This window comes from Hippocampus bargibanti, linkage group LG02 (assembly GCF_051943395.1).
Source record: "Hippocampus bargibanti isolate YZ-2025 linkage group LG02, ASM5194339v1, whole genome shotgun sequence".
Lineage (NCBI taxonomy): Eukaryota > Metazoa > Chordata > Actinopteri > Syngnathiformes > Syngnathidae > Hippocampus > Hippocampus bargibanti.
In genome coordinates, this window is record NC_142735.1 from 19,036,376 (window position 1) to 19,108,146 (window position 71,771).

Genomic DNA, 71,771 nt, shown 5'->3' on the forward strand with positions numbered 1-71,771 from the left:
TTGGCAATACTCAAGCCTAAATATTTGTCATAAGCAGGTAGTTCTTGCCCACATATGAGGGCATTGCGGCACCTTAAAAGCAGAAATTTTTTTTTTTTTTTTTTTTTTTTTTTGGGGGGGGGGGTTATGTGGTCCCTCTAGTCTAAACAGAGTGTGCTGAGTCATATTGCGATGGAATAAGGATTCAAAAGGGGTGAAAACTCATCCATTGTCTCTGGGTAGAGTCATTTTGACCTTATACTGCCCTCTGCGGTCGACTGGAATTGAGGTCACAGTGCCCTTGGGCTCTCATTACAAATATGGTGGCTCACCTGTTTTCTGGATTTGCCCAGAAAGCAGTCAAGGGAGTAATTGCATGAAATCTTATTTTAGTCAGTTGGTTAAAATTATAGCTTGCTCTCTCCCCCCGTTACATTAAGAGACACAAATTTACAGTTTATTCGGATAAGTTCCTGTGGAAATTTCTCATTGTTGAAAAGCCCCAGAATTTTGCAACCTTACTTTTCAGTCATACTGGCTGCTCAGAAGAAAAAAATGATTTCAACTTGGCTCATGATGCAAACGAGATAGATGATGGATCTCCTGTTCAGTTTTATTCCAACAAACTGTCATTTAGCCTTTGCGATTTAGTAGAGCACAAGATGGTCGTTCTTTATTATACTCTTTCATGGCGGCATCTATTAATACTAATGTGAGTGCCTCTCCCAAAGTTAAACCACATACCACAGAGTGGAATTTTGTCCTGTTACCATTTCTTGTAATGTTTACCCAGATTATACCCCTCTTTTACAAAAAAACAAATAAAACTCATTTGGACTTTTGCTGTGTTGCCAATTGTCTCTGCTCTACAAAACACGCCTCATCCAAATCTTGTTAGACAAGTCGTGGCGGTCGAATCGTTAACTTTAACAAGACGGCCCGCAATTACTTGGACACAGGTGTAAAAAGTCAAGTAGCAGTAGTAACTGTATAACCGGTCAATGGACCTCAAACTAAGTCAAGCTAAAGCCACAAGTCCTTTTTATGGTCCTTTGTTTAATTGTTTCCACAACGTCTGGCCCACTGGCCTGCAGCGCAACCTAGCCAACAATTTTTAGATAAGAAAGTGCAACATTTACTGCCATCTAAACCCATAACTACATTTATAGGGAATAGACGGTTGCATTACACGACACTTTCTGCTCATCTGGAACCGAACAAGAGCAGGTAAAGTTTAACAGTTGGCGTTTCTGTCCACTAGGGGTCAGACTGTATAATATGTGGAACAATTTTGTTGGGACTGTTAACCAGCCAATGCTGTCTAACTTTCATGCGCCCTGTAACCTGATAACATCAAGTATCATTACACTCATTGACCGGCCAGGTTATTCCAGTCAGGCTCTTGTGGTGGAGTCAAAATAATACCTATATTCGTGTTTGTGTTGTATAATTCACTGTTCAAAGTGAGACGGCAGGATACAAACTGTCAGCGCTCCCTAAACCTTTATACATGATATTTAATTGCTGCATTTTAGACAGCCCATTGATGATGTCTGCTCTCCACCACCGAGCCCTACTCCCAAGAAAATGTTGATATAATCCAGTCCAGACACAATAAGAGCATTTGTTTACTTACTCTCCCCAATTTAAACTCTACATACCAAATCACAATCCTGTTGTGTGTCGTTTCACCCAGGTCCTGCTGATTACACATTTGTTTAACACTGTGCGCCAGTCAATAAACATCAACCAGTTACTGCTGTGCTTTTTATTGTATCCAAAGAGATAACAGAAGAGTGTCAATCAATGCACCACTGAATCAAAGCCACTTAGAACTGAAAACTCTGCACCATATAAAAGACATAACCAGGGGCGGGGGCAATTTTTTTAGTGGGTAAAATCACATTCAAGTGAGCAACGTATCTATCAATGACCATATGCAGATGCATCAACTATTTATATGGTCGAAACGTCCCTTTATTGCAGTAGCTGAATTTGGTGAATCACACTCATTCTCCAGATTCTTTAAAAACAAAGGAGTAGAATTTTCAGAAGGCCGATTCTTAACTTCTACATTAGAGATGATGCAGAATTTGGGGTTTTTAAAACAATAACCATCAAAATTAAAAACAAGAAAATCAGGAGAAAAAATCTCTTCACATCAAACGAACTTATATACAGTAATGGTTGTTTCACTTTTTTAAACTAAACTAAATAAATGACTTTTCCACTTTATTGAGATGTAGCCATAAATGGGAATAAATACAAAGGAATGGACAAAACAGTGATTGAAAGGAGACCATCACAATTTTGATGGCAGTCAAGATGTCCAACGTGGTTCGAGCATCCCCCACCCCATCTAAAAGAAGTATTCACTGTGATGGCTTTGAAAAAAAAGTGCAGCATAAGTGAACAATGACACATGATAGTCAGGAGTCGTTCGGATTTGGTCACAAGCAGCCAACATTAAATCCTTCATCGCAACAGTCTAGTGCAGGGGTGTCAAACTCTGGTCCTCAGGTGTGTTGCAACAGGGGGACTTGCAAAATAATGTAGGACAGCAGCCCTCGAGGACCGGAGTTTGACACCCCTGGTCTAGTGTGTGTTTGCGTCTTTCTTTTAATAAAAAAAAACAAGAAAATGTGCACCAAATTGTCAAAGCCCTCCAAGATGGTGGACATCATTGCTGATTGCCGTTACATTTTCACCCCCCCCCCCAAAATATATATATATATATATATATATATATATATATATATATATATATATATATATATATATTTTTTTTTTGGGGGGGGGACAACCTGTATAGATGTGAGGAAGCACATGGGCACATGGGGGGAAGTTACCTGTAGCTTTGACCACATATTGACTCCGCTGGCTAGACCAGACTCCCGGGCCAGCACACCACAGTCAGTGTCACTTTATTTTTCTGCAGCTTGAGCATGGGGATGAGCGACGAGTTGTTCATGCCCACCGTTGTGGCGCCGTTCACTGCCACAATCTCGTCACCGCACCTGGAAGACAAACATTGGTCAGACCGAAACCAACGACAGAACTGACTAAAGGAGCAATGTCCAAAATTATGCAGCAAAGTTTTTATGCGGTTATGGTCATGGCATATGCTAAAAAAAACACACAACAAATATATTGTATTACAGTGTGTAAATTAACTCATTCACTGCCATTCACAAATTTATTCAGGAATTGAAAATATGATGTTGAGCGCCATTCCCGAATTAGTTAGGGTTTTGTTTTTTTTCTTGCCTGGGTGCCGATAAAGCGCTGGCCAGACTTCTGGCTATGTTTTTGTCCCTTCCACAAGGGGGCAGCATTTCCTTTTTTTTCATGTTAGTGCTTTGCTCCTCTCCATGAGTCGTCACCTTACCGTGGTGGAGGGGTTTGTGTTTCCCAATGATCCTAGGAGCTAGGTCAGGCATGGGCAAACTACGGCCCGCGGGCCACATACGGCCCGTTAGGCTTTTTAATCCGGCCCGCCGAACTTGCCCAAATTATAGTACAAACAGTGTCTAAAACTCATGACAAAAAGTTAGCGAACAACAGGGCAGATAACTAAAAAGTCGCCTGTCCCATTTTTCACAACTTGAAGCACAAAGAGACAACTAATCACATTAAAAAAACATTGTAACAAAGTATAAAGTTTTTTTGTTAAATCAAGAATGCACCTACTACAAATGCCACCTTGCTTAATTTACGGTAAATGTGCATGGCCGTAGATTTTGCTGCAGTAGTCGATTGTCACTGCGGTGCACAATGCAACGTTTGCATTGCTTCCTACGAGCCACTAAGCCCCTTTCATAAGTCTCACGTACACTTTACAGTCACGGTTTAATGTAAATTTACGTTTTTAGCGTCACATATGTTGTTAGCTTCTTTTGAATCTTTCTTCTGGTCTGAGGTTCTGTGCATCTATTTTGGAAAATGACATGCAATTGCACGACTTTATAACGCTTGCGAAAGTGGAAGAAAGAAGCAGGCTTCTGATTGGCTGCCGTGCCGAGAATGCAAATTTCAACTGCAGGTGGTCTATGTTTGTGTGCTCGGCGACGGTACTCGTGTTTTGTTTGTGCGTGTAGGCGAGGGCGTCAGTGAGGAGTTTGTTGAGCGCGCGGTCAGGACAAACCATCTATGATTTGGCGGAATTTAACACAAGTAGGTATTATTGAGCTTGAATATTTCGTTGTGTAATAATGTTTTGAATTTTGAAAGTGATTCCATTTTTTCAATAAATGTGGATTTCTTTAACTTTGCCCCTTCGATGGAAACTTATTAAAAACAGACGCAATCTTGATAAATCACAGTGCATGTTATTTTAATCTATTTCCATTTTCTCCTCCAAGTATCTGCGAAATAGTATGTAAACGCCATGTTCCTTGAGACAAATTTATTAACTGATCAGGGATATTTTTCACATTTGAAAGACAGTTAATAAATTGGGTTGTAGTGTTCTTACTGTGCTATGAGGTTTGTACATACTACATTTAAAGGCACCGGCACCATTTTTTAAAAATGACTTCAAATGAATCCGGAAATGGTCAGTTTCAGAAGGTCCCACCCCCCTGTTCGTGACGTCACTCCAAGACGTCTTGCCTTTGATCGAGAATCAAAACAATGGCTTCAGATTCGGAGAAGATGTTTTCTTGTTACTCATCCAGTTATGAATATGATTCAAATAGTTCTAAAGAGGAAAGCATAAATGTTTGCAATTGATTCAAGGAGTCCTCCCATATCAATTCGATCCGTCAATGACAGCAATGTAGCACCCAGAAAATGCAGAAGATTGCGCCCAAGCTCTGTTGGAAATGGGCTGATTTGTCAGCTGGGAATTTATGTCAGCGAATATCAAATAGTTGTCTTGGTGCAACACACAACAATTCACCATCGCGTTATTTATGTGTTTTCTTTCTAATTTCACCATCAACACTGATCAACACGAAGTTTTCAGACCAAACAAAGTACCCAAAATGCATTGTATGTCGCTTTCTCGGTCTGGGGCGGTCCAAACGTGACGTCACATGGGGATCGTCATCAACTCGAAAACAAGACTTCATGAATATTCAGCGCAAGTCTTAAAACGTAAACTATAGCTATATGCTGTGGAATCTTTGTAAAATACGCTCAGTCGAAGTCATTTGAAGTGATTTTATAAATTATGGACATAACTTGTTCAGAGTATTTCCGGCCCAAACACTCCCTCCAAATGCTCCTGGCCCGGCCCCTCTGTCAAATTTTAGAACCCAATGCGGCCCGCGAGTCAAAAAGTTTGCCCACCCCTGAGCTAGGTTGTCTAGGGCTTTATGCCCTGGCAGGGTCACCATGGCAAACAGGTCCTGGGTGAGTGACCAGACAAAGTACGACTCAGAAGACCCTATATGAAGAAAAACAGAAATGGACTTGGTTTTCCCTTGCCCGGACGTGGGTCACCGGGGCCCCTCTCTGGAGCCAGGCCTGGAGTTGGGGCTCATTGGCGAGCGCCTGGTGGCCGGGCCTACACCCATGGGACCCGGTCGGGCCCAGCCCGAAGAGGAAACGTGGGTCCCCCTTCTCAAGGGCTCACCACCTATGGGAAGGGCCAGAGGGGTCGGGTGCATTGTGAGCTGGGCGGAAGCCAAAGGCGGGGACCCTGGCAGTCCGACCCTCGACTGCAGAAGCTAGCTCTTGGGACGTGGAACGTCACCTCACTTACAGGGAAGGAGCCCGTGCTGGTGCATGAGATCGACAACGTCCGACTAGACATAGTTGGGCTTGCCTCCACACACAGCTTGGGTCCCGGTACCAGCCCTCTCGAGAGGGGTTGGACTCTCTTCCACTCTGGAGTTGCCCACGGTGAGAGGCGTAGAGCAGGTGTCGGCATACTTATTGCCCCCCGGCTCGCCGCCTGTACGTTGGCATTCACCCCGGTAGACGAAAGGGTTGCTTCCCTCCGCCTTCGGGTGGGGGGACGGGTTCTGACTGTTGTCTGTGCATATGCACCAAACAGCAGTTCAGTGTACCCATCCTTTTTGGAGACCTTAGGGGGTGCGCTCCCCCTGGGGACTCCCTTGTTCTGCTGGGCGATTTCAATGCTCATGTGGGCAATGACAGTGAGACCTGGAGGGGCGTGATTGGGAGGAACGGCCCCCCTGATCAGAACAGGAGTGGTGTTTTGTCATTGGACTTCTGTGCTCGACACGGATTGTCCATAACAAACACTTTCTTCAAACATAAGGGTATCCATATGTGTACGTGGCACCAGGACACCCTTGGGCGCAGTTCGATGATTGACTTTATAGTTGTATCATCGGATTTGCGGCCTCATGTTTTGGACACTCGAGTGAAGAGAGGTGCGGAGCTGTCAAATGATCACCACCTGGTGGTGAGTAGGCTCTGTTGGTGGGGAAGATGCCAGTCCGACCTGGCAGACCCAAACGTGTTGTAAGGGTTTGTTGGGAATGGAAGGAGTTTCAACTCCCACCTCCGGCAGAACTTTACACATGTCCCGGGGGAGGTGGGGGACATTGAGTCCGAATGGACCATGTTCCGTACCTCCCTTGCTGAGGCGGCAAATCGGAGTTGTCGCCGTAAGGTGGTTGGTGCCTGTCGTGGCGGCAACCCCCGTACTCGCTGGTGGACACCAGTAGTAAGAGATACCGTAAAGCTGAAGGAGTCCTGTCGGGCCTATATAGCCTGTGGGACCCCTGAGACAGCTGACAGGTATCGATTAGCCAAGCGGAATGCAGCCGAGGCAAACACACAGGCATGGGAGGAGTTCAGTGAGGCTATGGAAGGTGACTTCCGGACCGCTTCAAGGAAATTCGCCTTCCTTGGAGGAAGCAGTGTCTGGGGACCTCCGAGGTGGGCTCTCCGATCTCTGTAGCTGAAGTCACCGAGGTGGTTAACAAGCTCCTTGGTGGCAAATCTCCGGGGGGTGGATGAGCTCCGACCGGAGTTCCTCAAGGCTCTGGATGTTGTGGGGCTGTCTTGGCTGACACGTCTCTGCAACATTGCGTGGTCATCGGGGAGAGTGCCTCTGGATTGGCAGACCGGGAAAAGGGTGACCGGAAGGTATGTTCCAACTACAGAGGGAGCACACTTCTCAGCCTCCCTGGAAAGGTCTATTCAGGGGTTCTAGAGGGGCGGGTCCGTCGGAAAGTCGAGCCTCAGATTGAGGAGGAACATTGTGGTTTTCGTCCCGGCCGCGGAACAGTGGAACAGTGCTGGAGAGACTATGTCTCCCAGCTGGCCTGGTAACGCCTCAGGATCCGCCAGGACGAGCTAGAAGAAGTGGCTGGGGAGAGGGAAGTCTGGAGTTCCCTACTGAAGCTGCTGCCCCCGCGACCCGACCCCAGATAAGCGGCAGAAGATGGATGGATGGATGGATAGATGGATGTGCATGCATTGCATTGTATTTTGGACAGCTGCCCTCATTTCAAGCTCATATAACTCCAGACTCATATAATTCAGGAAATAACTTTTTTTGATGAAAGAAGAGAGTCCAAGGTTTCTTACGCTGCATTGACTGTTCATGTCGTCCTAAATCTCAATATTCTGTGGGTTCTGGAATTTGAGTGACAATGACAAAAAAACCTTGTGAATGAGTTAATACAACTAAAAAAAACTCAAGTACATGAAAAAAAAATAAAGTACAGCACATTTGCATTTGATCTTTAGCTGTCTTAATAAATATTATTGAAAAAAAATCTTTTTTTTAATTAAGTTTTAAGCGCAGTTTGATTTCAATCAAATAAGCTTCACGACTCTTCCAAATCAGTCTTGAGTGTGACCAGCGTGAAAAAAATGATAGTTGGCTACTGACGTTCTGAGGCTCCTCATGTTGTAACGTAAAACTTTTGCTAGTCAAGATGCAGGTTTCTCCAGAAAGAAATGGGCTTGTATTAATATGAAAAAATGGGGACATATTGAATGGCGGGGCTCGCTCTCACTCATTCATATAAATGGTATCTAAGCCGCTTGCATATATTTTCAGCATGTTTTGCTGCACATTTAGAAATATGGTTAAGTATTGTTATAAAAATAGTTTATTGTATTCCTATCGCTTGACGTTGAATGGTGGGTGCTTGTGTCTTGCTCGCTCGGAGAATGAAAAATTGAATTTTTCACCTGTGTGAAAGCTTCCATGTATTTTGACAGGTAATTATTTGCCATTTTGCACAGCTGCATTTCAAATTTTGAATCGCTCTAAAAATAGTGACCGGGCAGCTTGGGCAGACTTTTCAGGTGATCCGCAAGGAGTGGTACTCATTTCCAATATAATCGACGACATGATAAAAACATGATTTTTTTTTAAATTAGTGACTGAATGTGATTTTTGCATTGGTGGAATGTTGATGTTGGTGGCGAATGATGGCAATGTGGGATTTTTTTATTTTTATTTTACTTCTTGAAAAGTAGTTATTTTGGATTTTTACCCGGCAGTGAAGTAAAATGTGATATATTTGACAAAGTTTGGGTAATAAGTGTCTTCTATTTTTTGGTGTAATGTCTATGAAACCCAAGTTACATCAAAACCACTACCGTGTAAACTACATAATCGGGCCACAAAACATTTGGTCTCGAGGTTAAAAAAATAAGGTTAAGAGCCCTTGCTCTATAACGTACTTGAGGCGTCCATCAAAGTGAGCGGGTGTGCCTGGCACGATGGTCTTGATGAAGAAAGGCTGCTGGCCGCGACTCTCCTCGTAGCCTCCAACGATGCTGAAACCCCAGCTCTCATTGTTGCTCTTCTGTAGGACGATGTCGCGGCACCAGTGCATGTGGCTTGACATGACAACGGTAACGTTAGTGGAAAATGTACACCCCAAATGTGTCCTACAGTGAAGAATTTGAACCAGATGAAAAGAAACACCTCTCAAGTCACAACACCTGAGTGTATTATGCCCGTTGGTTAGAAAGGTTAGAAAACAAATTGCCTTTTTGAACAAACTTGCATGTTAAAATTTCAGTCACATGTATTAGAGGCCAACAGTGAGCAGAATCCCTGTTTTTTTAATTCTCGGCATATTGCAAATATGCCACTTGAAATGTGTCACTTGACCAATGCAGTATACAGTACAAAATCCAGCCTAAATGAAAAAAAAAGTTGTACCTTGGTAAGCCCAACCACCGTGTCCACAGCGGCGTCCAGTTGAATGCTTCTTCCCGTGCATTCTCTCCACCATCTGACCTGTTCCTGCCACCAGTCTCGGTGTCCTCTTGTGACTCTTCAAAAATGGTCTGGATGACACGGAGCGCCACTTGGGACTGAGCGGCCTGGGCCTTCAGCGTAGAGACGGCTTCGCTGTACGTCAGTTGCGTCAAGTCAACACCGTTGATGCTCAGCAGAACATCACCTGAGGACACACAGGGAATTTAGAACAGAGTTGGCGGGCGGAGGAAGATGTCTTTGCTGGGAAGTCGAAACCAAGCACCACTGTAAATAGTGAAAACTGCAAAGTCCTGTGTAATTGATGACCCATGGTGATCGGTTTCACAGGAAAAAAAGATGGATTTATAAGTACTGAATTCCTCATAAGCAGGGTTCCACTGGAATGAATCGTATACCACCGTATACCTCGTTTGATGGTGCCATCTCGATGCAGGCATCCGACAGGCTGCACGCTGGTTATGTAGACTGGCAGGCGGCTGCGGCAGTCTCGTCCGCCAGCAATGGTGATTCCCAGGGAAAGTCGAGGCTCCTTTTTCAGGCTCAACGTCTTCTCTTGGCTGGAAAACCCCCCAGGAGGGTCCTGTATGATTGCACAACCACGTTTAGTGAACGCATTTCATTTTAGTCCTTATAGATATCAAATGTCAAAGGAGGTGTAATCTTTCTTTCCAATTTCAAAACACCATCTATAAAAAAAATCATAGTCTGAACAGCTTTTACAACAACTCCGGTACTACTACTACTACTATTCTACTACTACTACTACTACTACCACCGGTACTCTGACAAAAGATTATCGGATGTCAACCTGCATTTAGCATCGTGCTTACTTGTGTCCTTTTTCCAACAGCTTTGGTCACATTGAATTGTATTGAATAATTCTGTATGATATTGTCTCTAACCATTGAAACTCAAAAACAAAGTATTTTTTCTGTAAAGATTGATTTGGTTACAAAAGTAAAATTATGGAAAATCATCAAAAGTTGTCCAACAGATCAGTCGGAAAAAAAGCCTGATTTTAAGCAGTGACTTCCAAATGTTTCCAAATGTCAAATGGCCATAGTTGCTGTTAAAAAAATATCTGTTTTTTTCCCCGGTTTTATTATTTATTATTATTTTATTACAATTTATTATTATTATTATAATTATAATAGTTATTATAATAATTATTATTATTATTTATTATTATGCCTCATTTTAGGTGACCTTTTGAAGCGAGGGAGCCTAAAATGAGGCAGAGGTGGCTACAATGCCACCTGTGTATCCCGCTCAAAACAAACAATGACATTTTTACTTTAGTTAACGCTTGAAGGAGTGGATTAAGATCTGTGGATCACTGTCATTTCAGCTAACATTCATGGATGAGATAGTGCTGCCAATCACTGTGAACAATTGCCTTCATTAAAAAGCCTCGGGCAGTAACAAATGTGGAACACGCGAAATGGAGGTGACGTGCGAGCTCCCACACTGGTGTCTCGTAATGGAGAAGATGTGTGGAAAGTCACAGCTCCCGGCAGCCTCCTGGCTGCGCTCTGGAGACTGTAAACTGTCAGAAGGGAACCTCGGGGGAGGGGGGCGTGGCCTCTTCCTCCACCCGGCGGGGGGTCCTTCCCTCCCAGCAAGACGAAAAGGCTCCACTCTGCAGGCGAAAGCTAACTGTTACCCACTTTGATCCTCTGCCACCCAAAGAAAGTAGGGCCCAAAAAACAACAAGGCAGCGGCCCCGCGGTGGCAGACTGAGCAGCACCCCGGGCCTTTTGATCAGGACAGAAGGGAGGCCCTCCACAGCCGCTTTCATCTCAGCGATGTGACGCAGGTGTCTGCTCTCAAAAGCTTTGCACCCCCAGCTGGGGGGCTGCTATTCTTCCTGCTCACGCTGTATGGAACAACATTTACGCTGTGTAAACACTAACAATGTCCTGTTTTGGATACCACCACGAGGCGCGGTGTTTGCGTCACAGGAAGCTGGACATACACGCTGCAATGCAAGTCAGAGTGGGACGATCTGGAAGATGTTGTGGAGCAATGAGGTGTCGTATATTTCAGGCTAAGATACAGTGAAAACCTTTCACTGTTGTTTGATGGACTTGCACTGCATAGATTTTGTGGTAGAAAGGCAGAATTGATGTTTTTAGGGATCTTTTTTTAATTGCACAAAAAGATGACTACATCATGTCTGCCAAATAATATACCCTATTTTCCAGTATATAAGGCACACCGGAGTATAAGGCATGATGGATAATGATGAAAAATAAAAGTCACACATTATAAGGCGCTACAGTAGAATCTGGGGTTATGTTTTATACTGTATAGCCCAGCTTGGATCGCGCACTACTTCTTCTACAGGGGGGAAATGGAGTCGGTGGCTGCTGACAGTGGTCGCGAGACCTGCTCAATATGACTTCACATATAAGGCGCACTGGCGTATGAGGTGCAGGGTCATCTTTTGAAGAAAATTAAGTCTTTTGGATGCGCCTTGTACACCAGAAAATACACTAAATAAACAGGGAAACCTATATGGAGCCTTTTTGGTTGTGGGCATGTTATGGTGGTCATGTCAGAACAAGCACTGGCCATGTATATTTGTGATACAATATGGTAAATTTAAATTATTTTTTAATCGTTTTGATCTTTGTACGGTATTATTTAAGCTATCTGGAAAATATTACTCCCCCCAGTAAAAAATCTAATTCAATATTTGAAAATTTCTGAGCTTCATCTGGTCTTCAAGCCCTTCTGAGTAGAAACTCGATGTGAAAATAAATAAAAACAGCACGGTAAAAATGTCATTGATCATTTTAAGTGGATATTTATTGGGGGAAAAAAGAACTATAGAAAGTGCTAATTTTAATGGATTTAGTTCTGAAATTTGTAGTGGTCCAGTTGGAGCAGTGTCAGTTCATGCCAGGTAGCCGGATAGTCAAGTGGTGGCCTGAGACCACTAGGCTGCCGTTAACCCAAGAAACATTCAAATACACCTACTCTAAATCTAAACTACAGGGAAAACATATAATAATAATACATTTCATTTCATTTCTAAGCGCCTTTCAGAACATAATCAAGAAGTGTTCAAAGTTGGATAAGACAAATAATTTTAGATGGCGGCCACTAGCTGTCATGATCTGGTTGGCGACCAACGGGGGGCGCTGTCGGCCCCGCCTGCACCTGCACAGGTGCTGGTCGTCCCGATCAGATTGGCGAACAACGGGTAGCGACGTCAGCCCTGCCTGCAGCCTCGCAGGTGCTGGTCGTTTTAATCACTGACACTTAAAGGGACACCCGGCACGACCATCCGGTGTCGGTTCATTGTTTGCTGTATGTTTGTTGCATGCATTGTGTATGGCTGGGCATGTGTTTGTTTAACCTTGGCAGACTTTTACTTTTGGTCTTCTTTTGATACTTTGTATTTTTTCTGTTCAGTTGATTTTGATGTTTTACATTTTGTTCCTGCTGACCTTTATTTTAATACAACTTGTCAAACAACCTCCTGCTCCCTCCTGCCTGCTTTTTGGGATCCGCACCCGCCCTCACCACCTTGCAAAACGTGACACTAGCCTTGTACATGGACAAGAAACTCAGCCATGAAGACCCTTTCCAGCCCCATCATTTCACTTCACTTTGGTTGAACTACTTGGTTAACGGTAAACTAAATCATATAAACCTGTTCAACGTGGTCAAATCTGAGTTCACACTAGCTATTTTAACATTTAAGAAATATTCAAGGTGTTAAAAATCGTTTTCCATGATACACATTGTACATGTTTAAAAATCTGATGTGAGGGTAAACAATTCAAGACTCAGGTGAGGTACGGGAAGTACATTACGCTGTACCTTCATGTACGTAGAGCGCCGCCTGAAGTATTGTGGCTCAGGCACCCTTCTGGCCACTCGGCCTTGTGGTCCACCTTCGTCTTGAATCTCTGCCAGCCTGTAGACGACAAAGTTGACGCGTACCTCACTGGCCTGAAAAACAAAAACAGTGTTACACTTACTGGTAGAGTAAGCAGATGTTTTCTCGGAAAGGCAAATCAAGCATGCAGAACTTTGTTGAGATGCCTTTTTGATGTGATCTTATGCATTTAAAAGCATTTATTTGACTTGTGCACTTTCTGTAATGGCTTTACACATTCACACATTCACTCATCATTGAGACTCGAGGTTGTAAATGCTGCTAAAGGTGCATCAACACATTTAAATAACATAACATATATAACACATATTCAAGTAAAAGATTTGTTTGCACATCATACGTTTGTTTGCACATCATACATACTTTTTTATAATTGATTAGCCTGTTGATAACTTAAATAATCATTTCAGGCACCAATTCAAAGCTGTTGTTGCCAATAGCCTTGTCGTCACGCATGTCAAATTCAAATGTTCAAAACTCCAATCTTCACCAGCTCTACTTTGCAGGATTAAATAAAACCATATTTTCCCCTTTTTCAATCCAGCAAAGCATTGAAAAAGAAAAATAATAATGTAAAAATATTTGCTTAGAAAATTTGCAATATAGCGGAGCTACGAACTGTGAAATACAATAGGGGGGGGAAACTATACCTGGATGATCTGGGCAGCACTCTCGGGTGTACCGTGCCTCAGGTCCTGTCCATTGATGGCCAAAACTTTGTCATTGTTCTTCAGTTTGCCATCTTTAGCCGCCAACCCTCCCGACAGCAGATCCAGGATGAACACGCCACTCTCATCCGATTTGCGGATCAGCTTTATGCCGAGTGGTTCAGAGCGCTGACTCTTGGTCAATGTCACCTGCAGTACAGTTCCGGAGTTCTGAGGGGGGCCCGCGTTGCCGTGGGTGGTGCCGGGCAAGACGGGGTGCTGATCGGAGCGCGCCTCCTTGGGTTTGAAACCTTTCTCCTGCATGACGGTGAGCCTGACGAGGGAAGGCTGGCGTAGCACGGCAACAGCCCGAGCGTGAGGGATGGATGCAAGGCTTATGTCGTTCACCTGAAAATGTGACAGTACAATGAAGGTGTGTGTACATCAGGTGGTACACTACAGCAATGTTTGGAACAATTCCTCCAGATTTTGATTGTTTTCCATTTCAAGGGACATAGATGGCTAAAATTGTTGAAGCTGTTTTCCCCCCGCAAGGATGATATTAAAATGTCTTCACCTTGCCCTATATAATAAAATACTTGCATAACTAGTTTTAGCTTCAGCCTCCGTGCCAAAGAAATAGCTCTATACAACATTTTGTCAATCAGTGACATCAGCCACAAGTAGACCTGAGATGCTCACGCCTGCTGGTAGTAACCACGCCTTGTTACCATGGAGATCAAACCAGTTTATCTTGAATATCTGCCTTCACATTCCCTGCTGTATAGAGGCAGCCTTACAAAACTGGGGACTGGGGGGCAGAGTATCGTACTTGCATTGCTCGACTGTGAACATATATACACATGAAGATATCATGGTCCGCTTCAAAGTTTCAGTTTAGTTAGATATGGGTGTGTGTGTGTCGGGGCAGTATGGTGGGGGGTGGGGGGATTGTCATGTTTTTCAGTTAGGATGCTGATTTAGTAAATACAGATCGGGCTTCATTAATAAAAAGCAGCTTTGTCTGGAAGAAAAAAAACTGACCTCTCTACCTTTGACTGCTAATGCATCCACATTATTTTAGAAAACACTTTCGAACGTTTCAAGAGAAAACAACATGGTGGAATTTGGAAAAGGACAATACCCTCACTCTTCTGTTCGGTTTGGTTCAAATCCATTCCGATGTGGACGGATTTTGCACATTATGAATGTGAATGAATGATTATATATCATTCCCACGCAATTGACCCTGCCACTTATCCAAAGGCAGGATGTGATAAGACATAAGCTCATGCATGACCCAAACGAGAACATATAATCAAAAAATAGATGTATGGATTGATAGATTGTAATCATTTAAATGGCTAAGCTACACTTATAACTTTATAAATCAAATGAAGTCCGATTTGTTTGCCTCAAAAATATATTGAAATGAGTCGCAAGTTCTGATTTTCCAAAACTACATGTATGTGTGAATTAATGCTTTTCAATCGTAGACCTTCTCACAATGAGTATCAACAAAAGGATACTTCTAGCTGGCAGAACATGAGTGACTACTGCTGACCTTAACGGAAAAAAATGATAAAAACGTGCTCTGCCTTGGATAAATAACACGGGAGGGTTTGTTGACTAGTGGTGCTCCCAGGGGAAGAAATAGTCTGACAGGCAAGAAAGAATACACGTGACGCCAAAGTGAAAAAGTCTCCACACCCTCTCACCTCCAAGATGTGATCTCCGGGCGCCAGTCGGCCATCGCGAGCGGCTTGCGAGTCGCGTACAATCTCTTGGATGACGATGTTTCCCAGCGGCGTGTCTTTGCCTCCAACGATGCGCAGGCCGAGCTCTTCATCCGCCTCCTCTCTGAAGAGCTCCACTACATTTGACTCGGACACCAGGCTGGAGCGCAGCGGCGTGTTGTCTGGCAATGAGGACGAGAACCGTCATGAAATACCTTTCCGCCATTTTAAATACCATTTCATATTTGATGATTATAGATAAAAGATGTATGGTACTATGCATTCACAATTACGTTTCATCACAGCAGATCTTCAGCTGCACATTGTTACAAATTATTATGAATACAGGGACAAGTTATGTGATATCTACTTGCGTGCTATGTATTATCCTGTCAAAATGATATCATACTCACATGATTGGAAATGGTGACAAACACTTTGCAAACGTTACATAGAAAAACTCCAAAGCCATATTGAGTTTGGAGGTTTTCAACATTCAGGAGAGTATCAACAGTATTGGTAAAAGTCAATGTATTTAAACTGTGAAACACAAAATGTTTACATAGCTCATCAAACCAATCAGAAAACACTTTTCAGAGGATAAAACATGTTTTTCTTTTATTCCCAATATTCCAATTTCATGAGATAGCCAAAGGCTATAATCATCAAAATACAGTAACTTTGGAAAACAATACATGAAAAATGCATCAGATATTTTGATCTTTGAAGTGAATTTGTTTTGAGTTACCTCATTTGAATTTGAAAGTCTTTTACACTCTTCTTCTTTCCCCTTCAGTATTCAAATTTATTGAGATGAAACCCAAAGTAACTTCCACATCATTTCTTAATGAAAGCAAGAACGAATATCGATTCTGAAAGTATACTCAAGGTTGTCCAACAAACGTGCGCGGTGTATCCATTGAAGTTTAGCACTGTACTGTAGATTGTGTCTTATCATTGATAGGAATGTAAAAATAGCTTATCACTGATAAGGATGGGAAAAAATCAACGACCCTATGTTTCTACTGATACCTGTATTGAAATGAAGTGAAAGGCCATTGCTTTTGAATCTATGACATAACGCTGTGTCAACAGAGGATGACACACGTGATGTTCAACTTTGTGGCGTAGAGATAGATAAAACAAACATTGACGAGTGGAGGACTTCCACATGTAGTCACACAGATCACAATGAAGCAATACACAATGCTTACCAGTTAGTCATCTTGACAATTATTCAGAAATGACAGTTGGTGTGTATATCCGTTAGCCTGTCCATGCATGGTGCCATCAAGCAAACACGATACGTATGTTGCATGAAGATTTTGGTGCTTGAATAACTGAATCTTCTTCTTTTATAGTGTGTAATTCTGCTCTTAAAATTGCAGTTTGAATGTTTACGATTCCTGTCTCAGAAAAACTAGTTTCTGTTAGCTATGGTGTTTCGAATTGTTAGCATTAAAGTAGCAGCCTTTGGTTTTGTGGTTTGGTTGGATATTTTGTTGTTGAAATAAGACAGTATGTTTGATTCTCGAGGTGTTTTAGTTTGACATTAAACTTGAACTAGGAGCGACAAATATCCTGAAGCATGCCTGTTAGGCAAGTTATTTCGAGAGCCATGAGATAGTTTTCTTCATCTCCTCTTCAAAGTGATGTTAAACCATAGCCTCATTTTTTGTGTCATTTTCATGTGGGAGTGGAAACAGACACCAATGAATACTTTCAAGAGTCAGAGTGAACATTTTGAATTGTGTTTAAAGGACAACAGACATCACTTTTTTGTTTCCTAACTGACATCAGAAAAACATTTTATAGCATCTAAAATACCCAAAATACGCAGTATGATATTTTTAGTCAAATGCAAAACATCAATAAAAATAACTTCGTGTCCAAAATCTGCAAAAAATGGAGCTGCGAATTGGGCATTTTCAGAAAGTCCCACCCCCAGTCCGTGACGTCACGCCAAGATGTCTTGCATTGCTCGAGAATCAAAACAATGGCTTCAGATTCGGAGAAAATGCTTTCTTGTTACACATCCAGTTATGAATATGATTCAAATACAGTAAAGTCTCGTTATATCGATATCGGATATATCGATAGTCCCGGTTATATCGATACTATTTCTATGCACGCACAGAGAAAATTACATGCAAACAGGGTCGGATATATTGATAGTCCCGGTTGTATCGATATTTTTTCGGACTCCCTTGAATATTGATATAACGAGACTTTACTGTAGTTCTGAACAGGAAAGCATACATGTTTGCAATCAATTAAATAATTTATTCCGTGCCATTTTGAGGCAATATTGGGGGGAAATGTATCACCAAAAAAGAGGCAAAAAATGCTGACCAAGCTCCGTGTGAGGAATTAATCAGCCCGTTTCCACAGGCTGATAAATTCCTTACATGGAGATTTGTCACCCTCTTCTGCCTCTTTTTGGTGCAACACGACGTTCTCAGACCAAACAAATACAGCAAAATTCATTGACGTGATGGAAGCTCCGCTACAATGTGTCTTTTTTTCGGTCAGGGGCATTCCTTCAGTGACGTAGGGTGAGGACTCGTCACCAACTCAAAAACAAGACTTCCGGAATATTCTGCGCGAGTCTTAAAACGTAAAATATATCTATATGCGGTGGATTCTTTGTAAAATACGCTCAGTAGAAGTCATTTGAAGCCATTTTACAAATTATGGACACAATTTGTCCGGAGACGTCGGTTGTCCTTTAAAGCATGTGGGAGAGTTAAAACAAAACAAATTTGCGGTTGCAGTTTCCAGGGTTTGTTGTATTTTAAGAGTGAACTAAATGTAGTTCCAGACAGACTTGCTGGAAGCTGGTTGAACCTTTCCAATCAAAATGCGGCTGGAGTAAACAACTGGAATCTGCTGCATGTTCCTGCAGCTAGGCTAATGATTCACTCACGCCAGACTTAGGACTCAACCATCAGCAATTCTGCATCCAGTCATTCCCCTCAGACGGGGGATGAGCATGCCGGTGAGATCATTTCTATTCATCTCGCCCAAATATTAGCCACTCATCACAAGTTCACGACTGACGCACTCGGAGCTTCCAGATGACAAATGATTCCATACCGTCCTCGCTTTCTTCATAGGCGTGGTTAATTAGCCCAGGATCTGGCAGGTCTCTGGTGGCGCTACGCGGCGGTGTTCCCAAATGTTTAGCATCAGCTGACGGCTCGCCATCGCCTTTGCGCCCCTTTAGTTCGTTCCACGGGGGCCTCTTCCTTTTCTCCGCTTCCTCCCGGAGTCTCCTAAAAGGGGAACATCTGGGCAAAAACAAAACACCACCAGGGAAAAGTGTTGACGGATCATTGGCTTTTAAAGAAATATGCTCCCAACAGCAGTTTCAGGAGGTGCCATGTGAGTGGTGAACATCATAACAAAGTGGAACACATGACATCTGTGCCTAAAACTCTAAAGAATAACAAGCTGGGCGTCAACTCCAGTATGAAAAAAGATTTGATGACTTCGATATCCACCATAGTACGTCTGTGTAAGCCAGGGGTGTCCAAAGTCTGTCCTCGAGGGCCGCCGTTCTGCCTGTTTTCCAGCTCTCCCAGGAGCAACGCACCTGATTCAAATCATCAGGACCATTTTAATGCTGCTTCAGAGCTGGCTGATGAGCTGATCATTTGAATCAGGTGTGTTGCTCCTGGGAGAGCTGGAAAACAGGCAGGACAGCGGCCCTCGAGGACCGACTTTGGACACCCCTGGTGTAAGCTCTCAGACGTACAGGAGTGGTCCATCGATGAAAAGGTTTCTTCAGCCATCATCTGTACTTCTTTGAAGGTGTTGGGCGTTTTGCTTCTTATCCAAGATGCTTCTTCAGCGAACTAAAGTCTTACTGGTAGTATAGGCCCTATATATATATATATATTATCCCTACTGTACAGACATGGCGGTGCCGGACACTGCTATGATAGGTCCCTGCTCTCAGGTTGGGGGGAGCAGAGGACTAATCCCTGCTGCTCCACTGATAGCTTCTATTGTCCTCACTGACAACTGGCCTGATTGCCCAATTGGCCCTGGTATCATCTCATCAGCATGACTAATCCTATGTTGCCTAAACAGTCTATTGTACGAACGATCCAAATTGAACCTCAGTGGTCTTTTAACAGAGGTCAAAAGAAAAGAATAGGGAATGAAACAAACAATTCTGAAGATACTAAAAGGAGAGGAGTAGCAGTACCTTACATTGCAGGAGTTTCTATTTAATATCCTTGACATCAAGCTGAATGACCGTGTCCTACCAGCTACTAACAATTCAGATGTCAACACTGGAGTGACATTTTGCACTGCTAGTAGTATGTAGATGCCTTAGTTGTATGCCAATTAGTCAATATATTTATTTTACTAGTTAGGACAATAATTATATTTGTTCTGAAGGTTGATATCAAGATAAGCGAATAAATGCTGATGACAATGACTGCATTGAATATGGTTTACTCAATAGTGCAGCACAGCTGACAGCAGCTTTTATTACGTGGAAGCCCTACAGTGGTAATATTATTTTAAAAATAAATTACAAGTAAACTAATTCTTGTACGAGTACATGAAGCTGAAGTTGGTTATCAAGGATATGGACAAATTAAATGAATACAAATACTCAAACTCTGCAAACATTCGTGTGCTTGTCCGAACAAACTTTGGATCCCTTTTGGTTGTTTGCGTAGATCGGCCCCTGCCTACCGACCACAACATGCCGCGTCATCACAGCAGACTTCGGACAGAAGCAGCTCACTAACCACGTGGATAACTCGGCGACTGATTTACAGCCCGCCTCAAACTCTGTAACCTCAGCTTTTGCATCTCTGAAGGGAAGTCCGTTTATACAATCACATATATGATGGCACTGCAAGTCAGCGACATCTTTTTTAATTTGTATACTGTACATGCATCTTCTTCTTCTGTGAATGATTTTCCACTATTATCGGAAGTGGAGCAGAAGGGTAGACTTTTTATAACGCACACAAGAGACTTACATAATCTATGGCTGTGTTGGGAATTACTCCCTATCTATACACCGTTGTATTTTGTGTGTTTGCAATTTTGCAGAAACACAGGCACCTAATGATGAATTTTATGTAAAATGTATGAAATACAAAAGAGCATCAAGGCTTTTTAGCATCTGATGAGAAATCAATATCACTCTCTTCCATATAGGATTACACTACAGCCATCCCCCAGTTAGCTTAGCATTGAAGGGCAATCGAGCCAAAGCTAAAATCTGTCCGGTGGATCTATTGTGATCAAAAACCTGATTAGCAACCAGCAGAAAGAGTCAAGAATGTTACTGTACCCCATCTGAGAAGCCGTGTGGCTTCTAACTATTCGAGGATTGAACACATGTATTTAAATGTTTGACTTGAGTGCGCCTTAGACACACTGTAGAAGCAATATTATCTTGGTTTTTAGCCTTTATGCTAAACTCAAGAGTTTCAGGTTGTGGCTGCATATTAAAGTGACAAATTTTCATGCTGGGACATCAGCAGGGTGTGTTTTTCACAAGCATCAAATCTGCTGTTATTTGGTTTCTGTTTGGCATGTTCTTATTCAAAATTCTTATTTACTTGACTCATGTAACTTTTTGACGCCACAGGACACGTCTGCATAAAGGGAAATGTTTACCAATGCTTTACCCGGATTATGCATAAAATGCAGAGGCCGAATTTAACGGTGTAAATTGTGACTGACGTGTTTTAACTCAAAAATATATATGCAGAATTCCAAAATGTGGTATTTCAGCCTTGTAGGAATCCCACTGTTTATTATTTTTCAACAGACCTAATAAACTTTTTGAGGACTAAACAAGCATGGAATGTCCCCATTTTTTTTGCAAACGTATACAGTATACATGTTCTGGTGAAGGTGTGCTGAAACTGAACTCTGCAACCTGGCTTGTGCTCTGAGACTGTACATGCAGTAATGTTGGACTGTATTACTTTTATTGAACCACACATATATGGTGCAAGTGTCAATCGACATTCTTTTTAGTGGAGGCACACAAATTTTTTTTTTAGACATTTTGGTTTGAAGCAGCCACTTGTGGCAAACACCGGCGCGCACAGAAAAACTTCTCTTAAACTTAAAATAAAATCCCCCTACCAAAATTCCTTAATTATTATTTGGTGACTTTTCAAAAAGGTGTGATGAGTTGTACCTGTTGTGCAGATGAGGCTGAAGTTCACAGCGCTGCATCTGCTGCTGGCACTGTGCATAGTAAGGACACATCACGGACAGCTTGTCGAGCAGATTCCTGACCAACAGGGTGGAAGGCCGACACTGGTTCAGCTGGAGCTTCTGGCGATCCACAGGGCAAAAGTCCTTATCTTTCAAGAAGCTGCCCAGACAGTCAAAGCAGTAGGTGTGTCCACAAGGGGTGTCCATGGGCCTGATGAGAGGCTGAAGACAAATGTGGCACACAAGCTCGTCGTCCACATCATCGAGATACTCGTACAGGTGGCTTTCCTGGCCCTCATGCTGCTGTCCACACTCCTTGCAGACCCTCGCCCAGGATAAGCCTGCAGTCTTTGTTTCTGCTGTGGTCATTGTCTCTCTTCAGTCCGGAAAAAACGGTGTGTTCAAATAAAGGCGAATCCGTTCAGGCAGTCAGTGTGGGATAATGGTCCGACCGCGTTACCTCCATGTCTTCATCTTCTGTGGACGGGGGAACAGTGAGGTGAAATGAGGCAGTTAAACAGCTCCTTGTGCTCAAGGCGGACACAGGAAATGACAAATCAAGCGAGCGATAGCAACATGGCAGCAAACTCCAGCTGCTTCCTTTCAGCGGGCTTCCTAAGGGACAAGAGGAATTTGAGCTCATTTCAGTGAAAAAAAAGAGTGCTAATACGAAGTAACAAAGACACAGTGCTATGAGAATGTGAAGTTTGAATGAAATGAGCAGCGGTGGAGGTCCTGTCATTAATGGCCCCTTTCACCCAATCAGCACTGGTTTTACTCTTTGTGCACCACTTAATCTTCTTAAATTCTCCCTTAGAAGAATGCAGAATAGGAACACATTCTTGGAACACACATATGACCTCCTCGAACACATACTGTACTTGTCCTGTCACAGAATTCATTAATGTGGGTAGTAAGACAACAAACACTATTGGGGTTTGGGTCATGAGTTGCAATTGATGAATACAAAAGCCTTGTCCATTACATCAATGGTAGAATAGATTTTAAAGTATTTTATGTTTATTTTTTATAGTACACACACACTTCTGAGGTTTTCATTTTAAGTCTCAGAGTACTACCATGTAGTGCCAGGTTGCTTTTTCACCTAGTACCCATTTGCCATAGGTGACTCAGCCCAGACAACTTAGCTGTCGTATTGGAATAGATGGAAGAATGAAGAAAACGCGCCATTCAGTGTATTTTCCCCCCCATCTCATTTTACCATTGAAACGTCAAACTGAGCAGTTATTTTCAGGCTAAGAATGACCATTTCACATAAATGCTATGCGATATTTTCATGGGAGTCGTGTCTTGGAATTGGAGCGGCTTTACGTAGGACCGCAGGTGAGAGCGAATCTCTTTTTCGTTAATGGTTGCTTTCAAACTTAGCTTGGAGGAGGCATGCACATTTTCAGCATTATGTCTTTGAGGCACTGGATTCCCTCCTCCTTCATCTGTAACTGAATCAAACACGTGTATGCAGTAAAAGTGGTTAAGATTGTCCGACTGTCATAGCTTATGTGCTTTGTACTATTTTGTCATTTTATGTTAAGTCTTATTTCGATGGCAGCGCAGGCACTCACGGCAGCTCCTCTTGTTGTCTGTTGTCTGGTTGAGGGGACATGTTGCATATTTGACAATAACGCTGTATTTCACTTAACTTCACTCACATTGTATGCTAGAATTAAGCTAGTATGCTAGAATTAAGCTAGCATACTCCGAGCCAGAATTGTTTTAGTTGCAATTCAGGACTGACATTTCTTTGCGTTTTTCTATTGCTTTTGTTGAATGTGTCACTATTATCGTAAGCATTGACAACATCTTGAAGCAAGCCCGGTTTGATATGATTGTGCAAGTCAGGTTATTCGACAGTCACGCACTTGTCAACTGTGCGAGAGTGAGAACAGGTGCATAGAAATCATTTAAGAAGTCTGTTTTAATAGTTACATGCGTATTTGAATATATTAAAAATGGATGATTTCTGTGACCGATCTGGAGTTACTGCACTGTACTTGTTCTCTCATGTAACACACAAAGTAGCATGCAGCGTTAAGAGGGACAACAGCCCTGGAATTTGAGACACGCCTCTTAATTGTTAAAGACATCAATCATTATCGTATTTTGGATTAAGCGCATGCATCCAACTCGATGGTAAGAGACTTGAAATTTACTGTGGATGAACCAAAACACAGATTGCAAGCCAGACCCTCTCTCAGGACCAACATCAGTGACCTCAAAAATATTTGTCAAGATAAGACAACAATTTCCCACAGAAACACTCCCAACATCTTCAAGAGTGTCTCCCAAAACAACCAAAGCTGTTTTTTATCTGCAAGTAATGCATTTGATATTTTTAATTCCATGTTCAGTTTTTGCGGGTATTGCAGACATCTCTTGGAATACCTCTGTACATTCGTTCCAATAGCGGCAAAGCAATTTGAATTTGAACAGAACTCAGGTGGCGCTACGGCCTGTCGTCAATCAAACATCCACCCAACTTTTTGTACAAGGGTCACCGGTGATCAACAGGTTATGCCAGCTGACTTTGGCCTACGCTCAACTGGCCACCAACCAATCAAAGCTAAAGCTCATATAATTACAGTAGATGTTTGGATGAAAAACATTTCCCGTCTCTAAAAATAAACCAAGAAATGTAACAGCATGAACTACGAGTGCCTTCTTATAACTACTCGACAAACCAAGCTACAGAGCTGTTTGTAACCTTGAAACCATCTAATACAGCATGTTGGAACGGCGTAAACCGAATTACTGTACCTTCAATTTGCGTCCACAGGGCGTATGTCAATAGACCAACCTCAGAAAAGATTACACAAAAGGCAAACATTCAACTACTCATAAATGCTAAATTAGGTGTACAAAAGCTGATAAAGTTTGCTGATTAAACTGTTGGTGGATTTAGTTCAATAGGTAGAATGCTGTTTTGTTATTCGTCCGGACTTGCCCACATTGGAAACAAACAAACAACCATGAGATTTCTCTCGAGGACTACAATTTTGAAGTTTCCCCCCTGGTCTCTCATTTAGGGTTATTATCCTCGTATTGTACTCACCAGAGATGATCTCCAATTCGGAGCGGCGAGCAGTCAAAGTACACAAACACGAGACTAACCGAGCAGCTGCCTCCAGCCTCAATGAAACCAGAGCCCTACCTCCTTTGCACACCGTCACGATAATGTCTGGGCGTGCATGTTTGTATTTCCGTGTGCTAGTGTGAGCGTGTGTGTGCGCCTAAGTGTAGAATACTTGTGTGCTGTACAGCCGTGAGGAATGCAGGGGCGATTGGTGTAACTAGGCAGAGTCGAGCAATGGCCGAGAGCAAAGTGTTCCCCTTGTCAGTGGCCATAAGTAATTTGTGTGTGTGTTGGGTGGAGTTCTGCTGATGTTGCACTTTCTCAGGTGAGGTATACTGAATGACTGATTGCATACAAGCAGCTGATTCGTCTGTCGCATACTGTGGCTTTGGTCTTTTTTTCCACTAGGTACAATTGATACCTGGTCTTGCAATGGATACTGTTCATGGATCCTGTGACAAACACACATGCACACGCACAACCTCACTAAGGCTGTGATCCTTATACGAGGGGGGTGGAAAAGTAGGTACAGTGAACCCCTGTTTATCAACAGGGATACGTTCCAAACTCACACTGAGATAGGGGAAAATCTACGATCGATAGAACATGTAAATATTTTAGGGTTTTTTTCCCAATACGATAGGTTTACCCTTTTTATACCTTGGAGGTGCCATGCTGTCAATATTTTTTAAACCAAAATGATTGATGTGGTTTTTGACACAAGGTTTTGTCGATTGTATAAAATTGCCAAAATTTGGCAAGGCTTGTGAAATGAGGGGATCAGATTTTGACTTCTCTACGATGTAGATTTAAGACTATTTTGTCCATTTTGTATTTTTCAGTGTGCCGACTTGGTGATTGCTACACTCCCATTCAACTCAGAGGGGAAAACAAAAAGCTAAAACCTAGCATTGTCTGCTGACCTCAGAGGAGTTAAAGGACAACCGACGCCTCCGAACAAGTTGAATCACTTGAAATGACTTCCACTGAGCATATTTTACAAAGATTCCACCGCATATAGCTATACTTTACGTTTTAAGACTCGCGCTGAATATTCAGGAAGTCTTGTTTTCGAGTTGGTGACGATGTGACGTCTACTATTTGATACTAGTTGACACAAATTCCCAGCAGACAAAACAGCTCATTTCCAACAGAGCTTGGTCGCCATCTTGTGCATTTTCTGGGACGCTACATTGAAATCCGGAGGGCTCGAATTGATCCTGAAGGGCTTCTTTAATTGATTGCAACATTTATGCTTTCCTCTTCAGAACTACAGTAAAGTCTCGTTATATCGATATCGGATATATCGATAGTCCCGGTTATATCGATACTATTTCTATGCACGCACGGAGAAAATTACATGCAAACAGGGTCGGATATATCGATAGTCCCGGTTATATCGCTATTTTTTCGGACTCCCTTGAATATCGATATAACGAGACTTTACTGTATTTAAATCATATTCATAACTGGATGAGTAACGAAAGCATCTTCTCTGAATCTGAAGCCATTGTTTTGATTCTAGAGCAAGGCGAGACGCTCTGGCGTGACGTCACGAACAAGGAGCCGGGACCTTCTGAAACTCGCCATTTCGTAGTTTTGGGACACTTTAACTCATTTTTATTGGTGCGTTGCATTCGACTAAAAATATCAGCCTGCGTGTTTTGGGTATTTTAGATGCAATAAAACATTTTTCTGATGTCAGTTAGGAAACAAAAAAAATGGTGTTGGTTGTCCTTTAAGAAGTAGTGTTGTATTTTATTTTGAGTGACGGCTAAACATTTAGATGTTTAGATGCGTTTGGCCACATTACAGGTAGGGTGGCTTTATTAACGTAAATTTTCAAACACACGAAAAATCTTTCCCGGGATTTGCAAGAGACAGTCCATATCTGGACACATTGATCGGTCGGCCATAATGCCAGTGGTGTCTGGGAGGTCACGAGGGCGCCAAGTGTCAACATGGATGTTGCGGTGGCCTCAGAGTACACAGATGGCCGGAATTCTGCCTAAGGACCACTGAATTTTAACGGAGCTGACAACAGAGACATTGGCTGCCAACACACCCAAATATCGATAAGTATCAATCGCTGGAAAGCTTTTTGTTTAAATTATCAAATCAAGGAGATGATACCTTGTCAGAACAAAGCTTGTTGACGTATGATTATTTGTTTGTTGTTTGTTCACTTATTGTTCAAGTGTAAAAAGTCAGAAAATTCTTGCAAAATCTCAATGACACAAAAAAATTACGTGACCGGCCAAATCTGACCCTCAAACCCCTAGCTTGACTCCAATGTTTTAAGATATCTTACCCCTGTTCTCATTGTCTCGCTGTCAAGAAATGGGAGACTATTGTATAACATCACTTTGAGGAAATGGAAAGATGACGACTCTGCCCTGGTTATGAGTAAGGTCAGTAGAAAATAGGAAATACCATCAATCTAAAGTGACCTTGAGAGTTTTAAAAGGCGCTGATAAATGAAATGTATTATTATTATTATTATCTTAATCCCTGTGTGTATTAGTACGCATAGTTGTATTGGCAGTTACAAGTTTAAGTGACATACTCTCCATGTCACAGAGTCAAGGAAATGACAAGCCGATGTCACTCTCTGAATATGATGTCCAAAAAGAATTACAAAAAAAATCAAGCTAAAGGCCCAAGCTGCAGCATTTAAAACAAGGACAGAAAAGTCCTGTTATTCAGGACAGCATACAAGGCAGACAAAAAGTAAATATTCTTCACTTTTCACAACAATTTGAGGACAAAAGCGTATTTCAAGTTTCAGTATTTGAATGTTCGCAACACAAAGAAGATAAATAATTTAGAATCTTACTTTGGGGCCACAAGTAAGCAAAATGAAAGTATTTGACTTGTGGCATTAAATATCTTAGACCTGATTTTGTTATTCATTTGTACTCATTTTCACAGAGTTTGTTGTAAGGTGCTAAAACATTCGTCGAAACAAAAGCTCAAAGGGATGAATGAATTTTGAATCATAATCCGCATGTTTTGGCTTGCTCTAAAATCTCGATGTAATACGTGTATTTGTTGTCAGACCATCCTTGCCTTTTTTGTTTGGGGTTACTTTTATGTTTTTGCTTCTTAGTTTAATAACTTTTTTCTCACTCTGGGTACAGTCGTACGCGTGAAAATAAACCATTGAAATAAATTCAATTAGAAGTGGAGGAAAACAGTAATGGACTGAATGTTGAATGTTCTTCTTTCTTATGGCAAGTCTGCCTGAAGGAGGGTTGATGTTGGTAACATGAAGGATTATCATTCTGGCTCTGATCGTGCTATGATGTATACCAGTGAATCACATGTCCCGCCACACCCTCACAGAACTCAGGTGATGCCATGCCAGACGAATGACTTCACCCAGACGTCAAGACAGACCATGCGTCAAATTTGAGATTACTGGCAAAGGAAATTGCACACAATGGAAAGTTAATCAAACCAAGGAAATCACCATTTGAGTAATAAGATGAGAAGCTTGAATGTGTCAAGTTTGATCAAGGGACATTTCGTTTTTTTCTTGCCATTCTATTTCTTCATTTCCTTTCGGCTTTTCCCTTCAAGGGGTCGCCACAGCGAATCAGTAACCTTCATCTTCAGAGGTATGATACGCATGTCTGCCATTCTATTTAAAAAGGAAATTCCACTCTTAATCACAAAGAGCTGCATATAGCTTTCAGTTTGTAGTGTTTCGCAATGCCTTAATACTACCTCTATGAATGTTTCAACATGGTTAGTCTTTACATCTGGAATGCAGAATCACTTGTTTACATTCAAAAAATTTCCATTTTGCAAAAAACAACAACATGACATCTGGGACATCACATTCATCTTCAGAAGACCTTAAAGAAAGACACAGGATTTGGTTTACCTTTCGAGACACGAGGCCATTTAATTAGAAAAGAAATTGGATGCAACTGTTTTACATACATTTATCACAGATACTAAAGCCATCTTTTAAATGGCTTTTTAAAAATTAACAGTTCACTGATGAGTCTGAATTTATAGTTGCGCACCTTCAGTGTTGCCATATGTGCCCCCTATATTGGTTGAACATTTAAATATGCATGAGATGTTCTGATTGGTGCCAATTACAATACGGAACAATCATGAGTGACTCCCGCCAATATCGATTGCACAGTTTTAGAGCTGCTTACTAATGGTTATTTAAAGGCTAACCGACGCCACCTGTTATGTCCATAATTTGTAAAATCACTTGAAATGACTTCCACTGAGCATATTTTACAAAAGATTTCACCGCATATAGCTATATTTTACATTTTAAGACTCAACGCTGAACATTCAGGAAGTCTTGTTTTTGAGTTGGTGACGAGGCCTACCGTGATGTCACGTCTGGAACGCCCCTGACCGAGAAAGCAACACAATGCATTTTGGGTACTTGGTTTGGTCTGAAAACTCGTGTTGATCCGTGTTGATGGTGAAATTAGACGGAAAACACATAAATAACGCGATGGCGAATCGTGTGTTCCACCAAGACTACCATTTGATACTAGCTGACACAAATTCCCAGCAGACAAATCAGACCATTTCCAACGGAGCGTGGGCGCCATCTGGTGCATTTTCTGGGACGCTACATTGGAGTCCAGACGCCTCAAAATTACATGGAAGGACTTCCTTAATCGATTGCAAACATTTATGCTTTCCTCTTTAGAACTATTTGAATCATATTCATAACTGGATGAGTAACAAGAAAGCATCTTCTAATTTCGCCATCAACACGGATCAACACAAAGTTTTCAGACCAAACAAAGTAACGCAAAATGCATTGTGTGTTGCTTTCTCGGTCAGGGGCATTCCAAATGTGACGTCACGTAGGGGATCGTCATCAACTCGAAAACAAGACCTCCTCGCGAGTCTTAAAACGTAAAATATAGCTATATGCGGTGGAATCTTTGTAAAATACGCTTAGTAGAAGTCATTTGAAGTGATTTTACAAATTATGGACACAACTTGTCGGGAGGCATCGGTTGTCCTTTAAGGGTTTTTTTCCAGTTTCATTTTGAAAAGATGACTCGTATGACTAATTGACTAGTCCCCGTGTCATCCTAACACGTAAGAGATGATAATGCTTAATGTGATGTTTCCATTGCCTGATACATGGCACGGGATGACGGTCATGTACTTATCGGAGGATTTCGGCCAATCATTGTCGGTGCCCGATCAATCCAAGCACCTCCACCATCTGTTCTTCTATGAGTATATTTTACAGGAAACATGACTGACAAGCATGACAAACACCTATTGCTAAAACAATTGTGCAAGAAAATGTGGGTTTTTTTTGCATTCCTTATTTTTGTTGTGTGATAGTCTCCCATTCCTTGACTACAGTGACCACTGAGTTTACTTCCTTAACCAAATGTGTCAAACTCAAGACCCAGGGGCCAAATCCGGCCTACTATGTCATATTATGCAACAAATCACAAGTGCCAACGTCCCAAATTCTGTATCAAAATATCAACTTGTGATTTGGAAGAATATGAGATTTTGCTGTAATTGTGGTATCCTGTTGACACATAAATGCTTGGACTGATTTCAGAACTAGTAATTTGTTGAAAACTTTGTGGTTTCACTCTCATAACTGCCTTCTAAGGGGAGGTGTAACTTGAAATTAAGACATGACTCAAATGATTTTGACAGCCTTCAACTAAGCTAATGCTTTAAAAACTTTTTTTCCACAAAATGTAAGTATAAAAATAGATACATGCATTTTCTCTCCACATTAATTGTGTTTTCATTTTCGGGCAGCTCAGAAAAAAATCTGTCACAAAGGGGGTTTTACTACATTTTGAACTTGAACTAGTAACCATAGTGGGGTCCAAAAAGACCCCATAAAGTCATAAACACACCAGCAGGACATGGCATGTGGTGCGTCTAATCACTTTAATTACGGCTCTTCATGAAACGTATTTAGCAACACGTGTTATTTTTGTCATTGGCCAAATAACTGAGACCGTGAGACTCATACTTGGCAAATGTATTAAGGCCAGTCACCACAATCGTTCCTACCTGGATACAAAGGGTTCCAAAATGCCAGTCTGAACTCCCATGTCCTGCAGTAAAAAAATCTGATACAAAGACGTTTATGGCCCCTGTTTGTTTATTACCCAGCTCATAAATAACTCACTGTCCCCATGTCAGCGACGACCATGTTAATCCTAATTTAAATGTAGCAGAAGAGGTGAAATGAATCGAATGGCGAAACGGCGCGGCTCAACCACACTCGTAGCAAAAGCCAAAGAACGATGTGTTTTATTTTTGCATCATAAATATGATCAATAATAGGCATAGGGTGGTCTTTGTCTGGCGTGTTTGTCACGTAAATTAATGTACTTTGTTCATGTGAGACCGAAATGCGTCTTACCTGTGAAGTTTTCTTTTTTTCCCCCTTGTACCCGGAAATGGCAAACCCGATACTGTCACTTCAATCACAAAGACGTCAATCTGTATCGCGAACGTGGGGCCGAAAACGACGACAAAAAAGACTATAAACTTCCCTTTTGGTTAATTTTTGTTTTTTTAGGTATCGCCGTCGGTTAAACCAATAAAAAGGCTCGATATCTCAGGTGTAGTTGGACCTGCTCGGGCGGAGGAGGGGGCAGGAGGGAGTTTCTCACATAAAGCACTTGCGAGTCGTCCATTGTAGGGGGAAAAAAAGCGAATGCGGGTGGAATTTTGACACGGAAAGAGTCACACATCTTTTCATTCCCATGTAAACAAACACGTCTATTATTTCTATGTTGTTTTCTACGCTCTTATATAATGCTTGACATTGCGAATAGGTCCGAATAATAACGCCACAATTATTGTAAGCCTCGTTGCAAAGTACAATAAAGCTCAATCTTAAATTAAAGGCCTTTTTGGAACAAAGGACACGTACTTAAACACCTTCGCCCCATTTAGAAACATTTTTGTCAGTGAATATTGTGTCATATTTGACACAGTGAAAGGTATGAATTAAATAACATGTTATTTTATTAGATTAGATGAGCCTTTATTTATCTCACAGTGGAGATCTCACAGCAGCAAAACAAAAAACAAAATAGAGGAGCGGCTGTAAAGGCAGACACTCGCAGCGCCATCTAGAAGGCAAAAACAAAACAAAACAAAAAATACAAAAGTTCAAGTTGTTCCTCTGTTTCGAAAACATACTCTACGCATGTGTTTACTGTCCCTGATTCGAGAATTTAACTTTGAATTCATTATATATGTATAAACACAAATCTAATAACATTTGTAAATATGAAATATGTTTGGCATTGATGAGTGTCAGCCATGGCTGTTTTTAGAGCAGGATGGAGATGATAAACCATTTTAATAAATACACATACTTCTAACTTTGATACATCCTTCTGAAGTAACAACTTTGCTCAAACTAACCTCAGGTACATATATGATATTGAATAAAAAACAACTTCGTGAAGACACTGTTCAAATTATCAACAATGATTTAACAAAGTACAGTGAGACCTCAACTTACGAACTTAATTGGTTCCCAGACAGAGTGTGTAAGGTGAAAAGTGTGTATCTCAAAAAAAAAATTTCCATAAGAAACCATTAAAATGGGAATAATCCGTTTCCGGGTTTCCATAAAATACACTTTTCAACTAAATAAGCCTTAAAACTACACACAACATACCTTATTCTATGTATAATAAATGTGCTATTGTATTGTAATGAAAGAAATACACTGCATTGTGTCATAAAGTCACTTTATTTACATTTGTGATGGTCATTTATGGCTTGATGGAATGGCATTGGAGGTCGAAGGTCAAAGGGAATTGCTGTTTGGAAAGAGAGGCGCATTACATGAGGACTGTAATTAAAGAAATAAACTGTGCTGTAAAATAAAGTTTTATTTACCTTTTTGATGGTCGTTGATGGCTTATGGAAGGAGAGTCACCTTCCATAAGGACTGTTGGTAACTTAACCTCTGGTGCTGTTCGGTCGTGTGCTTTCGCCGAAGATCACTCCGCCAGCCGTGGTGGGTGTGTATTATGAAAATAGTGCTTATTATAAGGTTTAATTTTGATAAATTTGACGTTTGTAAGACGAAAAGTTTGTAAGATAAGGTGTTTGTAAGTTGAGGTCTCAGTGTAGTATGTTTCAGTCAAACAATATGAAACAACTTCACATTGCATGTTCCAGCAAAACGTTAATGCTCGATAACATTTTCTATAAATCTTTGAAAGTGTTGACATTCCTTGGAACTCCCATTGTCATCACGGATAAGCTATTTTTAAATAACTCCTGGGGGAGTGCTTGGTGTAAGTATATTAGAATTTAAGTTGTAACTGTAGGCATTGTTTCTGATAGTGACAAAGTCACTAGAAAAAATTCTTATTGGTACTGATGGTCCCCATCACACTGTATTAGCATGTTCCCATTTAAATCAATGAGCCAATTATTCCATCTGCTCTGTGGCCTTATTTCCTGCACTTATCTGCATTGTCACCAGTGAGTGTCTAGTACTGTGAGCTGGCATCAGCAAATGTCGCTTTGTCTTGGAACTTTTCCTTCCATGGCTGTAAATCGTCAGGAGGGGAACTGGCTTTCACAGGGAGGAGGTTTTATGGCGCGAAGACTTCCCTTCCATACTACAGGGGGTACCGTACTTTACACCGTTCATGTGTGACAGTGCCCCCACACCAAAGCTACCAACCACCACCACCCAAAAAATAGCCTTTGTAGCCATTTTTTCAACACAACTGTCCTCAAATCAACCACTTAAGGCAGAACAAGAGCACAAATTATTGCTCTGTAAAATCCTCTCTTCCATCAATGGTAAATGAGTGTTTCATCATTTAACCAGTGAACAATATGAGGACAAACATGTTTGTCAGGCATCTCCCCAAAATACAATTAACCAAGAGTGAATACAGAAGCCCATGTTACATATACCTACACACATGAGTTTATATACCCAGATATAATTTTCAGAATATCTTCACATTTTCAGAGAAGACTCATCATTTCCCCACCGCTAATCACTATTTTTTTCTTTCATGATTGTCCTGAACTGAAATGCTCTAATCTAAAGTCTTCTTCTTCTTCTTCTTCTTCTTCTTCTTTTCCTTTTGGTTTTTCCCTTCAACAGGTCGCCACAGCAAATCAGTGTCCTCCATCTTAGAGGCTTGATCCGCATGTTTGTTTTGGCCAAGCTTTTACGTCGGATGCCCTTCCTGACACAACCCTCTGTATTTATCCGGGCTTGGGACCGGCACAAGAAGACATGTGTCCCTTTGTGGCTACAGAACAAACAACATTACACACACGTGTGTGTGCCGATTACAAAATTGTAATTGGCATATACAGTACACATGGTCACGAATAAAAATAAAAAGCATCTGGTATATGAACTTGTATGTATATGTAAAGTATCGATTAAAAATAATAATAATAAATGTGACTCCTGATCATGCACTTTTTTTTTCTTTAAAATGCATTTTTATTGCAAAAGGTTGTGGTTCAATGGCAAAAATAGCACTTACATTTTTTTCAATGTTCTCTATATCGAGGGCCACAGCTGCAGATAGAAAAATGAGAACAAGCAGCAGAAGCTTGGCAGACACAATTAGTGAACACTTTTTTTAGAGTGCAATTTTTCTCATCGGGTAATTCAATTATCCCAAAAGCAATTTTTTCACATGCAAACTTTATGAATAATATAGAAATAACCAACAGTCAAAATACATTAAAAAAAAATCAGTAATGATGAGAAATTAAAATGAATTTTAATGTTGCGTGGGGGTATATGGTAAGAAATAGCTGCATTACATAATTGTGCGATAATGTCTGAACAGTTTCTGTCTCCTAATATTATTTATGGTGTTATATAATGACATCCTGATTATATAATGTTAGAGGGTAATGATGAAAAAGAAATGAAAATAGAGGTAAAACTGTCAGCACCCTCATCTGTCATACAAGTGCAAAAAGAAGCTAACATGGGTTTTAATAAGTATGGAAAAGTTGCTGCTGTGTAAAACCACAAACACATTCTGTCTCGACTTAACTTTAAATTTCATGGATATTAACCCTCAAACTCTCACTCAACTTGTCATTGAAGCGCAGACGCCTTTTAAGTAGCACTATATAAAATTAGAGCAGCTTTCAAAATAGCCAGACAACCTCCAAATAAATCGCATTTTGTTCTTGCGTGTCAGCTTTTATGACAAAAAGTAGTGGTTTTATGGCAAACAAAACAGGGTTAACGACGAGTTGACAGTATGTTGGCATGTAATAAATGTACACTGTGAAATATGAGGTCTATCAGTGGATAGTGAATAAACAGTGCCGTCTTGCGGTCACACGCGGTATTGTTGCCAACGAAAACAGCAGTGGGGAACCTTTTACAGATCAATATCGAGCGATTATTATAGCGTTTGCTCACTGCATGGCTCAAGTTGAGCATGGGTGACTTTTGTTTACATGTGTACGCCATTTAGCACACGGACTGCATTGGGAAAAAACACAAACGTGGAAAATCAACCATGGTTGAGATGTTGTGATCTTGATTCGCTCATTGTTTGGGATGAGGTCAAATAATGAGACGCAAGTACGTATCTAAATATTGTTTGCCATATCTACTCATTTCTAACCTTGATATGATTTGTGTCTTGAAGTTAATTGTCAACATTGGATTTGATCAACCATAGCTGGGAATCTTGGATTGGAGTGAAAGGCCCAGAGACAAGATAAACAACGGAGCTAACAATATGCCTCACCCTGAAGCATCCTGAAGCATCTCACACACCCACAGACAAGCAGTGCGTGCCTCCAAACAAGAGAGATGTTGTTTGTTTTTCCTGGGATCGGTAAACATCCTCGACACAAAACAGTTCCTCAGGAGTGAAAGAGGAGAGAAACTCACACCAACGTGGGCAGCTGCACTCTCACTCCACCACCTTCTTTGATGTGCTGCGACCACAGCACAGCATCGTTTTATCTTCTGCGTGTCTGTTTGGATGAACTTACATGAAACGGTTCACGTAGTGCTTGTTCTGTATTATAAGGCTGAGAGCCTAGCAACTCTGATGACCCACAATCTATTTTTGGATTGGTCCCTGTAGTTTGTTTTCATGAATTGTCACCTCTGTTTTGCGTGATTAAAATAGAACAGCATTGCCTAAACGGAATCACTTGATTAGGGGTCAATATCAAATTTTAATCACATTTGCCTAATGTTGGCAAACGAGGAACACAATTTGAACCAGAAGCTGACAGGACATAGAAGTGGGAAAAAGTCTTTATAATCAAAAACACGGTTACGAGAGAGATCATAGCTGGGTATGGAAGAAAGATTGACCTTCTGACAATGTGTCACTGAGCCACCTGGCCTTAAATTAGATAATACCTGAAAGGACAACCGACATCACTTTTTTGTTTCCTAACTGACATCAGAAAAACGTTTGATAGCATCTAAAATACCCAAAACATGCAGTGTGATATTTTTATTCAAATGCAAAACACCAATAAAAATGACTTAAAGTGTCCAAAATCTGCAAAAAAATTGAGCTGCGAATTGGGCATTTTCAGAAAGTCCCGCCTCCAGTTAGTGACGTCACGGCTAGACGTCTTGCATTGCTGGAGAATCAAAACAATGGCTTCAGATTCGGAGAATATGCTTTCTTGTTACACATCCAGTTATGAATATGATTCAAATAGTTCTGAAGAGGAAAGCATACATGTTTGCAATAGATTAAAGAATTTATTCCGTGCCATTTTGAGGCAACATTGGGGGGAAATGAGAAGGTTTCTTCAGCCGTCATCTGTACAAATTTGAAGGTTTCGGACGTTTCGCCTCTCGCCTATCCAAGAGGCTTCGTTAGCGAACTATAGTCTGACTGGTCGTATCGGCCCTATTTATATATCCCTAATGTCCAGACATGATCATGTCTAGACATGATGGACATGTCTGGACATGATCATGTCTGGACATTAGGGATATATAAATAGGGCGATGATGATGATGATGATGATGATGATGATGATGATGATGATGATGATGATGATGGATTATTATTATTATTATTGTATTTTTCCCAATTTCAAAACTATATACAGTGGGACCTCGGTTTGCCTTATGAACGTTTCGGTTTACGAACGTTAAATTTAATAAAATTAAACCTTGGCATACGGACTACTTTTCGTGATACACACAAAGCGCCGCCCCACCACGGCTGGCGGAGTAATTTTCGGCGGAAGAACACCCAACCACATGATCGAACAGCGCCGGGTATGACTCCCGTTTGATTTTTAAGGGATTTATTTTTTTTCCATTGCAGAGAATAGTGATTCTATTGACGATAATGACTTGTTGTGTTGACAACAATTTTGTTTATTCTATAAACATTTCTGCACCATTCATCATTACAATACAATACAATACAATACAATACAATACAATACATATTGATTTATATAGCGCTTTAACAACAGCTGAAGCTGTAACAAAGAGCTTAACATAGACAGCTATCATATACATGAAATAAAGCAGTCATAAAGATAGTAAAAAACACGAGGGATTACACAAAAACGGTTACACATTCAGAATGCCTCATTTCACTAATAATTAATAGAGGGGCTTGTTTTTATAAGCATATCATCTCCCTCTTTGGGCAAATATTGCAAAAGCGGAAAGGACAATTTACGATCACCAATGGTAAAAGTAAAATAGATGAGTAAATGATTAAAAAATAAAGATGAGCATTTTGCCTAGGGGAGGGATAGCAAGGCATTTGGTTCGGGCCACAGCCTGTCTGTGCAGCCCCCCAGGCCGTGTCTGGCCTCCACACATGATGGCCTTTAATTAGTGACTGATGGGTGCGCATCAGCAGACCAGACTGTGACATTGGAGCATGTGGTCAGTAAACGGCGACGGATGTTTGCCTGCGTGATCGGGGGGCTCACCGTCTGTCTTGTTTCTGAAGGATGCCACCGTAGTGTGCCAAGGCGGGGACCAAAAAAAATCTCCCTGTGTGCATCCCTAGCCTCTCCGTGCTTCCTCTGTGTAAATTTGCTCAGCCTCAGTTTTATCTTCAAGGCCTCGCTTGTTTGTACCTGCCGTGTCGTTCTGCTCGTCCACCCAGCATGACACCCCTTACCCTAGGATCAGCCCCCGTGAGATCAAAAGAGCCGGCTGATGCTTATCAGATAATATTCTTGTCCCCTTTGAGTCCAGCCTCCTTACACTGTTGACCCGGGCCGTGCACGCGGTTCCTGATGGCCCCTTGGCCTTTCCTCTTCTTATCAGTGTGATGGCCGGGCTATGATAAGGCAGGTCCAGCCTGGGGACCTTGTGAGGCTGAGGGTGCTGGCCACTCTTCTTGCACAACTTGGACACTTTAGGACAATATGGCGGTTATCTTTACTTTTTGTGTGCTGCGCTGACTTTTACACGGTCGCCAAGTGGAAAGAGTGAGACATGTCTCGCTCTTCAAATCGTAATTGTAGTCTTGTTAGCCTTGGCTTTTAGTTACACACATCAGTGGCATAATTGTAAATTGTGGTCATTGTTGTCCGTAATGCCACAAGATTTTTTGGGTGTGTGTGTTTGTGATCTCAACACAAATTCTTACTTAACTCTCATTCACTGCCAGACATGTACAAAAATGTGTCCACTCCAGTGCCAGAGTTTTTGTCATTTTCACTCAAATTGCAGGACCCACAGAATATTGAGTTTTGGGACTACATAAACATTCAATGCAGCGTAAGAAACTTTGGACTATCTTCTTTCATCGGAAAAAAAGAGCTAATTCCTAAGTTATATGGGTCTGGAGTTATATGATCTTTTGTACAGCATTTGCGGTACAAAAGCAAATTCTGCGCCCTCGTGGGAGGGAAAAGCATTGCCATAAGTCTGACCAGCGTTTTAGCAGCAACCCCAAGAAAAAACAATACCCAAACAAATTCGGGAATGTCACGATCTGGTTGGCGACCAACGGGTGGCGCTGTCGGACCCGCCTGCACCTGCACAGGTGTTGGTCGTTCCGATCAGGGGCAGACTGTCACGTGCTGGTTGGCGACCAACGGGTAGTAGTGCTGTCAGCCTCGCCCTAAGTTGCACAGGTGTTGGTCGTCTTCAACCGTGGCAGTTGAAAGGACTCCCGGCACGACCATTCGGTGTCGGGTCATTGTACTGTGTATGTGTTGTCTGAACCCTGTCAGGTTTGTTTCATCTTGGCAGATTTTTACTTATGGTTTTCTTTGACATGTTGTACTTTTCTGTTGAGATGACTTTGATGTTTTAGATTTTGTTTCTGCTGACTTTATTTTAATACAATTTTTCAAATACAACCTGCTGCTTCCTCCTGCCTGCTTTTTTGGCATCCACAACCACCACCACCACCTTGCAAACCGTGACAGGGAATGGCGCTCCATGTAATGCTTTTCAATTCCCAAATAAATTCGGCAATGGCAGGGAATGAGTTAATATCTTGAACGCAAAGACACAGTTCAGCTACAACCTGATAGCTTCTTTACTAATTGTCATTTGTTTATTTTCTCCTTTGGTGGGCTATTATATATACAGTACAGATGAATAGTCAGTTATCCGACTCATGCGATCGGATAATCTCTCAGCAGTATTACTGATCTATCTATATATCAACAGCAAGAACTCCTCTCCAAGTATTCTAACTGGACCACTTCTTGAGTTCCAAAGCCAAGTTAAACACATTTGAATTGATGTAAAAGGTGTTCAATTACCTGACATGTTTAGGCGTATACTTCCGCCTTCGTCAGAGTGGACACTCTGACAAAGGCGGAAGTATTTTTGCGGACTTGCACACTGCCAGAATCAAGACGAGAGCGCAAAAAAAAAATCTTACTGGACCCTCTGCACCCTGCCCACCACCTTTTCCAGCTACTCCCCTTCGGCAGGCGCTACCGATCCATGCACACCAAATCCAGCAGACATCTAAACAGCTTCTTCCCCCAAGCCACCCCTAAACAGTGACCAAAATATAGCTGTATAGTGCCTCTTTGCAATTTTGCACAACCCTGTGTAACAGCATCCCATTATAATCATTTTAGCTGTACTCACTTAGAAAGGAGAAAGAGGCCACATTTATACTCTGCACATTTTCTCACAGTTGTTCCCGAGAGGTACCATTTACATTAAGAAATTTGATTAGATTAGACTTTATTAGTGTCATCCATACTTATTTGTTGTCTTTTTTATGATGATATTAATGCAATGTGTTCTACAAATTCTTTGTGTGTTCTACATACATGGCCAATACAGATGATTCTCATTCTGGTCTTAGCATGCTCTCTTAACGTAAATACATAGCGACGTGGTTAATTACGCACCTTAAAATGACGGCTAACCTAACATAGCTTTTCTGTGACTTATTTTTGTTAAATTGTCACTATCATAAAAGTGAAAAAACAATTGCAACTATTGTGTTCAATAGATGACTGAACTCCATCTTGAATAATCATGTGACAGATCGGCAGACCGGTATCGATCATGTCACATGTCACATGTCACATGTAACCTGTTGACCGAATTATTCCAATCGTATTGTACCCCCCAAAACTGTAAAATATTCAATCCACAAGTCAAATACAGTCTTTTGCACTGTATCTCGGGTCCGGATTAGAGTCCGGTTGAGTCAGACAGACGAGACAAGATGGTGTCCAAAGTCACGACCCTCCCCTGACCTGGATGAAGGAAATGGCCACGCTGCTGGAGACAAAGCAGGCCAAAAGAGAGTCTGAGAGGGGCTGGCTGGTCAGCACGCTAACAATGGCTGCGTGCTCGGAGACCTTTAGGGGCACGGGCCACACAAAGGCCAGAGAACCGCCCCGCTAACCCCTCTCCCACATTGCAATGGAACTGGCATTTCACGCTGTACTGCGAACAGCCATTCAATCAAACTACTGTTTAACCTGACCCCTGGCCTCCACTCAGACCTGGATGAGTCTGGCGGGACCTCTTTTGAGAGGTAACTGACCTTTCGACTGAGCAGGCCTCCACTTTATTCTGTCACCCTGACGGTTTTTTTTTTTCAATTGCAGCATTTAGCGAACAGAATGGCGAATAAATTTGTTTGTACAGTTAACAATTAGCTGATGCTGTATAGCAAGTCCTGAAGAATTAATGTCTCTCTGTGTCTTTGTTTTGTCATATTGTCTCTATGCTGTCATATTATTTGTTATTTAGGTTTTTTTTTTGTTATTTTGACTTCAAGACGGCGCCGCGAGAGTGGCTGCCTTTCCAGCAGCTCATGTATTTTGTTTTTCTACTTTCATTCCTTTCATCACTTTGCTGCTGTGAAATGTAAATTTCTCCACTGTGAGACTAATAAAGGCATATCCAATCCAATCCAATCCAATCCAAATGGAGAACAAGAGACAGCGGCAGACCCCTCGTCTGGGTCCACTACCGTCCAGCCGGGACCATGTGACCCTCTCTCCTTAATTGTCAATGGGCTGCTCCTCCCCGGTACCTGTCCGCGGGTCGGATCAAGGTGTGGGGGGCGCATATCAAACATGGGCTCTCTTTGATGTGGATGGAAACACAAACACTGATTTGAGGAGAGTCGTAATAGCTTATTTGTTCCCTTTAGTCATTCATTGAGCTGCCGGTTGCATGTGTATGCCTTCAAAGGGAGGCCGAGCGGCATGTATCGGCCCGGCGATACAGTAGCCGAGCAGGCACTAAGAGTGCCCCGTTTTGTGGGAAGGCCATCTGGCTTCCTGTTCCTTTAGATTTGATATTGATTTATTGGCTGTACATGGCCAGATAAGGGAAGGTAGGGGTGGGGGGCACCAGCTGCCACAAGTTCTCCACTGCATCCTGGTAGACAATGGGCCTCCTGGTTATCTACATCCTGCTAAATAGCTGATGCGTCATTCCTTGTTAGGATTTACAGCACAACCTTTTTTTGTTTGTTTTGTTTGTTTGTTTATTTGTTTGTTTTTGCATTGTATAAACTAAAATGTCACAAACAGTGGATACAAAGGTACAATATGTACCTTCTGCCATCTAGTGGAAGAGCTTTTCAAAGCTATCTTTGTGTCACAATCGATTTTTAAATCAACTCGATCAACAATTGGTACCAGAAAATGATTGACCTGTACTAAGAAAAGATATTTGCATTTGTATTCTTTAAATGTGGTAAGTCTTTAAATCCCTTCTTGAAACCCTGTCTCAAAACTCACTTGTACTCTTTGGCAATTGATTCAGCATGATTCAGACTTGATCTTAATTTTAGTCTCTGGCGTTTTTCTACAATCTTTGTGACTGCTTTATTTTGTGAATATGATAGTTGTTCATGTTCAACGCTTTGTTACAGCTTCAGCTGTTGTTAAAGCGCTATATAAATCAATATGTATTGTATTGTATTGTATTGTATTGTATTGTATTGTATTGTATTGTATTGTATTGTAAATACTGAATTATACGGTTAAGTATTGTTGTTAAACACAACATGGACCTTTTTGTTGTGTATCTCTTCCCCTTGGTTGCATGTGTTGGGCGGCTGTGTCTCATAAGCCCAAAATATTTTTTTTGTCTATATGAAGCTTCTGTGTCCAGTGATACCTCGGTTTACGAACCCTTTGGCTTACAAACTTTTCGGTTTACGAACGTTAAATTTATGAAAATTTTACCTTGGCATACGAACCTTGTCATATGAACTATGCGAACTATACGAACACACGGAGCTGCCACAATAAGTGATGTGTCATTCGCGAATGAGCCCGTTCTCCTGACAAGAAAATGGCAGCCGGCTTGTTTTGGTCCACTATTCCCTGACCGTCGTCAGTTAAAGCCACGTGATTAGTCAAGAACGCAGCAATGAGTGGTTCGGGGTTACAGACAGAGAGAGAGAGAGAGAGTGAATCCATTCTCCAAAAAACAAAATGGCACCCGACATTTTTGTGTTCTCTCTTCGCCGCCCCCGGTCTTTGCTTAAAGATAAGTGGTTGGTCAAGAACGCAGCAGTGAGGGGAGGTGGTTTAAACATTAAAGAGACAGGCAGACGACAGAGAGAGAGTGACAAAATGGATAGAAAACAGTGACATTTGGACTCGTTTCAACTTTGATAGTTCAAAGTCAACGTGCAGACTGCAAGGTTAAAATTCCCATCAATCAGGCTCCACAAATAACCTGCACAAGCCATCTGTACACTTGCAAAAAGCTATCAACCCAGCTAAACAGAACACAATTGATGAGGAACTAGGTCATATTATCGCAGAGAAAGCACCTACAAGGGATTATTTCTCAAGATGGTGAAGAAGGCTACGTTCCTCCTCAATTGTTTAATGCTGATGAAACCGGCCACTCCATTCCATCAAGTTATCAATGACCATCACAAAGGTAAATAAAACCACTTTATTATATAGTACAGTTTATTACCATAGCGCATTTATTATACATAAAATAAAGTATATTTTGTGTAGACAATTAGAAAGTAGAAAATTATGTTTTATGGCGACCTGGGACCTGATCATTCTCATTTTAATGGTTTCCTATGGGAAATTGATTTTTGGGATACACACTTTTTGCCTCACACACTCTGTCTGGTAACCAATTAAGTTCATAAGCCAAGGTCTCACTGTATTTTGATTGATTTGATTTAATTTATGTCATCACCACATCATGCAACTGCTATTCAAATTTTGAATTGCCATAAAATCAGTCGCTGCAACCAAGCCATGTTTTAAATCTTGTGGCAGGACCCCACACACCGCGCAAGTGCTGAATGGAGTTTCGCCGCATCTTTTAGTGAGCACAGCCGCCTTAAAATATTACAAGTGTTCAATATTCACTACTATTTTTTAACTCCTGTTTTTCAATCCAAAGACATTTTCTTTCAAGCCATTTCCCTTTTCCTCAATCCTTCTGCCTTTGTCAAACAGCATGTAAGTTTAGTCATAGTGTCATCTAACAAAGCATATTTTGCCACCCAGAAGTATGTGTAACATCATCGTAAAATGTCACTACACAATGCTGGCATAGATTTCTATTTTTAAAAACCGTGATATTAGCTGTAAAATTGTTTTTTAGCCAATTAAGTGGAGTTGCAAATTTTCCCGCGGTGTATCTGACAGCACAGTGGTTGGGAATCACCGTATTAGTTCAAAACGAGTGTCGGCTCTAATGAGGTGCAAAATTACATTGACTAATCATAGCAAACCCTGACGGCCTTTCACAGAAACCGAATTGAAAAGTGGTCTCTTTTGCATAACACGTCTCCCATTCCTGCTAAGTGAGCCAGGAAGATTGAGCGGGGGGGTCACGCGGGAGGGGTGGAGGGGCTTGTTGGTAGAGGTGTCAACATCAATTGTGTTTATGCCTGATTTTCTCACCAGCGCACCACCCCCAATAGAAGACACAAACAGGCAGACTGTGGTGTCACCATGTTCCTCCGTACGACCCCCTTCCCCCGCCAAGCATCCTACCCCAACCTTTCTTCATTCGGCCCCTCCCCTCCCAACACAAGCCTGTGATGTGACTGTCTCAGATAATGAGGTGAGAATTTTATTGCGGCCTTCTGTGATCCTGGCACCAGTCTGCGAGGATGACAGCGGGCCTTGCACATCCTCCGCCCACCCAACCCCTCCAAGCCCATCATGGTGACAGGGGCCCCCTCATGGCCAAAAATGGAGCTGAGGGGGTTCCCCAATATCGGATGGAAAGTTAGGGATTTATTCAATTGACCCTCAAAGTGCGGGCCTCCCTCTAGTGGTACACAAAAGAACCACTGTCACAGTTCAATTCAGTTCTATTTAACTTTTTTTGTATTTTATATTTTAGAAATGAGTTTTTGCATTGGGGTGCAATTTTGTGGACCTGAATGTTACTACATGTTGTCATTTTTATGCTACTCTGAAGGTTCAGTAGGCTACTAGTGCGCGACCATGTCTGCTTGTTGAGCCTGGTACTGTTACTATATTGTAGCTCATTATTTTAGTGTATTAGTAAATTTTAAGTGTGTATGAGGAAGCCAAAACCACCACTCATAACAGAAAAAGAAGTTAATAGTAATATAATCGCTGTACTTGTGCTCTGAAGAGTGACAAGGAGTGAATTGTGACATGGATTAGTTCACTCTTTGTCGTCACGAGTATTTAGTGAGCACATACTAAATATGCTTGATAAGCGACCACTCCTTTGTGACATATGCCTCCTAGTTGGGCCTAGGAGTGCGCAGCACAAAAGTGCGCAGGTAAGGTTTAATTGGAGTCAGCCAAATCTAGTAGTAGAATAATTATTATTAATCCGACAACCCTACTTTTAGTGCCCTGAATTGCCCTAATAGTGAGTGTATAGATTGAATACTATAATTACTAGTAAGTGTGTGGCAGAATAGTATTACTGATGCAACACAATGGTTTCCGGGTAAGGATTAATTGCATTTGACAAAACCAAAAGGGGCACTGTTAGTTGCAGAAGTTTTCCTGTTAAGGCAATTGTAGAGTATTAAGAGTGTACTAGTACACAGAAGCTGGATACCAACAATATGGCATAAACAAAATGCTGAAGAAACTTTCCATTGTGTCCTTCACTTAGCAGTTAGCGCACTTCAAAGTGAGACATCAAGGGGGTCGACTTGCGCATGCCATGTGGAGAATGACAATGCCTCGTGGGCCTGAGCGAAGTGCCGCTCCCAAAAGGCACAAAGCCAAAAGCCTGCTCCCGCACTGAGGAAGTGCTCATTCAAGACCTCAGACATACATACAGGAAGGCCGCGGCCTAACTCTCTATTCTAAACAAATGAGGAGGGACATACTAAGGGCAACACACTACACTGACTGACAGACTCACAGGCGGTTTTGTCACATTGTCCTTATTTGACAGTGTTTTACTCGATGATAACTGTCATATCATCACACTTATCTTTGCTTTCATCAAGTGGATTTCAGTCAGTGGTGCGCAGTGCAGGAGTGAGTAATTGCTACAAGTTAGCCCAAATCTTATCACCACAATCGACAAGTAATGAATGCCCCCTCGAAAAACATTGTCGCTGAAATGTTATTTTTTTGATAAAACTCAAAAAATAACATTTCCTTCCATTTTGTCAAAATGAACTCAGCCAGTCAGAAAACCCAACCGATAGGAGCTTTTGTATTTAAAAGAGTTGTACAGTGATGCGATTGCCAACACATGCTTAAAGATGGCAGAAATTGCTGTTTTCAAGCCACAAGAGGAAGCCAAAAGCAATGCTCTTATTGCACAGAAAACGGTATTTAAAAAGAATCACTTGTTGAGAAATTGGCACATGCCCAATCACAAAGGTTTACTTTATTATCTAGAGTTATTTATTGAAACTTTTGGTCTGCCTTCAAATTTTCCTTTTATGGTGAAATCTTGAGGGAGCAGCGAAAATGCCGACCGAGGTGACCCACTTCTCTTTAACCCTCCTGAATCCCTTACTCAACAAATCTTTTGTAGGGGGTGTCAAGTAGTGCGGACAGAATAGGGTTGTGACGCTTGTCAAAGGTGCGGGAAAAACAAACAAACAAACAAACAAACAAACAAACAAACAAAAACAAACGGCTCATCCCTCTTGATGAACACACAGTGTCGCAAATACCCCATTTGAACGCATAGCCAGACTCAAGACCAATTTCACTCTGAAGAAGTCATGTTAAACCCACACTGTCAGCCTCATTATTAAACCTTTGTTAATGTTACATATTGTGTTTTAAAGGACAACCGACGCCTCCGTCAAGTTGTGTCCATAATTTGTAAAATCACTTCAAATGACTTCTACTGAGCGTATTTTACAAAGATTCCACCGTATGTAGCTATATTTTACGTTTTAAGACTCCCGCTGAATATTCATGAAGTCTTATTTTCGAGTTGATGATGATCCCCGAAGTGACGTCACGGAGGGAATGCCCGTGACCGAGAAAGCGACAAACAATGCATTTTGGGGACTTTGTTTGGTCTGAAAACATTGTGTTGATCCGTGTTGATGTCAAAATTAGAAAACACATAAGTAACGCAATGGTGAATCGTTGTGTGTTGTACCAAGATTACTACAGTAAAGTCTCGTTATATCGATATCGGATATATCGATAGTCCCGGTTATATCGATGCTATTTCTTTGCACGCACGGAGAAAATTACATGCAAACAGGGTCGGATATATCGATAGTCCCGGTTATATCGATATTTTTTCGGACTCCCTTGAATATCGATATAACGAGACTTTACTGTATTTGATACTAGTTGACACAAATTCCCAGAAGAGAAATCAGCCCATTTCCAATGGAGCTTGGGCGCCATCTTGTGCATTTTCTGGGACGCTACATTGGAGTCCTGATGGCTCGAATTGATACGGAATGACTTCTTTAATCGATTGCAAACATTTTTGCTTTCCTATTCAGAACTATTTGAATCATCTTCATAACTGGATGAGTGACAAGAAAGCATCTTCTCCGAATCTGAAGCCATTGTTTTGATTCTAGAGCAAGGCAAGACGTCCTTGCCTGACGTCACGAACAAAGGGGACGGGACCTTCTGAAACTGCATTTCTGAGGTCATTTTGAAGTAGTTTTGGGACACTTTAACTCATTGTTATTGGTGTTTTGCATTTGACTAAAAATATCAGCCTGCGTGTTTTGGGTATTTTAGATGCTATAAAACGTTTTTCTGATGTCAGTTAGGAAACAAGAAAATGACGTATACATAAAATTGTGAGGGCGAAATTGTGATTCACGTTCGGTTAACAAAACTCATTTCAGTGATTTGTTTATAAAGAGATAAAATGTTTGTTAAAATAATGTATTTCCCCAATTTGCCTTTATTTGTAGAGGAATATATAAATAGCCATCGAGTATTAAAAAAAATCAAAACCCATACAATTATAATCACCCAATCCTCACAATGAACCCGGGCATGTTTTCGGGCAGGAGGCGGCGTACACCTGAATTGCTTGCCAGCCAATCGCAGCATTGTGGAGCAATAATATCAAATGACAATATACTATAAATTAATAAACACTGTGTTTTTCTTTTTTGTATAAAAACAAACGTAGCTCTTAAAACGGAGACATTGAAATCATTTTGAATTATGTTTTCATTGTTTCTAGCTACTGTGTTTTCATAATAGCATTTATAAATTATCACATTAATTTAACTAACAAATAAAATTGCAAATAAAACGTAAAATAGCCAAATGAAAATAATCTCATCTCATTTTCCGTACCGCTTATTCCTCATTAGGGTCGCGGGGGTTGCTGGAGCCTATCTCAGCTGTCTTCGGGCACGAGGCAGGGGACACCCTGAATTGGTTGCCAGCCAATCGCAGGGCACACAAAGACATACAACAGTCACTCTCACACTCACACCTAGGGACAATTTTGGAGTTGTCAATCTGCCTGCCATGCATGTTTTTGGAGTGTGGGAGGAAACCGGAGGACCCGGAGAAAACCCACGCGGGTCCGGGGAGAACATGCAAACTCCACACAGGGAGGCCGGACCGGAACGCGAACCTGAAGCAACATGAAGCAAGTTAAGGCAATCGTTGGCGCGCGGCGCCCTCTAGTGTATCCTGGATGTCACTTCGGCTGCAGACTAATGACGTCAGTCGTGTAGCTGATCCGCCTTCAGTGGGCTCCACAGATAGTTACTGTACTGATGTCTAAGCCGTGTAAACAAAGCGTTCGGACAAGGAAAAACAGTTTTACTTTCGTCTTTTAAAGGCAAATTATAACGATATGGGCACTGTTAAAAAGGACAACAGGCTAACAAGTTCGCAAAGCTTCTCGTGCGTCGGTTTTGCGGGTTTATTCAGTAAAAGCGCTACGTCGCCGTTGGAAGTGGTGAAGATTAAAAGTCAAGTGGGAACATTTCACAGCAAAAAAGGTTTTGGACAAACTTTTCTCATCATTTACCAAAATGAGGGACTCAAAGGCTTTTGGAAGGGGAATCTTGTCTCTTGCTTTCGCCTGTTCCCTTACACCGCAGTACACATGACCACCTATAGAAAGTAAGTCCGCATTGACTTAATTTGTGTTGTAAAGACAGGTGGGGTATTATGCCTAGACTGGTGATATATTGGACTATGTTTGTAGCTAGTCGCCCTATTGCAGCAATAGGAGGTGAGTCACAAACACCGACCACAGTCGGGGTTTTATCGTCTTTTCTACTGGCGGAAAGCACTACCTTTAATAAACTTGGAATTTAAGAACGTAACATTTATCAGGATTTCGTAGAAGTCAGTGTTTGTTTTGACGATTTACTTCCTGTTTCTGAGCTCCTGTTTTCTCTTAGCCAATCGGAGGGCTTTATTTTCTCAGTCGATATGCACACCCTTGGCATGTAATCCACCCTGCGTTAAACTGCCAGGAATTCACTAATCGTTAAAAAAAAGAAAGAAGGAAAAGGGGAAAAAAATAAAACGATTACTTGTAAGTTTGACGAATTAAACATCTAAGAGCGTCATAATTGTCAAACAAGCACAACATTTGAGTGCATTATCGGTCAAAATAGATTTGGGTCTTGTGATTGATTAAAATGTCAATACAGCACTTGAGAACTCTTCCAAACCTTTGACCTAAGATCTGATGATTAAACACCCACGCCAATTATTAATGCACGGCCATTGTCTGAAAATATAAAACAGCATTTGACGATTCGTCGATTGAAGTCTATACAAACATTGTCGCCTGAAAGAAAAGATAGAGGGCTTACGGGAACTACGTGTATAAATTACTATCGGTCAAAACGCGACGTATTGGCAACGATATATGGCTGATAAATAAACACCTAGGTGGCTACAACTACAGCAGTGATAGTTGCTATCTGTAAATGTTAGCAAGAAAACCACAACTGTCATCTAAGACACGTGCTAATGCAAATATAACCACCCATCTGCACAACCCGTACAGCTGTTCCAGGAAAACAGCATTCACACTTCCTTAGCCAGCACACATTTTATGAGTAACAGTCCACTTGGTGGTGACATATTAATTCTTTCAGAGTTAGAAACAGTTCCCAGGTTTATTAAAAATATATTTGTGACTGTCAAATAGATGAAGATATTGTACATTATGTGTTATTCATAAATAAAATTCTCAGTAAAATCCGAAAACTTTCTCTGCACACCATTAGAGCTCTCATGGCATGCTAATGTGCCCAGGCACACTGGTTGCGAATTGGTGCAGTAAAATACACAGCCTTTTATGAGAGTGGGGTCATGCTTGAAACAAGCAACAAGTAACATTCAATATGTGCCTAGGATAGTCCACCTTCACATGGACGAACTCGGCTTCATCTCCCAGGCGAGGGCCATCCTTGCGGGCGGGCTGGCGGGCGTTGCCGCCGCCCTGGCCACGTATCCCCTGGAGGTTGCTGAGACCAGGTTGATCATCCAGAACAGCAGGGAACCTTCCTATGCTGGTGTTGTTCACACGCTGGCCAAGATCCACAGCACCGAAGGCCTACTTGCGCTCTACAGGGGCTTTTCCCTCACTGTTTTAGGTATGCAGACACCAGGAAAAGCAATCTACATCACTGATTCCTAAACCCTGTGTCATGTGTGTGTGTGTGTGTGTGTGTGTGTGTGTGTGTGTGTGTGTGTGTGTGTGTGTGTGTGTGTGTGTGTGTGTTTGTTTGTTTGTTTCTAGGAGTGTTTCCCTTTTCTATGGGATGCTACGTGGTGTACACGAACATGGACAAAGTGTGGCGGGAGCCCCCTTTCCGTTTCTCTCCTCTACAGAACTTCATTAATGGCTGCCTGGCAGCAGGCGTGGCACAAACGCTCTCCTACCCATTTGAGACTGTCAAACGCAAAATGCAGGTAAGACGCAGAATGCAGTATGGAGGGGAGAACACTTTTCTCCATGATTTCCATTTTTTAAATGTATTTTTTGTTTAATTGAAATAAAGCCACAAAAGCTCCTTTTTATCCTGAAATAAATATGTAGTTCATGAACCTTTTACAAATACTCCCTAAAAAAGAGCTATCCAGGTACTAACATTGCCTTAGACCAGGGGTTGGGAACCTATGGCTCGCGAGCCATATATGGCTCTTTTGATGATTGCATATGGCTCGCCGATAAAACTAAATACAGTACATATTCTCGCCTTTTCACTGTTCATTTCCTGTGGGGGCTGCAGTTGGCGGAAAGCGCAATTTTGATTGGATTCCTGATACGTCAAAATCATTCATTACATTTCTAGGAAGTGTTTTAATATTATTGTCAGTGACCATAACATTGTACACGGTTTCAAGATCAAAATTGCACTTGAATATTGGAAAATATAAACTGTACATCGTCAAATTATTAAATTCAAATATATTGCACAAAGGCAAATTAATGTTGGTCTGTACAGGTATTAAAAGTCCAATACAACTGAATTGAATTGTAATTAATAATTCATTGGATTAAAAATAATTTAGGCACTGTAAATGCACAATCGGAACATTCAATTCCCCTACAATGAGAGCGCACCTCTGCACAACATCACTCACAATTTTAGTGACAAAAAAGCTTTGTTCCTTATTTTGATTCTTTTCTTTAATTTTTTTGTTCATATAGTAATTATAACTAACTCCATAATTGTACATGTTCATTTTGACCTTAAAATCTCATTTAAAACGGGATGTATTAAGAGTGGACATACATTATATTTAGTTGTTGTATTAACGTCTTTAGTCCAAAAGGGGGCGATGCAAATGTGTTTATGGTTTCATGGACCTTTGCCGAAGAAATTAGATTTTGCTACTTTGAGTAGTCGTCAATATACAGCTTGCCCAACACAATAAATTCACTGCCCCATTGAAATAACTGAGGACATAGCCACACTGCAGTCAGCAACAGTGAGTACTGTACACTCCAAACTGAAATGATCCAAATCGGACCCAGTTAGCCTTGTTCCCTCGGCCTGCCTACATATGCCTCATATGTTGCAATGTCTCAGGTGTGAATGACAAGTGGCTGTGTTACATTCATAATGCTGGTCACTAGAAGTTCAATATGCCACCTCTTGGGATGATTTATTCAGTGAACTGGTTTGCAAGGACACAAGGGGACAATGGCGGCCCCCAGAAACGGCAATCCTACATCCGGTTCCATGTGCGGACTATTATTATTAGCTGCCAGCAGCTGGGAATGCGAATGCATGGGGGCAGGGGGTGTCCTGCAGCAGAAGGTTTTGATAAAACGTCTAAAGATAGATGTTGGCTATCAGCATCAAACTAGCCACTTGACTTCTAAGTGCACAACTTGTCGACTGAAAGCCATTTCAGCATTTATCCTATATCTTCCATATCCATTTTATTACAATTATGTAAAGACTCAATCAATCAATCAATCTTTCATATCCAGTTTAACATCCATGTAGTAAGATGCTCTTTGTCCTCACTGTAGGACAAAACTTGGGCTCATTATTTAGACAACTTAAGTACATGCTGCAAGTTCGATAAAACTGCAGTAGTTCTGGGCCCTCCGAGTGAAACAGTTCAGTGCACTGTTAGAATGGAGTGAGGGTTTTTTTTCACCACTGTCTCACATGACCCTATGGCCTTACTGCATGCGAGTGGGACAATTTTGTCATACTTGTAAGACAACTTCATATTACAATGAGTGAGGCATAACTGTGCTCCTCAATACATTTATGTGGCATTAATACTTGTAAAATTAAAACTTTATTTTTTATTTTTGATATGTAATAAATTGTCTTTTTAAATTATGTTCAGCATCTTTTCCAGACCAACTTGACAATAAGATAAAATGTTGTTGCCCAAAACAAAAAAAAAACGAAAAAGAAAACTTGCTGTTTTATATTTTAAATGTAAACCCAAACTTCAGCTTTACTCGAAAGCCTCAGTTTATTGGAATTACAATGAATCATCCCACACACAGTAGGCATTTTATTCAAAACACTTCTGGCAAACATGTTATACATGTATCATTAGTCGCGCTTTAGACGGGTGCATACATACTTTAAGTAGGCAGACCCTCCACTTTTCTCATCTTTAGCCGCTTTCATATTGTCATGATCTGGTTGGCGACCAACGGGTGGCGCTGTCGGCCCCGCCTGCACCTGCACAGGTGCTGGTCGTCCCGATCAGTGGCGAACTGCCACGTTCGGATTGGCGACCAACGGGTAGCGACGTCAGCCCTGCCTGCAGCCTCGCAGGTGCTGGTCGTTTTAATCAGTGACACTTAAAAGGACTCCCGGCACGACCATCCGGTGTCGGTTCATTGTTTGTTGCATGCTTTTGTCTGCAATCGCAACAAACACATTGCTGTGCATGTTTTTGTTTAACCTTGGCGGACTTTTACACTTGGTTTTCTTTTGATACTTTTTTCTGTTCAAATCATTTTGATGTTTTACATTTTGTTCCTGCTAACCTTTATTTTATTACATTTTGTTAAACAACCTCCTGCTCCCTCCTGCCTGCTTTTTGGGATCCGCACCCGCCATCACCACCTCTCAAAACGTGACACATCTGACATAAACAAAATATTGTAAACAAACTCTCATCCAGTTTTACTACAATCCAAAATCAGTAGTAAGCAATATTCTTTGGTCCGTACAAATAGTAAAAAAATGACTGGAGGGATTGAGGTCGTGATGCATTTTCAATATGTACTCATCAGGACTTCTCCTTGTAAATATGCGGCGTCAATAAACCCCTTTCTAAAAGTTGCTGTTCCCCGAATCCCATGTGACAGTTTATGATGCCGGCGCGTTCCGACTCATTTGCCTGCTTCTTAATGAAAATGAACCTGTTTCTCATCCAGTTAATGACCTCAGATGGGGAGGTAGGATCATACATTCCCAAGCTATAAAATGCTCTTTTGCAGGTTCAAGAGGGTTAACAGCTTGGAGATTTTCCAGCGCAATGGAACTAAAAGAGGTGTTGGAATCGACTTGGTCTCTGTGACCCTCGGAAACATTTTTACGGCCAAATTTCCCAGCGGGAAGTCGTATTCGAGCTTGTCAGGATGACAAGTGTGATGTGGAGCAAGGACATTATGTGGTTGCTAAACGTGAAGTTCTTTCTGATGCTCTCTTTGCAGGCGCAGAGTTCCCGGCTACCGCATTTCGGTGGCGTTGATGTGCATTTCAGCGGCGTGACCGACTGTTTTGTGCAGGTGGTCAAAAATAAGGGCATCCTCTCACTCTGGAGTGGCCTTACCGCCAATACGATCAAGGTACAGTGACATCATTATTTGGGCCCGGTTTCATTGCCAGATAGGAGCTCATTTAAAATACACAAATATATTTTTGAAAATGTATTCATTTATTGCTCCTGAGGTTAAAAAAGTTCTGAACTATAGTGAAAAAGTTGTGAAATTGTGTGTGGGTGATCAGTAATTCAAGCATATCCCAAGTTACTGTGTGGGAAGAATCAAGTCAAGTCACGTTTGAGTTATTACTTGAGTTAAGCAAATCATGGTCTTGCGCAGTCCATATTCGTCATCCATGTTGAGTAGAACTGGCCGCCCTACACGTGCACGTGCCGGTGAGCATGAGCGTCCCATGAGGGAGGTAAAAGGGTGCCACGGGGGAGGGAAAAGGGAGAGGGTCGGCAATGGCCACATGATAAAGAATGCAGAGTGAGTAATTAATAGCAAGAATATCACGAGTGAGGTGGGCAAAGTTCTCTTGGGAACAGCATGCTCTGCTCTCCGATTTCAGCCACAAATGTCAAGGTGGCTGCATGAACTTTCACAACTACAAAAGTCAAGGTAGAGCTTACGGTTTTTTCCGGTGTATAACGTGCACCCCCAATGAATGGTGTATTTTCAAACTTTTTCCATGAAATGAAATGAATGAAAACAAGTTCTTCAAATATAATAAATAAATATCTCAAAGTTTTCCAAATATAAGACACACCACATTATAAGGCGCTACAGGAGAGATTGGGGTTACTCACTACTTCTACAGGGGGAAATGGAGTTGGTGGCTGCTGACCGTAGTTGCGAGATCTGTTGTGACTCAATAATACTTCACATATAAGGCACAGCGGCCTATAAGGCGCTGGGTCATCTTTTGAAGAAAATGATGGCTTTTGGGTGCGCCTTATACACAGGAAAATATGCTATTTGCTACTTGTTTGCACCTTGCCTCACCCTCTCCTAGCCATTCCTTTTCTGTCCTATTCTGTCCTACAGCTCCTATGCAATGACACTGTAATATGCTAATACGATTTTGTTATTGCTGGTATTTCAATTTTTTTCTTCATTCTGTCCTTTCTTCCTCGTGAGCATATGCCAACTTTGATGGTATCATTTCCAGATTGTCCCCTACTTCGGTCTCCTCTTCGCCTGTTTCGAACTCTGCAAGCAGGTTTGCCTGTACCGCAACGGCTACATTGTGTCACCGCTGAGTTACACGCCAGCGCCCGGCGTGGACCAGAGCCTCAGGCCGGCCGAGCTGCAGGAGGTCAAGCGCTACCTGAAGAATAGAGGCTATGGAGCAGCCAGCCAATCCACCATTGGAAACCGATGGTGAAAACCTCCACGGAGGAGGAAAAATGCTGAATATATTGTGACAGTGCAAAAATCCACCTGTACAAGCTCATATGAAATACAAAATGTGCCTTTCCCGTGAAGCCATGTTTATCATGACCTTCTAGACTCATCAGTGATAAAAAGATGTGACACTGTATAGAGACACCACTTCCCATTTTTATATAGTTTTATCTCTCCCACACGTGTATGTATAAAACAAAACACCACAAGAACGGTCACTTAATACTCCATTGTGTTTTGAAAGGTATTTGTTTATTAATACATTTGTTATATGGCTTTTTACAAAGTGAATGCTTTCTTACATATAGCCCTACTGTATTTATTTATTGACTGATCCGTTTTTACATAACTTCTAACTTATTTGCTCATTGATGCTACTTTTTTGTCGTTTTTAATTGAATGTGTTACCTTTTGAATGAATGAAAATGACAATACTGTACCTTTATGTATCTCACATTGGAGAAATTCCCATTTCACAGCAGCAAAGTCATGAAAGGAAGAGAAAAGGAAAACAATAAGTAGAAAAAAAATCTAGGAGTTACTGTAAAGGCAGCCACTCTAGCGGCGCCATCTTGAAGTGAAAACAACAACAACAACAAAAAAAACTTACAAATAAGATGACAACACAAAAGACGCAGACAGTTATTCAAGCACTTTTCTGCACCCTCTCTGTTGTATAAAGCAGTTACAGATAAAAGAGGAGAGGATCAAAGCATCCTTTTCACCAGTGGATTAGGGACGTTATGCTGAAAATATGCATACGTCTGCTACAAGCTAAATTTTGAAAGCAAACACAAAGCTATCACATTCATTGACAAAAAGAGACTGTCACATCTCCTGTCCCATGTAATCCGCTTCAATTCCAAGCCGTGACTCGCAGTTCCGCATACGCATCAGGGCTCTGTCTCTAATTGTCGGCTCCTCAAACCATGCATCCAACAGCACTAATCTATCTCCTGAACAAAGCAGTTGTTATTTCTCTTAAAAAGAGTATGTCTCTGTGTCAGTTTAAAACTAACCATGTGTACAGGCAACATTGTATCTCATTGATGTGCCTATTCTTAGAACTCATTCCTCTGCAATGAGTGTCTGACTATATACCTCTTTTTCTGTCAGTGTTATAAAGAAGAAAGTACTGTTTGTATAACCTTTCGCGACAAAATGCTGTGGTTAACATGCAGCCTCAAACAGTACAGTTTATTCATAAACAACTTCTCTAGAGGAATCAACTCCTTCTATTTTCAGCTGCCTGATGTGTTTTTTACCTCCTTACATCAAGTAGGTTTTATCTGTTAAGTCCTGCATTTTTATCAAATCTAGTTGAATGCCGGCTAAAGTGCCCTTAATGCCTTCTTCTTTTCCTTTCGGCTTTCATCTCATTTTCCGTACCGCTTATTCCTCATTAGGGTCGCGGGGGTTGCTGCAGCCTAACTCAGCTGTCTTCGGGCACGAGGCAGGGGACACCCTGAATTGGTTGCCAGCCAATCGCAGGGCACACAAAGACGTACAACAGTCACTCTCACACTCACACCTAGGGACAATTTGGAGTGTTCAATCTGCCTGCCATGCATGTTTTTGGAGTGTGGGAGGAAGCCGGAGGACCCGGAGAAAACCCACGCGGGTCCGGGGAGAACATGCAAACTCCACACAGGGAGGCCGGACCGGGACGCGAACCGGTGAGCCCTGCACTGTGAAGCCGGTGTGCTAACCACTCGACTACCGGGCCGCCCTTCCTTTCGGCTTTTCCCTTCAAAAGGTCGCCACAGCGAATCGGTGTCCTCCATCTTCAGAGGTTTGATTCACATGTTTGTTTTGGCCAAGCTTTTATGTCGGATGCCCTTCCTGACACAACCGTCTGTATTTATCCAGGTTTGGGACCAGCACAATAAGACACTGGCTCGTGTCCCCTTGTGGCTACAGAATGAGCAACTCTATGAACTTAATAAAGATGAAGATGCTCAGGAAAAGGCTCCCAAACACAAAATGGTCATCGGCACAGCAGCATTAAAACAAAGCAAAACTATACTCACCATTTGTTGATGCCTTCTGATTTCTATAAATAGAAATGGTGAAGTGCACATTTCCACATCTTTTGTCTAGGTTACTTCAAATGGGCTATTTTCATGTTTTATTATAGTACATTAATTAACATAAACAATGCTCATTCTTGCCGTAAATGGTGCCTTGATGAATATTTGAGTGTGTTGTACAATATGTGCGATAGATGTTTCAGAATGATTTTTTTTTATGATGCTACTTGAATCAATAAAAATGTTTTGATGAAAGGACTGAAATTCGTTAAAGCAACGATTCCTCATCATTGTGACAATTTGTCCGTTTTCGCTTGATTGAAGTAAAAGTTATGAATATACAGTAAAGTCTCGTTATATCGATATTCAAGGGAGTCCGAAAAAATATCGATATAACCGGGACTATCGATATATCCGACCCTGTTTGCATGTAATTTTCTCCGTGCGGGCATAGAAATAGTATCGATATAACCGGGACTATCGATATATCCGATATCGATATAACGAGACTTTACTGTACCTTATTTTTCAGTGTATAAGGCTCAAAAGCCTTCATTCTCTTCAATAGAGGATCCTGCGCCTTATATGCCACTGCGCCTTATATGTGAGGTAATATTCGCCACGACAGGTCTCTGAAAAAAAAAACTGTTTTGCTTCTCATCCAAGAGGCTTCGTCAGCGAACTAAAATTTTTCTGGTTGCTCTCGCCCGATATACAGTAAAGTCTCGTTATATCGATATTCAAGGGAGTCCGAAAAAATATCGATATAACCGGGACTATCGATATATCCGACCCTGTTTGCATGTAATTTTCTCCGTGCGTGCATAGAAATAGTATCGATATAACCGGGACTATCGATCTATCGATATATCCGATATCGATATAACGAGACTTTACTGTATATATATATATATATATATATATATATATATATATATATATATATATATATATATATATATATATATATATATATATATATATACCGAAACATCTGCTGTGCGGAGTATGGACTGGAAACCCCAAGGTCAAAATGGGAAACACCTCCCAAGGTGGTGGAGAATGACCAAGCAAAGATCCTGTGGGACTTCCAGATACAGACCGACAAGATGGTAAAGGCCAACCAACCAGATATCGTGGTCATAGATAAAGGGGAAAAGAAAGTTGTTGTCGTGGATGTAGCGGTCCCGAGTGATGGAAACATCAGAAAGAAGGAACATGAGAAAATCGAGAAATACCAAGGGCTCAGAGAGGAGCTGGAGAGAGCCTGGAAGGTAAAGGTGACAGTCGTGCCTGTGGTGGTCGGAGCACTCGGGGCAGTGACCCCCAAACTCGACGAGTGGTTGCAACAGATCCCGGGAACAACATCAAATATCTCGGTCCAGAAAAGCGCAGTGCTGGGAACAGCACAGATACTGCGCAGAACCCTCAAGCTTCCTGGCCTCTGGTAGAGGACCCGAGCTAAAATGTCATCGATGGACCACTCCTGTACGACTGAGCTTACACAGACCTAGCCTCTTCTGTACCGCGTTATATGTGGTGTACCTCATATTTGGAAAACATATATTTACACAAGGCGGCCCGGTAGTCGAGTGGTTAGCACACCGGCTTCACAGTGCAGAGGTTGCCGGTTCGCATCCTGGTCCGGCCTCCCTGTGTGGAGCTTGCATGCTCTGCCCAGCCCGGCGTGGTCTCTCTCCGGGTCCTCTAGTTTCCTCCCACACTCCAAAAACATGCATGGCAGGCAGATTGACCACTCCAAATTGTCCCTAGGTGTGAGTGTGAGAGTGACTCTTGTACGTCTTTGTGTGCTCTGCAATTGGCTGGCAACCAATTCAGGGTGTCCCCCGCCTCGTGCCCGAAGACAGCTGAGATAGGCTCCAGCACCCCCGTGACCCAAATCAGGAATAAGCGGTACGGAAAATGGGTGGATGGATGGATATATTTATACATTACAGTATATTTTCATTCACTGAAATGAATTATAGTCCCGTGCGCCTTATATATGGAAAAAGTTTGAAAATACACCATTTATTGGGGGTGCGCCTAATCCTCCGGTGCGCCTTATACACCGGAAAATACGGTACTACAAATAAAGTTTTTTTTATGAATGCCAGTCATGTGATCCATTCAACCAGTTTTTCCGCTTAATGCCAATCATGCAACATGCTAATAGCTTTGTGTTCAACAAAACAAATGAAGCTCCTCAACTCACTGTTAGCAGTTGCTGAGTTTACAGTCATGACTAAGGCAGATATGCCAATGGTTTATATTTTTCTATTAGCGGTAATAGAAACATACGACAAAAGTGGTGGTGTTTTGTGGAACTGAATTAATAAAATTTCAATAATCATTGGACACTACACAACTTGTTTTATGGTCTCCATTCAGAACAGGTACAGTCATGTACTGTACAGCGAATTTCTTTTGGAAGATAGTCCCCGCCCACTCGCCGCTGCTTCCCACCAATGGGCGACAAGAGCGGAAGTCGGCGCTGTTACCTCTGGGCAATAACTCTTTAAATCCCTCCTGCGCCACTTGAACTTTGGCCATTTCAACAGTGGACGGCAAGGGCGCAGCCGGGAGGCGACTTTTTGTTTATTAATTTTTTTGTTTTTTGTTTTTGTTGTACAGATTTTTAAAAAAATCGACAGGAGCTAGAATGGGTGAACAAGCCATTTCTTTCGCCAAGGACTTTTTGGCTGGGGGTATCGCTGCTGCCATCTCAAAGACCGCAGTCGCTCCCATTGAGAGGGTCAAACTTCTGCTTCAGGTCATTGTCATTCCTTACTTTAAATAAATTATCATTTGACCGATACCGATAATATCTCACGACTCTTCAGCAGCAGTATGTGACCACTGATGTAAACCTGTCGTGTTGCGTTTAATGGCTCTGCTATGTAGGAAATATTTCTCCAACCATAGTTGGGCATATATTTTACTTTGCCAATATCTCGTCACACAAGTTAACAAAAAGAAAAATTATGTACATCACGTTAAAATTCAAAATAATCCTGAAATCATTTAAAAGTTAAAAAAGGAGAATGTAGAAATCACTTAGTTACAAAGGCAAACATGAGTTTTTACTGTCCATATAAGCAAAGTCTGCTTTGATAATTTTCCATGATAAAAAAACATATTTGTAAACAAACTAGCTTCCTCTCATTTATTTACGTTCATAATGCCCGTTTTGACAAGAAAAATGATCTCACAAGTTGCATCTTTTTTTTCAATCAATACCTAACTAAAGTTGACTAAACATTTATGCTATGAAGACCTGTTCAATGATTAATTCGTTGATAATTTGTGAATAGCGTCTGATTATATATGAATTAAAAAATAATTGGATAGTTTCTTATGGCACATGTGACAAACCCTCCCTGGTACAGTGTTTTAGGAACACTGGATTGCATGTCATGTTAAACTCCATTCATGGTGAGCTTCAGTTACTGACCAAACATAGAAAAGAAGCATGAGCGTAAACATGCACTCTGCCAAGCTAGTGTGGCATGAGTTGGTTGGAAGCTAATAGACATATCTTTGTACAGCACTATTCATGCGCAGGGCAAATCCAAGTGTCCTTGAGTGTTTTGTAAGGCGCTTATAAATGAAATGTATTATTATTATTATTAAATATGTTTTTCAAATATTTTTTTTTGTTTTACTCAGGGACACACAGAAAAAACGGAAGAAGGGCAACCACTTCAGTTGTTGTTTAGTAAACATTCTAAAATCAATTCAAGATGTAAAACAACGGATACGTTGTTAAATCTAGTTCAAGAAAATACTACTAAATCAATGCTTGGTGTTAGTCTTCAACAAGCAGCAGAAGTGGCCTTCAGTTTGAATGTGATATCTACATAAAAAAACGGGATGTCTTGTGATATTAAAATGTACATTAGAAAAAAGGTGTGATTTCTTGTTGCTGTGATTGGCTGGCAACCAGTTCAGAGCATACCCTGCCTACTCCCAAATGACAACTAGAATAGGCTCCAGTAACTGTTGTTATATACATACAGTAAAGTCTCGTTATATCGATATCGGATATATCGATAGTCCCGGTTATATCGATACTATTTCTATGCACGCACGGAGAAAATTACATGCAAACAGGGTCGGATATATCGATAGTCCCGGTTATATCGATATTTTACGGACTCCCTTGAATATCGATATAACGAGACTTTACTGTATTTCCAATAAAAAAGTGATATTATGTCGCAAGCAGAATCAGAAACCCTTTAATCGTCCCTCAATGGGGAAATTAGCAATTGTTTTACTTTAATTTTAAAAATAAACTTTCAACATTTAAACTTTTTCAGGTGGTGTTTTGATTTGGGCTTTTTCATGTAAAAACATGTTGGCGCAAGGCCTCCCAAATTGGACTTTGTCATCTCTGCCTTATCGCTTTGCAGAGTCAAAGGGATAATGATTAAAAGCATGATTACATAAAAGGATACAATCAAGGTCAGTACAATAAAGAGATTTCAACTCAACTCAAATGTATTTATATAGCACTTTCAAACAGACAAAGCTGCAAACAAAGTGCTGTACATCGACAACTATCATATACAAGCAATAAAATAGTCACAAAGATACTAGAAAGCTCCAGGGAGTAAAACGAAGATCAAATCTGAGTCATGAACAAATAAATAAATACATATCAAAGCAAGACAGTGAAAAAGAAAAGCCTCTTCACTCTACCTCTTCACTCTGCTTGCGATTGTGGCAAACACTCAATAACCCCAGAGTGATTATACATTCTCAGAGGAAATGAAAAGATTTTCCAACATTATGAACACGCCCATTCAAAACTTTTTATCGGTAATATTTTTAATGTCCAGGTCGCCACAAGGATCAAGAGTATGATGAAGTTGAAGGGAGGGAATGTAAGCGGAGGTGTGAATAGTTAAATGCTTGGTGTCTGGCTTGCACTCTGGTACAAAGACGCAAAAGTCTCATGAGACATGCAAAGGTGCCCTTGGCACTTTCACACTCGCACGTGGCAAAGGGCACACTTGACTTTTTTAACATCTGAAATGATTGGATTAGGAGAGTAAATGTGTATATTTGAAATATTGAAATATGACTCTATTCCCGCTGAACTTTGATTTTAATGACATTACATAGTGACTTCTCTCAGCATTTTATGCCTTTGTTCTCGGAAATAGGCGACTTTTAATGCGGCCAACAAAATAAAAAGATGAAATAAAGTTGCATTTCAGAAATTTACGAGTAGAGTTACTAGAGACTTTTGTCTTTAGTTACTTTAATTATTTACGTTTTTGTGTACTCTTGTAAGATTACTTCTTCTTACCAAAATAAAATATACCACTGTTCTTTTTGTTGTCAAAATACAATTTGATTCAAATAACACGACATTTTTTTAATCTGAAAAATTATGAATGAGTTTTAATCACTTGCTAACTTTTTTTGTTTTTATGCTCCACCCACAGGTCCAACATGCCAGCAAGCAGATCTCGGTGGACAAGCAGTACAAGGGCATTGTGGACTGCGTGGTCCGCATCCCCAAGGAGCAAGGCTTTCTGTCATTCTGGAGGGGCAACCTAGCCAACGTCATCCGATACTTCCCCACCCAGGCCCTCAACTTCGCCTTCAAGGACAAATACAAGAAGATTTTCCTGGATGGCGTAGACAAACACAAGCAGTTCTGGAGGTACTTTGCCGGCAACCTGGCGTCTGGTGGCGCGGCGGGGGCCACGTCGCTGTGCTTCGTCTACCCACTGGACTTTGCCAGAACGCGTCTGGCCGCCGATGTGGGCAAGGCCGGGGGTGAACGGGAGTTCAAAGGGCTGGGGGACTGCCTGGTCAAGATCTCCAAGTCGGACGGCGTCAAGGGCCTGTACCAGGGCTTCAGCGTGTCTGTGCAGGGCATCATCATCTACAGGGCCGCCTACTTTGGCGTCTACGACACCGCCAAGGGTCAGGCCACGTCTGTCTCTTTATATTGTATTTGTGTCTCTTTCTTTTTCTGTCTATTCATCTGTCTGTTCCTCTTTGTCTGTCTGTCTGTCTGTCTGTCTGTCTGTCTGTCTGTCTGTCTGTCTGTCTGTCTGTCTGTCTGTTTGTTTGTTTCTGTCAAATCTTAATGATGTCCAATCTCTCTCTCTCTGTCTCTCTCTCTCTCTCTCTCTCTCTCTCTCTCTCTCTCTCTCTCTCTCTCTCTCTCTCTCTCTCTCTCTCTCTCTTTAATTGTCTCTCTGTCTGTCTGTCTCTCTCTCTCTCTGTCTCTCTCGCTCTCTCTCTTTAATTGTCTCTCTGCCTGTCTCTCTGTCTGTCTGTCTGTCTGTCTCTCTCTCTCTCTCTCTCTCTTTCTCTCTCTCTCTCATTGTCTCTCTGCCTCTCTCTCTGTCTGTCTGTCTGTCTGTCTGTCTGTCTGTCTCTCTCTCTCTCTCTCTCTCTCTCTCTCTCTCTCTCTCTCTCTCTCTCTCTCTCTCTCTCTCTCTCTCTCTCTCTCTCTCTCTCTCTCTCTTTCTGTCTCTCTCACTTTCTCTCTTTCTCTTTCTTTCTATTGATATGTAACTATATTTTCCTCTTTAGTTGTGTATCTCTCAAGCGGAGCTCAAGCCAAGTCCATCTTTTTCTAGTCCAAGTCAGGTTTGAGTCCACCAAGTCTTATTCCAGATAAGATCAAGAATAAACCTTAAAGGACAACCGACGTCTCCGGAAAAGTGGTGTCCATAATTTGTAAAATGGCTTCAAATGACTTCTACTGAGCGTATTTTACAAAGATTCCACCGCATATAGCTATATTTCACGTTTTAAGAAACGCGCTGAATATTCCGGAAGTCTTGTTTTTGAGTTGGTGACGACTCCTCACCCTACGTCACTGAAGGAACGCCCCTAACCGAGAAAGGACATACCTTGCATCACCTCAATGCATTTTGTGGTACTTTGTTTGGTCTGAAAACTTTGTGTTGATCCTTGTTGATGGCGAAATTAGAAGGAAAACACATAAATAACGCGATGGTGAATCGTTGTGTGTTGCGCCAAGACTTCTACAGTGTATTTGATGTTCGCTTACAAAACGTCCCAGCAGACAATTTCCACGGAGCTTTGTCGCCATCTTCTGCCTTCTTTTGGGTACTGTGAGTACTAAAGAGTTTGTCACTACATTTCTCTCCAGATGCATCAAAATGACCAGAATTTTACCGGTATTTTAGATGCTATAAAACATTTTTCTGATGTCAGTCAGGAAACAAAAAAGTGATGTCGGTTGTCCTTTAAGAGAAGTATTTTCACGACCATAAATTTTGAGAAAAGTCATTATTCTCAACACTGTTCTTTGGATGGCATAGAACCCTTTCGTTTTTTGTGTGCAGATGAAGGAACAAAAAGTTTTACTCTCTCGACTCACTAAAATTATTTTGAGAATCCGAGACAAATGTCAAAGAGTGCGACTTACATCAAAACATCAAAAAACTGTGTCGAGTCCAGTCTCGACTATGACAGCCCTGCTCTCTACATCACTTTTCTTTTTTCTTTGTCTCTCATGTTTGTGTTCCTCTATTCGTCATTGTTCTGTCGTCTTATTTTTGCCATTTCCAACCTTGTGCATGTTAACGTTGGCAGGCATGCTCCCTGATCCCAAGAACACTCACATCGTGGTGAGCTGGATGATTGCTCAGTCGGTGACGGCGGTTGCAGGTCTGGTGTCCTACCCGTTCGACACTGTCCGCCGTCGTATGATGATGCAGTCCGGACGCAAAGGAGGTGATTCTCACAAGCATACTCTATGTTTTATTTGACTGTTTTGGTCAGCCACATTTTTAGAACAGCTAAATTGACGGGGATGTCGTCGTATCGTGCATGCTATCAAATGTGATTTTAAACAATGTGCTTTAGCCTATTCTTAAAGTCAACCTCCAAATGTTCTGAACAAAAAAGAATGTGTTCTATGTGGCCCCATTTGTCTGAACACAGCATTCTAATGAATATTGCATTTGTGGATTATCAAACAAGTAGTAAAGTCCACCAATTTTGACGGAAAATGACATCACAGTTGCTCACGGCACAGGTAATAACCAATCATGGCTCAGCTCTAGAGAGCCATTATTACAGCACTGAATTGCCTTTCTTGTGAGTACAAAGCATGCATTAGCGCATGCACATTAAGACGGATATCAATCATATTGATCAAATCATCATAAACATTTTAGCATTTAAATGTCCTTGTCAAAGAGGCTTATAGTTTGTTAGACATTCTCCTTTATTAACTCATTCACTGCCATTGCCGATTTTTTTCCGAATCAAGCTCCAGTCAGACCTCTGGCAATGTTTTTCCCTCCCACGACGGGGCAGCATTTGCCTTTTGTACAGCCGCCCCCACTTTCATTGCAGATAAGTCTAGAGCCAAATAAGATCGGCATAAACATTTTTTCTGATGATAGAAGAGAGTCTATGGTTTCTTACGCTGTATTGAATGTTTATAAAGTCTTAAAACTTAATAGTCTGTGGGTTCTGCAACTAGAGTGAAAATGACAAAAACCCTGGCACTGGAGTGGACATATTTTTGCAAATCGTCTGGAAGTGAATGAGTTAAAAACACCTAACAAAAAAATGGTGGTTTGAAGGAGGCGGGATTAAGGATGTTTCACATTATTTGAATTTATTTCATGTGGAAATTCTCAAACTGATTTGATTGGTGATGCCTGCATTTTTTTCTTCCCTGTAGCCGACATCATGTACAGTGGCACCATCGACTGCTGGAGGAAGATTGCTCGTGATGAAGGCGGCAAGGCTTTCTTCAAGGGGGCGTGGTCTAACGTGCTACGAGGCATGGGCGGCGCCTTTGTGCTCGTTCTCTATGACGAGCTCAAGAAAGTGCTGTAATTGTTCTCATTTTCACGCTCACATACCTTGTACGTTGGGATGGACTGACATGTTGCAATATATTTATAAGGGACCAACTAGTATTTGGCTACTAGTTGTGCCTGGGGGGAGGGATAGGGGGAATTGAAATCTGCAATGCACTCATGGCCCATGTTTTTGTTTTATCGCCCTGTGTTTTTTGGCCCAAACCCTAACGTCATCCTCTTAATGCAGGAACTTTTCCTTAAAAAAGTGAAATAAAGGCAACTAACTGAGTGAACATCCTGCCTGGTGTTGTTCAATTTTTAGTGGCCGATGGCATATTTGGAAATTGTGTTTGCCAGAATGTCTGAATTTGCGCTGACAGATTTAGAGTCACGGGAGTCAGGGTTGGGATTACCAGTACTTGCTGTTATGTGAATTATTTCACACTTTTGAATTGAACCTTTATCTCCTGCCAAGCTTTCATCAATGAAAGGGGGTGGGTGCGTTCACCTTATATTTTTTTTGAATTTGCACATCGTGCTATTTATACAAGTGAAAAGTCTAATATCCTTCTTGTCCTCTGGCGCTCCACAGGGCTCTGATGTTGCTTCCTTTAAATTTTAGGGAAAAAGGTCATGCTCGATGGGCCGAATTAAAGAACATTTCATCCTTATCAAATGTCATAAATATCACATTCCTATAATTTCCTAATAAGGCTCCACCATATAAATCGTTGAGCCTTCATTAATCATTTTAGAACTTTTTAGTATTGAGCTTCTCATTTGAACTGCTGAAATTAGGCATGTTGTGAATGTTGTTTGGATTGTTGCACGGGAGAGTTTCTATCCCATTGGGTGACACCAAATTAACCCCGCAGGCTCAACCTGTATTAAATGAGATGCCCTTGGCTTCCCCGCCGTTGAGCTTGCTGAATGACTTCAGCGGAGATTAGTGAAGACGCTTTGGCAATTCACAATGTCTACTCGGACGGTTTGTGAGGTGCAGCAAGCTTTAAATGTCATCCAGATGGAGCATTTTGGCTGAAATATTCTGGAAATTTTATAATGCCTTCTCTACAGTTAACTACTCTGAATGGGGCGAATGGGAGGTCAGCCGGTTAGCAATTTAGCACGTCTGCCTCACAGCACTGAGGTCCAGAGTTAGATTCCGGCTCCATCTTTCTTGTGTGGAGTTTGCATGTTCTCCACGACCATGTGGGTACACTAGTCTTCCTACATATGGAAGGAAATGGAACACTCTACAATTCTATATGGTGCCTAGGTGCTCACCACCGCATGAGTCCTAAGTGGAGTAAAATGAAGGAAGGGAACAGTTCTTACAAAAACTCAAATAAATTTCTGTCAGTTCTCCAAACAGTTTTTCCGGGAGGAATTGATGGAGTGTTTTTTTATTCTCTAATATTCATGAATGAGATTAAAAGGCCCCCAGTTAGACAAGGGACTTCAGTAATCCAAGGCAAAAAGGCAGATGCTTGAGCACCTCTCGGGTCCATTAATGCATGTGCCTAGACGTGAGGCAAAACTATAAAAAATATCAAACTACACATCTGTGTGCTTCTAGTATGACTAAGGAAGCACTTGATGTTATCTCAGACAATTTCACAATCAACAATCTTTTCTTTAAAAAAATGATACAATCCCTTGGAGATTTCTTTGATATCTTACTAGTGTGCTGAATTTTCTTGCTCATGAGGAGAAAGAGTGCATAAGTCCGTGGACCTTAACCTTGACATCAAGGATATCGGATAAGTGCTCTTATGGCCTTATGAATTTGGATTACGGGCAACACTAGGGTGAATGTTTTACTCTTGGTGAGTTATTAAAAGTCTTCCACTTGTTGCGTAACATCAGCTGCTAAAACAAGTTGTGTCATTGGTGGGCTCGGTCGGTCATGACCGACCGCGTTGCTTTTCACTCCACACAAACCACATAGTGACACTGTGACATTTACTTCGTGAATGACATGTAGAAAAAGGTGAGCATGGTGACGCAACAATTGTGGTTTTAAAGAAGGTCTGTCAGCTTATTTACATTTATATGTAAAATTATTTTATGTACAAACGGTTCTAATATTTGTTCAATGAAATTATATTCATGCATTCTCAACATTCTTCATTTCCTTTAGTAGCATTTCTCTCTGCTCCCCAGCTTGGTGTACATGGGTGTAAATGTTATTCAGTTTATTTGTCCAGTAATATTTATTTTTTTGTGTTTCCAATGGTAACTGCCAAGGACTTCCCCATCAATAATATTGAGATAAAGACAATGGCAACATGCTGCCTCCCACAGGTCAAGGCTGGTATTATGATCGTACGCTGTGTTTTGTTTTTATGGACACTAAAACTGAACACATTTGTCTGCTTTCACTACTAAAGAAGCATACCCTCAATGTACTGGATTACATATTTTCATGGAGCAAAAGTAATTTAAAACAAGAATTATTATTATGAGTCCAAAATAAAATCAGCATGTTCATGTACATTTGGAGATAATGCAATGAAACACAATTTCATTAAAACACAATATAGTTGTTTGAAGGATCGCTTTGATAAATGGCGTAAAACTGTACACATGAAATATATCAAGGATATTAATCGAGGGGGTTAGAGATGGATAAGCCGCAATGTTATTGTGAGAGATTTAGCAAAATGCCTTCTACAGTCAAACTGCAACATTTAATATATCAATACATTATTTACATATTTTAGGAGTCATTTATCTACTCCTATTTGTATTATTCTAAAATGTGAAATGCAGTTTTGTACACTATGTATTTTTATATATTCTATTATTAGTTTTGTCTTATTGTGTTTATTTAATCAATGGATGTTATCGAGGGCTGTGTCTACTTTTAAAATTATCTATCCAGCTATCAATCAAGCTACCCTGCCAGCAATACATCGAGTTACATTTTGAATAGTGACACAACATGTCCTGTAGGTGGCGCAATCGCCTTGAAGTATCACGCGGACCCGTCTTAGCCAATCACAGCGCGGCGTTCAAGTAGACCGTTCACCAAACTTTGCTGCTTCTTCGCAACCGCTTGTGTTTTCTGACTTGGTTTCACCACCGTCATCTATTCGGCGTCTGTTTTCGCGATGATGCCGGCCCGAGGGGCCCGGATTCCGCTCCATGTTGTCACTTGGGTCCGAGCGAGGTTGTGGTGAGGAGGAAAAGGACAAGAAGGACGACGAAAAGATGTTTGGATGGCGCGTGTCCATCGCGGTGACGCTGGGCCTTTTTTGGTACTTGACCGAGTCAGGCCGAGCTCTGGCTCAATATTTTGTCTGCTTCTTTTTTTTTTGCCTTTCTGCGCCGCTTCTGCTGGCCAACAGCGGCCGGGAGAACAGCACGCAAACGGACGACGACCCTCTCCAGGTGAACCAACAGACACTGCGAGTTGTAATTGGTGCTTCGAAAAGTCGAGAAGTACAATTACTTGAGTTAGGGAAATACAGAATTATACTCTGCCTGTACGTGAGTACATGTTTAAAATCTGATAGATTCTCAACCTGTCATTGAAACACTTAGCAACTGCAGCCATAACAAAATATTCAAAATACATCAATGAAAGACGATTAAAATAACCATATGTCATGAACAAGTACAATAATATTTTCTAAATAATTTATAAAAGGGCTTCATTTATAACTTGGTGACTTTGATTACATTTCCCACGCAACAAACTGGATAAAATCCCACCAAAAATACTGAAATTGGGCCATCGTGTCCCCTCCCATTTGCAAACATGTTGAACGGATCACTAAAGAAATGCAAAATTAGCAAATGACACCCGAAAACTATCCGAGTTTTACATTAGACTCTTTGACACACTTTTTGTGTTTGTGCATCCACGAAAATTATTTACTCGAGCCAACATCAACCAATGAGGCCATAGTTGGGGAATAGCTTACTTCTCCGAATTCGTTGCCATTACCATCAAAACTTTGTGGTTCGTGCGTCGTGTCGCACCTGTACCTGTTTTTACCTCCCCCAAATCTCCATCAAGCTCTGTAATGTCAAAGTACAAGCTCATTTTGACAAAGTGAGGACTACAAAGTATAAAAATTTAGGTTCAAGTGTGTACTGATGTTGAAAAAAATACTGAAGAACTTAACACCAAGTACTTATAGAATGTCACAGTTTCAGGTCATTGTCCTGTCAAATCATTTTTGGGAAAGACATAATACACAATAAATTCAATTAACAAAAAATGCCTTTTGCATCAATTCAACCTTTGAGGATTATTGTCATTTGGGTGTGAGAAAATAAAACACACACATACACATATTTTAGCAAGGTTGTTGCAATTTCATACTATTATGACTAAGTTTAAAATAGGTTAGGCCACTACAATATTGAAGTGTAGATCAGGTCCTTCATGACTTTCTGTGTTTCCCAGGAGACACTTGATGAACGCTTGAGTTGCGACTTAACTGCAGAAGGTAACGATGACGACCACGTAGATTCTGTGGGGCGCCACTATCCTCATGTCAAAAGATCTCTGCAGCATGGTGGGTGTTTTTAGTGCAGTTATTTCTGAATTTAATTGAGCGTTGGTAATATTTTACATTGGAAAAAAAATCTCACAAAAAGCATGTACACTACACTGAATCATGACACTCTTATCTTTGTTTACTCACAAATTTGCTTCCTTGGTAGTTCAAAACCATTGTTTTAGCAAATAAAATTATTATAATTAAGTCCGTGGTGTCACAACACATTGGTTCCTTTCTACTTGTGTTATGTCAGCAAAGGTAGTGTTGTGTTGTGACTTGACACACTTTGAGGAGGTCATGATACCTCCTCTGAGGAGGGGCATCCAGGCAAGAAAAAATATGAAAAACCCCACCTACCAAAAAGATGGATCTCATTCTTAGATAAGTCAGAACAGGAAGTAACATGTCTGCTTCTCATGCTTCACTGACGTTTGTTTTCGCCGCCTTTAATAAATGTCTCTTCATGAGTTCCTCTTTTTGTTCTCCTGATGTATTTCTCCACACATTGTGTGTGTCTGTATAAGATCATTTAGACCACAGGTATCAAAGTCAAGGCCCGGGGGCCGATTCTGGCCCGCCACATGACTTTATTTGGCTCGTGAAAGCAAATCAAACTTGTGAAATCCTAATGCTTGCTAAAGTCCGAACCAAAATTGCAAATTGTCCCATCTAAACCACAATAACAGTTATTATTTTTTACTTCAAATTGGAAAACTACTCATTCATAAATTTGTTGTGCGCTCTATATATAAGAGGTGGAGGGGATTAAACATTGTAATGGCTTCCCCAAATTCATAACGGCCCCCAAAATGAAACTTTCACTACAAAAGATGAGTTTGACACCCTTGATCAACACGGAAATGTTAACAAACACAATTTTAGTTTTATCCACTCATTTTTTTGTAGAAAGACTCTAGAATTTGTGTTTTTTATTACATTCTGAAATTGAATCTTATTGAGGATACACAATATAGTTTTGAAATATTTTATAAATGACATGTATTCTTCTTCTTCTTCTTCTTCTTCTTCTTCTTCTTCTTCTTCTTCTTATTATTATTATTATTATTATTATTATTATTATTTATTTTACAACCTGCCGATGATCCACTAAACTCAGTGACCACAATGCCGAGACTTCAAACAACTCTTAAAAATTAACTAACTTTTTACATTTATAAAGCT

General features: G+C 41.2%; 5 protein-coding genes across 10 annotated transcripts in view; 4 read left to right on the forward strand and 1 right to left on the reverse strand.

Annotated features, from left to right (window-relative positions):
- Positions 1–131, forward strand: part of chic1 (cysteine rich hydrophobic domain 1) — a 6,767-nt gene extending 6,636 nt beyond the window's left edge. The window contains exon 5 of one of the 2 annotated variants that reach the window (XM_088989833.1): positions 1–131. This exon is cut by the window's left edge and continues 1,406 nt beyond it. The gene's annotated coding sequence lies outside the window, so the exon portion shown is untranslated. The other variant, XM_088989834.1, reaches the window with a different exon arrangement.
- Positions 132–1,732: 1,601 nt separating this feature from the next.
- lnx2b (ligand of numb-protein X 2b) lies at positions 1,733–31,398 on the reverse strand. 4 transcript variants are annotated; one of them, XM_088989831.1, is made up of 10 exons: positions 31,134–31,398; positions 21,623–22,119; positions 18,535–18,728; positions 15,421–15,620; positions 13,706–14,110; positions 12,977–13,108; positions 9,551–9,725; positions 9,086–9,329; positions 8,599–8,757; positions 1,733–2,996 (listed from the first exon to the last, which is right to left on the reverse strand). In XM_088989831.1, exons 2-10 carry the CDS (start codon positions 22,009–22,011, stop codon positions 2,861–2,863), a joined length of 2,034 nt encoding a protein of 677 aa, XP_088845957.1. In that variant the 5' UTR covers positions 22,012–22,119; positions 31,134–31,398; the 3' UTR covers positions 1,733–2,860. The 4 variants fall into 4 exon arrangements, with proteins under 4 accessions (XP_088845957.1, XP_088845956.1, XP_088845958.1 ...); XM_088989830.1 differs by having other exon boundaries at positions 21,623–22,257; XM_088989832.1 differs by lacking the exon at positions 31,134–31,398 and adding an exon at positions 24,713–24,847.
- Positions 31,399–48,333: 16,935 nt separating this feature from the next.
- Positions 48,334–57,506, forward strand: slc25a43 (solute carrier family 25 member 43). Of its 2 annotated transcripts, XR_016114184.1 has the most exons (6): positions 48,334–48,721; positions 49,973–50,214; positions 50,361–50,533; positions 53,766–53,900; positions 54,988–57,015; positions 57,093–57,506. XR_016114184.1 is itself a non-coding variant. In XM_088989835.1 (5 exons), exons 1-5 carry the CDS (start codon positions 48,450–48,452, stop codon positions 55,201–55,203), a joined length of 1,038 nt encoding a protein of 345 aa, XP_088845961.1. In that variant the 5' UTR covers positions 48,334–48,449; the 3' UTR covers positions 55,204–57,506. The 2 variants fall into 2 exon arrangements, 1 of the variants encoding a protein (XP_088845961.1); XM_088989835.1 differs by having other exon boundaries at positions 54,988–57,506.
- A 2,286-nt stretch (positions 57,507–59,792) lies between these two features.
- Positions 59,793–66,365, forward strand: slc25a5 (solute carrier family 25 member 5). The gene is made up of 4 exons (XM_088989836.1): positions 59,793–60,026; positions 62,710–63,196; positions 64,847–64,987; positions 65,949–66,365. Exons 1-4 carry the CDS (start codon positions 59,916–59,918, stop codon positions 66,104–66,106), a joined length of 897 nt encoding a protein of 298 aa, XP_088845962.1. The 5' UTR covers positions 59,793–59,915; the 3' UTR covers positions 66,107–66,365.
- A 2,720-nt stretch (positions 66,366–69,085) lies between these two features.
- The window catches only part of LOC148901804 (uncharacterized), a 25,758-nt gene continuing 23,072 nt past the window's right edge, over positions 69,086–71,771 (forward strand). The window contains exons 1-2 of the mRNA XM_088991257.1: positions 69,086–69,468; positions 70,493–70,604. Coding sequence (XP_088847383.1) covers positions 69,223–69,468; positions 70,493–70,604 — 358 coding nt within the window. The 5' untranslated portion in view covers positions 69,086–69,222. The remainder of the gene's footprint in view (positions 69,469–70,492; positions 70,605–71,771) is intronic.

Excerpts from the sequence above, each read along its gene's own strand:
- lnx2b (XM_088989831.1), bottom strand. The coding sequence starts at position 22,011 with ATGACCACAGCAGAAACAAAGACTGCAGGCTTATCCTGGGCGAGGGTC. Across the intron at positions 9,330-9,550 it reads AGATGGCACCATCAAACGAG|GTGATGTTCTGCTGAGCATC; the intron begins GTATACGGTGGT and ends GTGTGTCCTCAG. Across the intron at positions 2,997-8,598 it reads CACTTTGATGGACGCCTCAA|GTGCGGTGACGAGATTGTGG; the intron begins GTACGTTATAGA and ends TTTGTCTTCCAG.
- slc25a43 (XM_088989835.1), top strand. The coding sequence starts at position 48,450 with ATGGGCACTGTTAAAAAGGACAACAGGCTAACAAGTTCGCAAAGCTTC. Across the intron at positions 48,722-49,972 it reads CACATGACCACCTATAGAAA|GATAGTCCACCTTCACATGG; the intron begins GTAAGTCCGCAT and ends ATATGTGCCTAG. Across the intron at positions 50,215-50,360 it reads CTTTTCCCTCACTGTTTTAG|GAGTGTTTCCCTTTTCTATG; the intron begins GTATGCAGACAC and ends GTTTGTTTCTAG.
- slc25a5 (XM_088989836.1), top strand. The coding sequence starts at position 59,916 with ATGGGTGAACAAGCCATTTCTTTCGCCAAGGACTTTTTGGCTGGGGGT. Across the intron at positions 63,197-64,846 it reads CGTCTACGACACCGCCAAGG|GCATGCTCCCTGATCCCAAG; the intron begins GTCAGGCCACGT and ends TAACGTTGGCAG. Across the intron at positions 64,988-65,948 it reads GCAGTCCGGACGCAAAGGAG|CCGACATCATGTACAGTGGC; the intron begins GTGATTCTCACA and ends TCTTCCCTGTAG.